At 41.6% G+C, this 72089-nt stretch overlaps 4 non-coding genes across 4 annotated transcripts; all 4 read right to left on the minus strand.

The window, feature by feature from the left end:
• Positions 1–53756: 53756 nt before the first annotated feature.
• Positions 53757–53829, minus strand: TRNAV-AAC. The gene has a single exon. It is a non-coding gene; the product is annotated as a tRNA-Val (tRNA).
• A 4597-nt stretch (positions 53830–58426) lies between these two features.
• Positions 58427–58499, minus strand: TRNAV-AAC. Its single transcript has one exon. It is a non-coding gene; the product is annotated as a tRNA-Val (tRNA).
• A 4214-nt stretch (positions 58500–62713) lies between these two features.
• Positions 62714–62786, minus strand: TRNAV-AAC. The gene has a single exon. It is a non-coding gene; the product is annotated as a tRNA-Val (tRNA).
• Positions 62787–66993: 4207 nt separating this feature from the next.
• TRNAV-AAC lies at positions 66994–67066 on the minus strand. Its single transcript has one exon. It is a non-coding gene; the product is annotated as a tRNA-Val (tRNA).
• Between the last annotated feature and the right edge of the window lie 5023 nt (positions 67067–72089).

The following is a 72089-nucleotide window of genomic DNA, read 5'->3' on the forward strand; positions in this document are numbered from 1 at the left end:
AGCCACATACAGGTGTTGGGAACTAAAGTGAGGGTGGCCATATGGGAAGAGAACACCTTCTGCTCCTCCGCCAACATGGACCCTGGGGCAGACTCATCCTGCTGAAGTCTGATCACATATACCATACAGTTGAGCGCATGTACCGCAAACATGGCTGAAGCGTAGACCCGATTTCCAAAACAGTCCACGGCCCTAGACTCTTGGTCCGGTGGATGGACTGTAGAGCTCTCCTGAGTGAGCTTTTTCTTGGTGGCTACCGCCACCACCATGGTATCAACTGAGGACCCCTTAGACCAGTGTTGCTTGTCTAACGGTGCACTTAAAATTCTATTGGGGAGCTTTGGAATGTGCTCCACCATGCTGGGCTCCTTCCATGCCCAAGCTGTAACTAAATCCACAAGTGGATCCACAGGAGGGGACACCCAGGAGGTAGAGGGTCCTGTACCAAATGCCTCCAGAAACACTGACTCATCCGGGTTGGGTTTTTGGACAGACCACCCTCCACACTGTCGAAGGAGTTCCATGATGTTTCCAAAGAAGACATCTTCTGGGGGTGACAGAGGGGAACCCTCCCCTTCCTCCAAATTGGTGTCTGCTGTGAGGGACTCCAGCGGGAAGTCCAAGTGCTTCCTTTTACACGTACATTTCCAAGAAGCCTCCTCGGGTCGGGGGGGGGTCTTTGGGGAGGATTTGGAAACTTCTGGCTGTTCCCGTGGGGGAACTCTCTTGGGCACAGAGGCAACAGGCTGTCCCTGAGGGGGCAGGATGGTGGAAGAATCCGGACCAGAAAAAGAAGGAGCCAGGACAGACTCTGAAGATGATAGTGTCATGGGTCTCAACGGAGCCGAGAAGGCTCTCTCCACCACATCAAAAGCAGAAGGAGAATGGGTCCCGGAAGCTGGGGCCGAGATCGGGACCGTAACTCTCTGCGCAGATGGGGGAGCCGAAGCCGAGCCTCTTGACGCTGAGAGTCTGAGTGGCAGGACCAACTCCGAAAGCCCCAGAGTCAACACTATCCCCTTAGATCTGGAGCGGAGTCTACAGCTCCAAGCTAGTTGGAGCTGAGCACTCAGGGTGTTGAGGTACCATCAGCACCGACCCCTTGATGCTGAGAGGCCTCAGACCCGAGAACTCTGCAACCAGGGGTCGCATCAGAGAAGGAGTAATGGGGGATGAAGGAGGACTGCATTGTCCCGGCCCAGAGGGGGAGGGGCAAAGCAAGACTCCCATGTGGATCTGGGTCTGGGCGAATTTCCGCATCATCCTGTCCACCTCAGCTTCGGAAAGGCTGCAGGTGGACTGGAAGGAGGAAGTCAAAGAAACTGGCCTGGAGTGATGCCAGGGAGGGACCAATAATAGGGATTAGCCCTGAGAAACCTCTGGCTCTGGAGAAAAGCATGGAGAATGAAGCCAAGGGGAGCCCAGGCTGGTAGCCAGGCGAGACCTGGAATGAAGCTCAGCCAAGGAACACCGGTTGGGGGACTGCTTCTTGGGCCTGTCCTGGTGCTTGTTCTTCTGTTTCTCCCCCCCCCCTCCCCAGACCTCACAAGCTGAAAGTTGAGTCCCAGAGTTTGGGGAGGAGGAAACAGGAGTAGCAGTACAATTTGAAGCAAGGTCTGCTGAGGAAGGTGGTGGGAGGAGACTCCTGAGGATCAGCTTGTTCCTCCTGTCAATCAATGTGCAGGGGTTGAATCCCATGCAAATCAAACAAGAGGTGTCCAAGTGGGAAATCCCTAGGCAAACCACACACAGAGTGTGGCCATCAGAAGGGGGAAGCTTCTGCCCAAACCCTGTGCATTTCCAGATTTCAGCCATGGTAATGGAAAAAAAACAATTACACACACACACACACACACACACACACACACACACACACACACACACACAAAGGGAAAGAGAGAGCCTTTTTTTTTTTTTTTTTTTTTATACAGCTTTGAAGACCCAACGCCTGAATGCAAAGGTAGGAGTGACACTAGAGGAACAAGAAACTAAGAAAGGACATAGAAAGAAGTAGAAAAGACAACAATTTTTGAAAAAAAATTACTCACCAGGAACCTGGAACAATGGACCATGATGCTAGCTAGATGCGCAGCAAATGAGATCAGGGGGAAGAGGGAGATAGGAGCATTATGGGTAGGGGAGAAACTTTGAGCTCGGATCCGATGCTGGAAAAATGCTGCTGAGTCAGATCAGTCCCGGATCCAGATTCCTACATACAGGTTGAATGGCAAATGAAAACAGCAACTTTAGATCAAGCACTTTGCCAAAACAGCTTTCAAGGTTTCTAAAAGATGCTGTTTAACTTAGTGAGCACGTCACAATGACCAATCAGAAACAGACATGTACAAGCACATTATATAATATTCTTAAAAATATGTAAATAAATAAAGACTCTTAACAATAAATATTTGAAATTCGATTAATTATTCAGCCCTTCATGTGTAAAACATTAAAAAATTTAGTGACTTTCAACATGTAAAAAGATTCAACAACTATACAGATATAATTGTATATTTGGAAGCCTAAAATAAGAAAAAAATGATCTACAATCAGAAAAGTGAAACTGCAAAAACCCTGGGCAACATGACTAGTTTCAGAACCATTAAGGGCATCTGTAAGGGGTCCAAACTTCCAAGTCTCACCTGTCAGGATGTTTGCCCCATATAAAACTTACAATATCTAAGACCATACACAATGCCAAGCTGATAGCAGTTCCTAATGGCCAGAATGAATACCCTCTGGCTATAAATATTGTGCCGAGAAGAGTGATTCTAATAGGTGCATACTAGACATTCCCTTACATACTGACTTCTCATGGTCAGTAGTTTTGTTAGGGAACAAACCCAAGTGGACCTACAGGTGCAAAAGGGAAGGAGAATTACAATAGGATACCTACGGAGATGAATTCAGATGATCTCTTAAGGTCACATTACTTAAAGCAATGGTCCAATGATATTTCATTTTCTCAGTATGCCTCCAATAAAGGCAGCAATGTTACTTACAAAATATATGTCTTCATTCTGTTCACTTCTTGATAGTCAACATTACAGCCTCTTGCTAACAAAAGGATAGCGATGTTAACAACTTCCTGATGAAATTCAGTAAATGACATATAAATTCTGTGATTGCTCAAGAATTCTCTGAAAGGAAGGAAAAATACAAGGTGAGGGGGTGGACCCTAGTAGCAAATGAAAAAAAAATGTTCCTAAAAGCGTTTGCATGGTATTATTTTCAACTTCTTGGTCATTATTTCTATCATTCTTTTCATAAACAGCCCTATTCATTTTTCCTTCACATACATTTCTCAGCATTATCATCTCCTGAATAGCCAACTCCCCCCCCCTTCTTGCTCAGGTTTTCAGTCCACTGTACCTCAAATTACTCATTTTTTGCAATAACTTTATATGCTTTACATAGACCCCCCTCACCTTTTTAAGTCATTCCCATTTCTTTTCATTACATCTACAATGACTTGTTTTATACAATCTTTTTTCTATCACTATCATTTTGTTCAACACTCTCTACATACACATAATTGTACTCTACTAGTTGTAAAAGTTTTTCTCATTTTTAAACATCTTTATCAAATTATCACTTGTGACATAACGCAAATTTACATTTATAGATAAGTAATCAAACCATATTAATAAGTTCACATTTACAAACATCACACATTCTTATATATCATAGAGTTAAAGCAACATTAAATAAATTGTTCAATTCCTGCCTTCTCTTAAACCTCATTCCACCTCCAAAACATTCTTCCGCATGTATTGTACCCACGATTTTCAATTTTCTATGTAGTTTAGTCCTACCCTTTTCTAAAGATCTCACTTCCTGTTCTTTTATCTCTGTTGCAATATTCACTACTTCAAGTATAGTTGGTTTAGATTTTGTTTTCTGTTTTCTAGTAATTGCTTAACTGGCCTTAATATATATAGGTAATTCAGATCTTGTATCCCAGCTCAAAAAAGGATTCAGTTCCTTAGTTACACGTATTTGCTCATCCAGTACTCCTGCCAGAATACTATGTAGGGAATTTTTAAAGTCTGCCAACTCATGACACACCAAGAACATGTGCTCATAGGTACCAATACACCTCCAGCATTTGTCATCTACCTGAGGAAAAATTCTTTGTCACTTGCTTGGGGATATAAAAGTATCTATGCAAACACTTCCATTCAAAAATCCTAAATCCTCTACATTTTGCTGCATATTTGGGAGCAATAAATATTTCCTCCTATTGTTTCTTTGTGAATTGCACATCTAATCTCTCTTTCAAATCTTTTTTAGCCTCTTCTGATTGCTTCCTACAGTTATCATGCAGTATTTTACATGGTCTGCCAATTATCCATTTTTTAACAGGAGCTTCCGTTCTAGATTCAATTAAAAACTAAACCAGTGCAAGTCTTTCATTCAAGATTCCCTATATCCCTTTCTCTTTGTCTATACTCTTGATATTAATCCCTGATAGAGAAGGCAATCACTAGCCTGCAATCCAAATGTCTTCTTGGCCTCTTCCTATTCTACTACCTTTCCCTCTCTGATTATTTGTTCCCGATATCTTAGTTACTTTGCCAGCTTCATCCAGTAAATTCCATTCCCTCTTGCTTATTCTCTGTACTCTTAATTGAAGTCGTCCCTATCAACAGAATCTCCTTTCTCCATTCCTATGTTGACTTGGTTCTTAGTATACTTTCTGCTACTTTATAAATATAATATGCTGTATAACTGTTGCCATTCTCCATGTGTCCAAAATCATATTCTTTCCTTATTTCTTGAATTATCCCCTTACTACATCATCATCACCATCATTCCTTTCTAATTTGAATTGTAGCTTTCTGATTGTGTTATGTATATGAGTCTTAACCATGTACCTCTAAAATATCCCTTCAAATCAGGTGATCCTAAACCTCCTAGTTCTGTTGGGAAGATCAGCTTATCCCACTTGACTCTTGCCATTTTCCCCTCCCAAACAAAATTCTTCAACTCTCTGGCTGATAAAAAATATGCCTGACTTGTGTATAAAATTAAAGGGACTAAAAACATTTTTACTGCTTGTATCTTGCTATTCATATCCACAGGCAAGAGTTTCTAGTTTCTCAGTTTTTGTACTATCTTTTTAGTCTCTTCCCACATATCCTTAGCTATCATAACAGAATCTTTTTAATCCATACTCCTAAGCATGTCATTTTATTATGTACCCATAAATATAATTATTGGTGAACCAATTCATGTATGGGTACATAGTTTATAGCTATACACTTTGTTTTATCTTCATTAATTTTATAGCCAAAAAATCCTAAACTGTCTCAGAATATTCCACAACACTGAGAGGTCCCTTTCTGATTCATTCAGGTATGAATAAAATTATCTGGAGACAAAGCCAATTTTTCTTGAAGACCATACTTATTATATCCTTGAATTTCTGATTCTTTTATTTTTTAGTCAAGTTCCCCTGTTCAGACACAACTTATCAGATAATAGCCCCCCACTTTGATTTTTGCCTCCATTCCCTCATATATCCTTCTAATTAACCTTACTGAAATGCAAATGCTTCCATTATCCTACTCATAAAATCTCTGCTTACTTTGTAGAATGCTTTCTCTGCATCAAGACCCACCAATAATAGCAGTATTTTCTTACATTCTGCTTCCTTCTGAATCATTATTGTTCTGTTAATGTCATCAAATGTTTGCCTCCCCTCCACAAAAACCAAACTGGTCCATATCTATTAAATTTGACATCACCTTTGCCATTCTTTTAGTCATCATAAACAAACACTTCATAATCATGGTTTAAAATGGAAATGGGCTTATATGAAGCTGGATCAGATGGGTCTTTACCATCTTTAGGTATTACAGCCACAACAGCTTTCTTCCAGGATGTTGGTGCATTCCCTCATTTTAAGATACTATTAAACAAAACCTTCCAGGTTTTTATTACTTTCTTTCCTTCTAGCTTCCAAAGTTCCATTGGAATGCCATCTATTCCTGGACACTTTCCTGCAGATTGGCTATACATCATCATTTTTATCTCACCCATCCTATCTTAACTGTTAGTTGTTGAGCCTCATCTGCCTCTAACATTAGCATATTTAATTCTTCCATAAATACTTCTATTTGTGCTTTTTCTTGAGTTCGTCAGTTCTCTGCTTTATATAAATTTTCATAAAATTTCCAAAGTATCTCTAATATCTCTACAGGATCTCTGGTTGTTTTTCTTGTTATAGGATCTCTAAGTTTGGCAACAACCCTTTCTACATTATGTTACCTAAGTTATTGCACCAAAGGTTTTTGTGCTCCACAGTTATCAAGAAATAGTTGCTTAACAGCAATCTTTCTAAACTCATGCATAATGTCCAGGTACTCCCTTATTTTCTAGTTAGCATTCTGCAACTGCACTTCTTGTTCTGTAAGATTCCCCTTATTTTGTAATACTTTAACTTTTCTCAGCTCCTCTAAATAATTCTTATTACTTCTTAACCAGTTCTCTTTTTCTTTTATTTCTACTCATTTTTTAAACTCCACTTTCATTTTATCCTACTCATTAGCTATAACTTCTGGAATACTTTCTATCTTTCTAAATAACTCCTGGATAATTTCCACTACCCATTCCTTAAATTCCTCATTTTTTAACAGGTAGGCGGCAAAGTGCAAGTGCCTCATCTTTACTTCATTACCCTGCATTTTTATCTCAGTAATTATTAGCGCATGATCTGAAATAGTTATTGGATGTGTATTAAAGTTCTTGATTAAATGCACATGTTCCTGTGAAATATAATTTCTGTTCAGTCTAGCCCTGTTATTGTACCTTGGTAAATAATATGAAAATTCGCTCAGAGTTCCTACTACAGAATTTACATCTTTCATACCAAATTATTTTCATAAATTTCTTCAGAAATGTATCCTCTTTTGTTATATTTTCCATTTCAGCCCCCCCCCCAGATTCATCCTTATTGTTGCAAATCAAATTCCCGTCCCCATATTTAAGTACTATTCTTTGCCGGAAGCTGATTATTTCTCCCAATTTTTCATAAGCTCTGTAATAGCAGTTTTAGGTGGAATATAAATATATGCCAGTGTAGTAAATGTTTCTCATCAACCAGAGCCATGCTTTATCAGTGGTCTCATGATATACCTGATTGCTATGAAACAGGTAACTGTGCATTATTAAGCAATTTATTTGATAAATTACTAAATTGCCTACAAGAGGTTATGGGAACATCTCTGACTGCACCTGCCTTTCCTGTTTTATCTGAGTTATAGCTGTCTTGCTTTACTTTAGTTCCTTTGCTGGTGGAACTGTTTGGATGTGTATTTCCTATAAAATGCTTTCTTATTTGTAGTTAAAAGTAACCTGACCTTAAGAAAAAGAAAAGTATATACATGTCCTTAAATTACTACCTTGTTTTATCTAGTATTTCCAGATCAGCAACACCCTCATCTTCTGTTGACAAAAAGCTAATTCTTGGCTCACTGGTGCATTCAGTACATTTACTCTAACATCCTCACTGTAAGACTCTGTTCTAAGCCAAGCTGATCTTCTCAAAGCAGTCACTAACACTGCAATTTGGACTGAAGCAACCACAGCATCATATTTGCTCAGCAATCAGCTTCCTTGTTCTACAAGTAACACTGCAGCTAGGAACAGAATACATTGTTTCTGGATCCTGTTCTAACTAGAGTTTGGATAAGAAGACACTCCAGTGGTCTAGTCAAAACAACAAGTGGGAGTGGATAAGACTGAACTGCTGTAGAGATGGAGAGATATGGCTCAATGTCCCCATTGTATGCCTGCCCCTCAGACACAACCACAGGCACTGCAATGGGGGGGGGGGAGTGGGACGGGTATAATTAACAAATCCCCTCAAGATGCCCTCAAATTCCACAACTGGTCCCAGTGGGGGACTGGAGTACCTGGTAGACCCAGTGTGGAAACAAAGCACTGTGTAGTAGCACCATAAGGATGGTATAGGGGATACAACAAAAATAATTTAAGTAAGAAGTAATGTGAATTAGTTTAGTGCCCTTAATGCTGCACTACTATATGAGAATACTTTTTTATCATATGTATCTATCAACCTATAATCTTTACTAAAGGGTAATGATGCAATAATTCAGTTTTTCCCTCAGGTAACTCACACTGAGAAACAGAACTGTAGTATCTTGTCTTGTGAGAGGTGCACAACTCCCATATATGCAAAGTTAACATGTACACTCTATTCCGTCAGTTGTTTTAGGTGCCAGAGACAAAATCTGGACAATAGCTGTCAGCTTTTAAAACATTCTTACACATTTAGTGAAGAGATAACTGAAGCCATGCTTTACCAATGGCCTATATTTGAGAACCTTTATTTTTTTCTACATCTTCTGTGGAAAAGAGAGATTCTTCCATAAGATTTAATACCTCTATAAATGAAATATATTTGTAGGGCCAGAAAACTGAGAAGAAGAATCTTCCTCATCTCAGTCCTGAAAAGGAATTTATCTGCAAGATATAAAACTTTTCTTCCTCATGAGGTGTATGGGCGGAATGAGCTTTTTCCTGTTACCATCTTGAAGCTTTGCAGGTACCAATAAATGTCTGCAGCTCTGTGTTCTATCCACAGACTGACATCAGTCTGACAAAGCTACCAGCCTAAGTTTCTGTTGTTTTAGTGCTGTTTTCCTGCACTATACTGAAATACTCACTTATAAAATGACCACATAGTCAACATTCAGGAATGTTTAATAAATAGCATGTAATATGACATCTCTGGTCCATTTGAATCACATTTCAACGGGTGCATTCAGTCAGGTTTAGTGCCCAAGGAATGTAAGATGGCTACAGTCATTCCCCTGCACAAAGGAGGTCCAACCACTGATCCAGGTAACTACAGACCCATAAGTAGTGTCAGCCTCATATGACCATGGAAAGAATCATCATGACAAGATAAATGAGGACATAGGTAACTTGCAAACTCTGGACTCATTACAGTTCAGCTTTCTTAAAGGAAAGTCATGCATATTAAATCTGGTGGACTTTTTTGAGAGGGTCACCAAACCACTTAGTGAAGGTAAGACCGTGCACACAGCTTACCTCAACCTGGCCAAGGCTTTTGATACAATACCCCACTCAGCCATTATAGATAAGCTCACTAATTTAGGTATAAACCCTTTATCATGCACTGGTTAGCCAACTGACTCACTGATAACACCCAGGAGGTCAAAATAGGTGAGGCAATCTCCACCAAGAGGCCAGTCACAAGCAGAGTCCCCCAGAACTCGGTACTGGGTCCACTCCTTTTTGCCATCTATTTCTTTGAAATGGAAGCAAATGCTGAAGGATTATGGCTGACTATGTTTGCAGATGATTGCAAGCTGGGGGTTATCATCGACTCCCCTGAAGACACTAGCATTCTTCAAGAAGTTCTACCTTTGATTAGCAAATGGTGCCAAAGCTATGTTCTTAAACTCAGTGCTAAGAAATGCATAATTGTACCCTTTGGGAAGTCAACCATCCTGGCTAATTGCCATGTTGATATTACACCCCTGTTAGTCGAGGCAGTGGTCAGGAATCTGGTTGAACATGTAGTCAACAGCCTTACATTCAACCACCATGTGGCCACAGTGGTGAAAAAAATGTTTATATTGTGCAACTTGTGATGGGTCCCTACTCTGGGCCAGCAATCAAGGAGACTCAATCCTCACTACTGACTCCATCCGGTGAGAGACAGTCACTAACAGCAAAGATGGATTCACACAGTATTTTCAGATGCAGCTCCCTGCACCAAGCACAGTTTCCCTTAAGAGCACACAGGGAGCACACTTCAGACTTGGGGCTGGACTCTCTTTCTCTCTCTCCATGCCCACACAAAGCTCCACACTGACCACTTTGGAGCTCTGTGTCACTGTTCCCAGTAGCTGACACACACACTTGGATATTTGAGTTTCACACACACACACACACACACACACACACACACACACACACACACACACACACCTGGGAAAAGCTGGCACAGATTTACTAGCTGTGCCCCTTTCTGTCCAGACTCTGAGGTAATGACACTGCCACCGGTCAGGTACCCTAAGGCTCTTCCGAAAGATACCCAATTATACTGTGTAAAATTAATACTAATACAAATGGTAAAGTATGACCAAAGTAGCAAGGCTTTCAGGAGTGGCCACAGTGTCACTAAAACAAGCATAAGTACTCTCAAGATGTTAAAAGTATTCTCTAAAGGACCAGCCACAATGAAAGGTATTAAAATATTTAATGATAAATTATAAAATAGAAAACAGGAGAATACTGAATACAGTAAACAGAGTTTCAACCACAGATATATAAAATAATACAGTTGGATAGTTTCTCACAGATGCAGAAAACAATACTAAACTATTCTCACTAAATGTCCTGACCGACTAAAAAATTATTGTTCCTTAACTACTTACTAAAGCAAGGCAAGCTGATGTGTGCTGAGTGTCTTACCCCAGCAAAAGCCAGATGATGTCTCTGTTTGTGTGGATGCATGAGATATATATCCTGTCAGAAATCTTTCCTGCCAGGTTCCAAAGTGCTTCTGTGAGAGTTCCAAAGAAACCAGATGCTAGTTACAGGATGACATCACCTCTGGTCACGTGACTATGGTACAATACACACACAGAACTTTACTAAGATCTGTGGCAGCATCTGACAGCTATAACATAATTTCAAACGTTCCACCCTCCCAGGGTTCTCTGATAAACATACACATTTGATCAGTTAAAACAATACAACCTAATATACATGCATGCATTCTTTCTGTCCAGCAGGACCTACTGTTGATGCATTTTTAACACAAGTAACTTTACAAATATATTTTTAACTCAAAGATCTGTACAAATCAGTGTGATAGTCAAATAATAAGTTATATACTCACGATAACATCCCATCTGTATTGATTTTTTTATCTCTCCTCACATAGGAAGTCTGGATCCAATCCATCGGATCTGACTGAGCCATTAGCAAACTCATGGCAACCAAAAAGCTCTTGGATACCTCCCCTTACCCACAAAGCATATCTCCCCATCACATCAGATCTTGTTTGCTATAATTGCATGCATAGAAAAAAGTAAAGAAATACCAGCAATGTTACCATGACCATAAGTTTATTAAGGTAGGATAAGTGCTTTCATATTAACTTAATGCTTCATCAGATCCATTTAAAAATCAAATGAAACAGTTATATTTAAATAAACATATTAACCAATCACATCAATTCAATAAGCAATAACCTATCACATTAAGAGTTCAGTTTTCTCCCTTTCAGGGAGGCTTTAAAGAAGCATTCATGTTTAAAGCCTGCCCTGAAAGGGAGAAAACTGAACTCTTAATGTGATAGGTTATTGTTTATTGAATTGATGTTGTGATTGGTTAATATATTTATTTAACTATAACTATTTCATTTGATTTTTAGAGGGATCTGATGAAGCATTAAGTTAATGTGAAAGCGCTTATCCTACCTTAATATACTTATGGTAGTGGTAACCTTGCTGGTATTTCTTTACTTTACATTTTGGCTCTTTTCCAGCATTGGTTTTCAAGTATTGTTGGAATATTTTTTCTGGTGCGTGGAAAAAAGGGAAATGTCAGTATTTAACACATTAGAAGATCTTAAAAGAGACCATTTCTGGAGTATAAGGAAAACCAAACAAATCTTTTAGAATCTCTTCCCGTTCAACCAAGAAACCCATGGAAGGGGGTTGGAGGGAGGGGATGTGAGGAGAGGAAAAATCAACAATACAGATGGAACGTTATGGTGAGTACATAACTTCTTAATCTGATATTATCAATGTTTCATCTCATCCTCACATATGGGACCAGGTCCCTAGCTACCTTTACCTCGGGTGGACGCACGGGAGAATTTTCCTCAGAACCATCACACCAAAGGAGGCCCTTGCCCTGGAAACCAAATCTAATTTGTAATGAGTGATAAAAGTATGATGGTTTGTCCAAGTGGTTGCTGCACATATATCATCCAAGGAGCATTCATTTGAAAGACTGCAGATGTTGTCATTGCTCTGATAGAATGAGCCTGAATAGACTTGTCAGGTTTCATGCCTTTTGAGGTGTAAATAAAGGAAATACAACTAGAAAATCATTTTGATAAAGTAACTTTGGAAACTGGAAGATCTTTCCTAGGGGCTGCAAATGCAATAAACAATTGGTTTGCTTTCCAAAACTCTTTAGTTCTATGTAAATAGAAATGTAACTGCCTATGAATGAACATCCAACAAATGTAGTACATATTTGTCCTTACTGCTAAAATTATGGAAGAAAACAGACACATGTATAGTCTGATTAATATTTGTTTGAGAAACAACTTTGGGCAAGAAAGAGGGGTTGGTATGCAAACAGACTCTGTCTTTATGAAAAACCAAGTACAGGGGCTGGGAAGATAATGCCTGAATTTCTGATATCTGTCTCACTGATGTGATAGCCACCAAAAAGATAGTTTCCCATGAAAGAAACTTTATATCACAAGATGCTACAGGTTCAAAGGGTGGTTGAACAATCAGACATAGAATCAGATTCAGATCCCAAGGAGAAGAAGTATCCTTGTGTGGAGGTTTTAACAACATTGTCCCTTTTAAAAAGGCATTGCAAAATTTGTGGGAAATTAAAGAAAAGTTGTCTATCCCAATATGGAAATTTGAAATGGCTACTAACTGTACCTTAATAGTAGATGCCACAGCTCCATTATTGAAAAGGTGGGCTAGAAATTCCAGAATGAAGTGAATGGGAGCCATGATGGGATCCATACTGTGTTGTTTTGCCCAGATTACAAACCTATTCCACTTACTCCTATACAGTTTTTGAGCGGATGACTTATGGGAGGATATCAAAATATGACAGACCAGGGGGGAGAGCACAGATTGTCTGGCAATCAACAGAACTGGAGGAATCAAGCTGTCAGCTTGAGATTGTGATGGTTGGGAAGAAGTATTCATGTTGGGTGTGACAACAGATCTGGAAAGGGTTCCAGAATCCAGGGCTCCTTCTGTAGATGAGGCCAGAGGAAAGGAAACTAGATTTGTCAAGGCCAGTATGGGGCAATGAAGATTACTGCTCTCTTCAACCTGTTGGCTTTCTGAAAGAATTTGGGAATCAACATAATAGGGGGAAAGGCATACAGTAGTCCAGGAGGGCAATCATGTATCAGAGCATCCCTCAGGGACTGCCCCAATGGGGGAATTAGGGTGAAGTAGCTGCTAATTTGCTGTTTAGGGGGACAGACAAAGAGATTGTAGCAAGGCTGGCCCCATGTGTGAAAAATGTTGCCCGCTACATTCTAGTTGAGGGACCACTCATGAGGCATAAGAATGGCTCTGCTCAACTTGTCCACTATAACAGTGGACCTTCCCAGAATATGCGTTGCTATCAGAAAGCGGTTGAATGAGATCACCCATTGCCACATCCTGAGCACTTCTCGACACAGTGGATATGATCTGATTCCTCCTTGCTTGTTTATGTACCATACTACCAACATGTTGTCTGACTGAACTGAATCGCTAACGTCCCTAGAGGAAGAGCAGTCTGAAATGCCACAGATGCTAGAAGCACTGCCCTCATCTCCAGGATGTTTATGTGGAGCTTGGCCTCATTTGTGGATCAGGTACCTTGGACAGTCTTTCCCAGATAATGCCACCACCCCATCTGGGAAGCATCTGTGGTCACAGTAGCCTGTGGTTGAGGGAGAACAAATGGTCAACCTTGTACCACCTGTTCTGAATGAATCCACCATGTGAGATCCTTTTTGCATATATTGATTATGAGAATCTGATGAGACATTGGTTGGTAAATTATTGACCATTGAGAAGCCAGAAGCCATTGCAGAATTTGCATGTGATACCTAGCTAGTAAAACTACCACAGTCACAGAGGTCATAGATCCTAAGTCCTGTAGAAAATGACGGGCAGCTACCTTCTTGTTTCTGATTAGCCTTGAAGTTTGCTTTCTGATTGCAAAACTTCCTCCCTCCAGGGTTTTAACAATCATCTGATTGATGTCTAGTAGTACTCATATTAACTTTATTGTTTGATTGGGCTCCAGATGAGATTTTTGATAATTTGTTATTATATGTAGTTCTGAACAAAGCTGAAGAACAGAGTCTCTTGTGTGAATAAGTAGATGTCTGGTCGGGGAAAAAATGAGCCAGTCATCTAAGTAAGCAAACACTCGGAATCCTTGTCGTCTCAGGTGAGCCGCAACCACTGCCATGCATTTGGTGAATATTCTGGGGGCTGTAGTGAGACTAAAGGGCAGTGCTCTGAACTGATAATGACTGGCTCCCAGCCAGAAGTGTAGAAATCCTCTGGAGTATTTGTCTATTTTTATATGGTAGTATGCATCCTGAAGATCTGTAGTGCACATCCAATCATCCTGTTCCAGAAAAGGAAATATGGACTGTACTGTTACCATTCAGAACTTGCAACGTCAAACCAACTTGTTTAATCGGCCGAGATCCGGGATTGGTCTCCAGTCCCCTGTTTTCTTTGGAACCAAAAAAAACCTTGAGTAAGTTCCGATCCTCTGATCTCAGGGGACTACTTGGATGACTCTTTTTTTCTAGCAGTTTTTGAATTTGAATGACTGTCTGATCTGTTTGACTGGGTGGAATGTCTGGGAATTTGGGAATTTCTTGTTAGGAGGGGGTTGTTGAGAAAAAGGAATTTGGTAACCCCTGGATATTATCTTCTACACCCACACATCAGAAGTTATCTTCTGCCAGGTTCTCCAGTACAGATTTAGCCAACCCCTGATTGTCTCCAGAGGTGGATAATTGGGCCTCCTTTCAGGAGCACTGAAAGGGCTTCCTGAAGAAAGATTTCTGGGAACCTTGGTTCTGCGGACCTCCTCTGCTGTGAGGGCGACGTCTTACATTATTGTTTCACACTCTGCCTCTAGGGGAAAGCTCTCCACATGTGTCTTGGTAGGACCCTTGAAATTTCTTGAACCACATTTTTCCAATGCTTCTCTGACCCTTGGGATAAGGTCTTTGAGGAGCCATAAAACATATGCCCATTGCAAAAAGAGTCTTACCTTCCTTCTCACACCTGGATAGCATATATTTGACTTTGGGACCAAAAAGAGATGTGCCAAACAGAGCATTGATGAACAAAGACTTAAAAGGTTCTGCAAAACTGCAAAGGCACATCCAGGCATGCCTCCTCATAGAGATGCCGGACCCCACTGCTCTACTTGTTTCTTCAGCTGCATGCGTGATGAGCCTCATGGAAGAGTTGGCTACTGAATGTAGGGTGGCTAATTGGGAAGCTACTTTCTCTTTAACTCTCTCAGCTACTGCTCCTTCAAGGGTACCTGAGAACTCCTTGATCAGATCCCTTTGCAACCTGCTGAAATGTGAAAGGTAATTCAGAAAATGCAAGGCAAAGGTCGCTGACAAGAAGACACGCTTCCCATATCTATCCATCATCCTAGAATCTTTATTAGGAGGGTGGAAAGTTGAAATCTCCTCTGAGAGTTCTTTTTTGCTCGCTGCCACCATGACCATGGCATCTACTGCAACCCCTTTTGTCCAGAAGGCCTTATCTGAGGGAGCGGTAATCATTTTATTTGGTCTCCAGGGAACAGGCTCAATGGAGTCTGGGGTCTCCCACGCCCCTGGGAGATCAAACCTATGAGCTCATCAGTGGGTAGAGTCACTGAGGAGGTAGATGGGTGGGGGACCAAAGGCAGCCAGGTACACCGACTTCTCAGGTGAAGGACTGCTGGACTGCCAGCCACCCCACTGTTTCAGAGTCTCCAGAATCTCCCCAAAGGAAACATTCTCAGGGGGTGAGCGTGGGGATCCCCCACCTTCATCGAGGTCAGTGTCTTCCGTGGCTAACTCCTCCATGGAGTCCAAATGCTTCCTCTTACATAATCTCTTCCTATGGACCTCCTCAGTGGGGTAGTCTGGGAAGATATTGGAAGAGTCAAGGGTACCCAGGAGAGCATCCTGGCACCTTAGGTCCCACTGTTCCTGTGGAACTTGGTGATGAGAAGAGGAATGCAGGGTATCCTGTTGGGATAGTGGATCTGAGAGCTCAGGTGAATTTTTAGTTGAAGTGGCAGCTATGGCCTTCTCCAAGGTCCCAAAGGCTGACTGCTCCTGAATGGACAAGGACTCCGGCTCTGATAAGCCATGCTTTTGAGATAGGGTCCCCTCCAGTCCAGAAGACAGCTTGCCTGGGGTTGAAGCTGGAGCCCAGCTCACTTTTGCCAAGCCTCAAGGTGCACTGACTGCTCCGAAGACCTGGAAGTCAAGCCCACTCGAGGTTCACTATGGCTCCAGGAACTCTCTATCTCTGAAAAGGCCGATGAGCTATGAGCAAAAGTCTGATCCAAAGAAGAGGACATCTACGGATAAGAGCTGAAAGGCACAGGGCATATCAGATCTGACAGCTCTGAAGCTTGTCCTGACGTCGGAGGAGGATGAAGAGGGGGAGTGGACAGTTCAGAGAGACCTGGTACTATAAAGGTTGAGGTAGATGGGGACTTAGTGATGCCCTGCATCTACAAAATCTTCTGCACCATCCATTCCACATCTTCTTAAATAAGGGTCCTAGTCGAACGGGAGGAGGAGGCAGATGGGGACCTAGGTCTTGATAAAAAGAAACTCAGTACCCTCGATGGATCTAGATCATATGTGGGAGAGTACTGTGTCCTTGGTATGGTCAAAACAGGCTTAAATGGGCTAGCTGTCGGATCTGACATCAACAGATCCGATCCATCCTTACTAGACAGGATCAGAGCCAAAGGAGTCAAATGCAATGGAATAGAGATCAGTGCAGAAGGCTCCAATCAGATCATAGACTCCCCTGACCAGAGAGATTTCAACATTTTCAATTTCGGCTCCCAAATATCTGTCAGTGCCGAGGAAGGTTTCTTTTGTTTTCCTTTGTCCGAAGATCTAGAGGACAAGGATGAAGCTGGGCTTGAATGAGCTGATTTTGTCTTAGAGGCTAAACCAGATTTATCTTTACCTCTAGAAATAGCCTCTCCAAAAGCAGAAGACAACATACCCCTTAAAATGAGCTTATTCTTTTGTTCTACTAAACCTTGATGATTAAAGAAATGGCATATCGCACAATCCTCCTGCAAGTGAAGGGGGCCTAGGCAATACACAGAGAGTGAGAGTCACTAACTGGAATTTTATGCCTGCACTTCGTACATTTCTTGAAATTAGATGTTTCCCGTGTTTCTCCGCCATGACAGAAAAAAGGGAGAAGGCAGAGAATCTACTCACACAACACCCTCACTCAGAGAAAAAGTGACAACAAAAGATAACTTTTTTTTTTTAAACAGGAAGAAACAAGGAAAGGGGAGGGCTACTAACAATAGTAAAAAGGTAAAGGGGAGGGAAGTAACCTATAAAAAACAGTTAATGGTGGGAAAGAGAAAGAAGAAATGAAAGTAAGTTAATAAAAAATGATTACTGTAAGAAGGGGTTCTAAACTACAAGGGAGAGATAGTAAGGATTAATTGCACTCAAAATACAAGAAAATGTAGATTATGAAAGGAAAAGATTTATAACTATACCACTTGACACCAAGAGCTAGCTGAACGGACCACGTCTTCACAAAGTGGCAAACGAGATCTAAAGTAATGGGGAGAGATGCACTGTGGGTAAGGGGAGGTATCCAAGAGCTTTTTGGTTGCCACAAGCTTGCTAATGGCCGAGTTGGATCTGATGGATCAGATCCGGACCCCATATGTCAGGATGATATGAAAAACTGACAATATCAGATCATAAAATTCTTTACAAAACTCCAGCTGGCTATGTTGGCATACGTACAGATGTACTGCCCTACTCTCCTTGGCATAAATGGCACTACCTTATAACATCTCACAACTTATAAGTAAGAGCATGGCATCTAGGTCCAAAGAGATCATTATCCCACTGTACTTCGCCATTATTAGACCAATCATAGAGTAAAATGCTCCTGACCAGGCATATGCAGCAACTAGACCAACTTCAGAGGTCCCTTACAAAAAGAATACAAGGCGTAACAAACCTGCTTTATACAGAGTGCCTTAAAACCCTTTCCCTTTACTCAGTCTCCTATAGATTGCTGAGGGGTTATCTGTGCCTGGCTTACAAGGCATCCACAAACCCCACTCTTATAAATTTTCTACATATTTGTAAGTCAAAGAGTACCAGAAATAGAAGATCTAGGGACCTGAGCTTTGTCTGTGACTTAAACAGAATATGCTGATGGGGAGATATGTGTCCCAGACACTGCTCCTCCTATGGAAAAGGCTTCCCATCCATGTGAAGCTGAGTTTGTCTATTACCCAGTTTATGCACAACCTTATAGGTTCATAGGTTCATAGATTAGTACTAAGCTAACTGCCCTTGCAAGCCATTTTAAGCCTAGCCAATTATCTCTTGTGAGACTCAAACCCTGCACGTTGTGTTTGTAAGGCAACGTAATGGTCTCTCTCTGAAACAAGCACAACCCTGCATGGTTGCGATCCTTTTTTCTAATTAAGTAAATCCTCTGTAATTGTCTCTGAACTGCCTTGTAAAGTAACAGTTGACAGTTTTCAATGCTGATAAAGGGAAAAAATATATACATCAGTATGGAGTGAGATTCTGCCTATGGGGCTGGCTACAACACACTTGCTAAGGGCTGGATGGCACTTTTATGTGAAAAGCAATACCGATTGAACTGCTACCGATCGCTAGTCTTCCGTACTGTACTGCATGCATGTTCGCTCTTCACCGTAGCATCTGTTTCCAAGTACAACTGCTATTTATTTATTTTCTCCACGTCTTTTGGTTTTCTAATACCATGACAGGACATGGAGCCCATTCCTAACTCAAAGTACAATTTCATTAAAGAAATTAGTACTGTTTCAATCTTTGCAATCGTTGTAATCTTTGCAGTCAGCCATTAGTGCTTTTCGCAGTCCCTGCAATCTGCCCAGTACGGACTCCTTCTGCAATTTTTACAGAGTTACATGCATTAGTAACATATCATTGCTCCTGCTACTATTTGAACTATCTGGGTATCTTTCTTCTGCATTGCTCATTTCTACCTGCACGTCTTGATACCGTATGACTTTGTGCTCTCTGTACGGTATTGTAAAGCAATACCTATTGAACTGCTACCGATCGCTAGTCTTCCGTACTGTACTGCATCTGTTCACTAAATGTTTGCTCTTCACCATAGCATCTGTTTCCTCAAGTAGTAAGTACAACTGCTATTTATTTATTTTCTCCACGTCTTTTGGTTTTCTAATACCATGACAGGACATGGAGCCCATTCCTAACTTAAAGTACAATTTCATTCAAGAAATTAGTACTGTTTCAATCTTTGCAATCGTTGTAATCTTTGCAGTCAGCCAGAAGTGCTTTTCGCAGTCCCTGCAATCTGCCCAGTATGGACTCCTTCTGCAATTTTTAATGAGTTACATGCATTAGTAACATATTGTTGCTCCTGCTACTATTTGAACTATCTGGGTATCTTTCTTCTGCATTGCTTGTTTCTACAAGTTTTGATATCATATGACTTTGTGCTCTCTGTACAGTACTGTAAAGCAATACCGATTGAACTGCTACCGATTGCTAGTCTTCCGTACTGTACTACATGCATGTTCACTTCATGTTTGCTCTTCACTGTAGCATCTGTTTCCTCAAGTACAACTGCTATTTATTTATTTTCTCCATGTCTTTTGGTTTTCTAATACCATGACAGGACATGGAGCCCATTCCTAACTCAAAGTACAATCTCATTCAAGAAATTAGTACTGTTTCAATCTTTGCAATCGTTGTAATCTTTGCAGTCAGCCAGAAGTGCTTTTCGCAGTCCCTGCAATCTGCCCAGTATGGACTCCTTCTGCAATTTTTATGGAGTTACATACATTAGTAACATATCGTTGCTCCTGCTACTATTTGAACTATCTGGGTATCTTTCTTCTGCATTGCTCGTTTCTACCTGCAAGTCTTGATATCTTATGACTTTGTGCTCTCTGTACGCATGACACTATAGTCAATGGATTGTAGCAATTTCAATGATCAATGCTACTTTTGTCTCCTTTTCATGGATCATTATACATGCTTTTCTCGCATTTATCTTTTGAACTGTTGGCAATGGTGGATCCCACGTGCTGTAGACTTGATCATTTTCTATGATGCTTTGTGGCTCCAGTGTTGTTCAGCTACTTCCATATTATAATGTTTGCATTATCCCCAGTGCAAGAGTCTTGCCACAGTATTATGCCTTTCAGTATAAAGTCTTTCTGTCATTAGCAACAAGGTGTGCAACTGTTACCAATTCTGTTTTACAAAACCTACATTTGTCCGTTTATCCCACATGTTCAATGGACTTTGTAATAATAAATAATTTCCTCATACCCAAAAAAATATACTCTGGTTGGTGGTAGAGTTAAAAAAATATATTTTACAGGAGACAGTAAGTATAAGGAAGGTAGAGTTTACAACAGAAGTTAGCATTAGAAGGACCAAAATTAGGGCATATAAAATATTGAGTGTTAACTATACCAATTAGAGAAGGTTAGAAAAATTGGGACGAGATAATGGAAAGGCGATATACAAAGGAGCAATGAGAGGATATCTTTACAGCTCCAAAGTATGCAACAAAGTCCAAAGGTTTTGGATTCTTGGAAGTGTCTGCATAGGCAAATTTGTACCACAAGCAGACGACAGAAAATTGTACCTCAAAAAAGAATATTCCACCTAATCGATAGCCACTTGTGTTAATAGATCATACAAAACCCAATCAATTTCTTCTTGGGAGAACCCCCCTTTCCCCTTGCAGTTTCTCCACACCCTGCCATTGCTGTCGCCTAAAGGGAAATAGGTCTGTGTTTGCTGAATTACCCCAGCTAGAGAAGCGAATGCACCACAAAAGCATGGGCTTGACAATCCGAGCTTTACTATTTAACACTCAGTGCTCCTGCTAGGTATCACCTTCATGATGAGCTGGAGCTGCCTGCCCCCCCCCCCCAAGGATGGGTGAGCCAACAGTGACCATCCACACTCATTCTCCCTAGCCAGATCCCACATGTATCCAAGTCACTATTATTTAAACCTGGGTCACCAGAGGAATAGTCAGGACTTCAGCTCTCTATGCCATAAGCTATTTTATAAAAAAAAAACAAACAAAACTCTTGAACTGTAAGCAACTGGTTCATGGATGGTGCAGTGGTACAGCGGTAGTGTTGTTGTCTCACAGCAAGAGGTTCTCCGGTTGGATTCTTGGCAGGACTACATTCTGTGCGGTGTCTGTAGTGGGGGTTTCCTCTGGGTGCTCTGGTTTCTCAATATTTTACTGAAGGGGGTTGCTTGGGTGAGTGTTTCATTCTGGTGAATGTGTATATCCGCATGTATTACTGAAGATGTTGCTTGGGGATATAATTCATTGGTGCATCAGGGAAGTACTTCTGCATACATGGTCAGACTGCTGAAGTGAGCGTTGGCCAAAATAGTTTATTGTGTCATTTTGGTGTTTGTGCATACACAACACAGACAACTGATGGGGTTACTGGGGAAAATAATTCATTACTGTGTCACGGAAAAGCTTTTGCATAATTGGAAAATCCATCTGGCCATCTGAACGTATATTCTGATTTAGTCTTTCTTTCTACTGAATAATGTCTGGGTGGTATGAGAGGCTTAGTTAAATATATTTTATTGCTGATTGTTGGCATTGCTCAACCAGATATTTTGGACAATATTTCTGTCTTTTTCAGTTGTGTCTTATTGTAACCAGAGGGATGGTTAGGTGAGAACATAAATTACTACTTTTTGGACCAATTCTTACACGGATCAGCCAGATAAGTTAGACATTTCTGCTTGTAATTCTCTTTCTGATTAGACTCAGTAGTTGCCTGAATGAGATAAAGGTTATTACTTGCAGATGTCCCACTCACCAGGCTGAACAAGGAGAAAATTACAGTCAGCTGCCTGTCGGGTGCCAGGATCTGCCACATAACGCATGCACTCAAGTCACTCCACAACAAGTACAAATATAACTCTGTCAATGTCCATGCTGGAGTGAACAACTTGAGATGTACCCCCCTGGACTACATGAAAAGAGACATGGAAGAGCTCCCGGATCATGTGGCTCAGGCAGGTATGACCCTAACCCTGAGTAGCATCCTGCCTTTGCCCAGAATTATACCACAGTATAAGGACAAAATGATTGACTTCAACAACTGGCTAAGCTTCTGGTGTCATTCAAAGGGGATTCAGTATCTGTCTGCCTGGGACGACATAATCGACAAACCACGATGCTTTCCAGAGATGGTCTGCACCTGTCACCCTTGGGATTCAGGTTACTGGCTAAAGCTCTTGCCACCCCTATAGTGCCTTTTTTACGCAAGGTTCAAAGGACAAAACCACCACCATAACAGATACAAGCATGCCAAATCTGAAGGCAATGCTACTCAATGCTAGAAGTCTAAACCTCAAAACATCGATATCTGTGCAGTAACTGAGACCTGGTTCAAGGCTCCAGAGAGCACCCCTGCAATACCAGGCTACAACTGTTACCACACTTTTCAGCCACCAAACCAAGACCGAAACACTAAAGGTGAAGGAGTGTCCATATTCACCAAGGATATTCACACCTCCAGGCTAGTTGCCCAACACAATGCATCTGAAATTCTCCAGGTGCAACTAACACTAGGTAAGACTACAATCCAAATTGTAGCTTGCTACAGATCCCCCACCATGCCCCAAGATTCTCACTACACCTTTCTAAACATACTGGAAAATATTAAGATATAACCAAACACCCTAATACTGGGTGATTTCAACTACACTGCCATTAACTGGGAAAACTACTCGGGTACCAACACCTTTTCCAAATGGTTCTTGGAATTCATAAATTCCAAAGCCCTGGATTAACTAATCCACTGTCCCTGCAGGGGCTCCAATATCCCAGACCTGGTCATTACCAACATGGGAAATAGATGCTCCACACCAGTGGTCACCCCCTCATTGGTCAGGTCTGACCATAAGCTAATCACCCTTGACATCCACATCCCACCCCCAGTAAGGAAACCTCTGTAAAAAACTTCTCCAAAGCCAGCTTCATGTTACTCAAGTCAGAAGTGACAAACTTCATGACACCCATGCAGACGGGAGCTGAAAGTTCGACTGCTGAATCCTACACTAAGGCTCCGTACGAGCACATCCACTCATGCATGAATTGTGCCATCCCAAATAGAACCAAGACGCTCTCCTCCAAAAATAGGAAGCCAATCTGGTGGTCCCCTGCCATAAACAAACTATACAACAGAAGGAAGAAACTGTTGCAGAAAAGAGGAAAATCCCAGGATGCAAAAAACTCCCTTACCAGCATCAGTAAGAAGCTGAGATCTCTCATAAAATCCTCCAAAGCAAGTTACGAAAATAAAATTGCTAAAGATTCCAAAGACAACCACAAGGCATTCTATAGTTATGTCAAGAATCTACATGGCAATGCTCAGATCTGCTCTGAGCTACAACAGAATGGCATTAAATATACCAATCCCAAGGATACTGCCAATATCCTGGCAGATCGATTTAGTGCCAACTTCACCCCCCTCTCACCCCCTAAAGGGCCCATCTCAATACCAAAAGATTGCCAAATTCTGGTAATCATGGCCACACAGGTAGAAACCGCACTCTCCAAAGCTAAGAATACAGCATCCATGGGACCAGATGACATCCCGGGCTGTGTACTACATGAACTACAAAATGAACTGGCACCTCACCTAAGTGTCATGTTTAATCATAGCCTCACCTCAGGCTTCGTGCCCACTGAGTGGTGCACAGCTGCAGTTATCCCACTCCACAAAGGGGGCTCCACCTTGGATCCCAAAGACTACCGTCCCATCAGTCTGACGAGCCTGATCTGCAAGGGCATGGAACGCATTATCATGGAACTTATAAACAAAGACATTGGCAACCTTCAAACGCTGGACCCCACCCAGTTTGGGTTCGTGAAGGGCCGATCTTTTCTCCTGAACCTGACTGACTTCTTCGAATCAGTCTGCAGAGCTGTGGACGAGGTTAAGGAGGTCGACACAGCCTATCTGGACGTTGCCAAGGCCTTTGACACCATCCCCCACTCTGGATAATACTTACTAAGCTGGGCATAAATCCCTACTTCACTCGATGAGTTGCCAACTGGCTTACTGACAGAACCCAGATTGTAAAAGTAGCTGACTCCAAATCCAGCTCCAGACAGGTGACAAGTGGAGTACCTCAGGGTTCAGTCCTGGGACCGCTCTTGTTTAGAATCTACTTCTCTGAAGTACAGGCCAATACTAAGGGACTCTGGCTAACAAAGTTTGCAGATTACTGCAAACTGGGAGCCATTATTAAATCCCCAAATTATGTGGATATTCTACAAAAGGGCCTTACAGAAACAGATGCTTGGTGCCAGAGCCATGGGCTCAAGCTTAATACTGGAAATAAGAAGTTATGTACCTACCATAACGTTCCATGTTAGTTGTCTTCTCTCGCCTTCTTTCTTGCTTGATGGGTTCGGAGCCGATCCCTCGGCTCCGACTCAGCACTTGCTAAGCTCGAGAGTCACTTTTACCAGCTCGAGGCAGCCCCATATCCCATGATGCAAGGGGGTAAGTACCCAGATCTCGTTTGATGACAAAGGGCAATAGCACCAAGCATAAAACACTTCCAAAAGGAAGAAAGAAAACTTACAGGATGGAAGAAGGACCAGGTCTGAATGGTCTTCAGCATAATAATTTCTTATAACAAGGTCTGTCCAGGCCTGGGGGAAGGAGGGAGGGTCGCAAGAAAGAAGGCGAGAAGACAACTAACATGGAGCGTTATGGTAGGTACATAACTTCTTAATGTTAAGTTGTCAATCTCACCTTCATTCTTGCTTGATGGGACCGCGTCCTAGCACCTCTATCCTGGGTGGCTCAATGGAACAGACTCTTGAGGACTGTAGAGCCAAAACTGGCTCTGTCCCTGGAGGCCAAGTCCAATTTGTAATGGGAAACAAAAGTGTGAGGAGTGGCCCAAGTGGCGCTGCACAAATAGTGTCTAAAGGAAGTCTAGCTTGAAGGCTGTAGAAGTAGCTAAGGTCCTAGTTGAATGCGCTTTAGCTTTTGAGCACAGCTGTTTTCCCCTGAGCAGATAAATTTCAGAGATGACCGAAGAAAGCCATCTGGACAAGGTCACTTTAGAAACAGGAAGGCCTTTCTTATTATCCGCATAGGAAACAAAAGTTGATCAGATTTTCTAAATTTTTTGTTCTGTCCAAATAATATCTGAGTTGACGGTGGACATCAAGATAATGTAGTTTTGTTCGGCTCTGTCTGAATAGTTTGGGAAAAATACAGGAGATCAATGGATTGATTCAAATTGGTCTTTGAAGCGACCTTAGGCAAAAAGGTCGGATTAGTTCTCAAAGATACTCTGTCTTTGTGAAAAACCAAATAGGGGTCGAACCGATAGAGCATGAAGTTCAGACACCCTCCTGGCCGATGTAATAGCCACTAGGAATAAAGTTTTCCAAGAAAGAAATTTCAGGGAACAAGAAACAGCTGGCTCGAAGGGGAAGAATCAAGGATGTCAGCACTAAATTTAGATCCCACTGAGGAGGAGGATTCCTGATTGGAGGCTTTAGTAGGAAAATTCCTTTCAAGAAGGCCCTGCAGAGCCTATGGGACATAATATTATGATCTGCGACCCGACATGAAAGTTGGAGATAGCAGCCAATTGAACTCTGACTGTGGAAGAAGAGGAGCCTGCATGAAAAATCTCTGCTAAGAAGTCCAGGACTGCCTGAACAGGGGCAGTGAAAGGATCAATATTCTTGGCCTTAGCCCAATAAGAGAAACGTTTCCATTTGCTTGTATAAATCCTCCTGGTAGAGGATTTTAAAAAGCTACTATGATGTCTCTAACTGGGTTAGAGATCAAAGGAAGCCTGGCTAAGGAAGGAAGTGGAGCAACCATGCTGTGAGGTTGAGAGAAGGGATAGACCGGTGCAGCTGACCGGATTGGTGAATCAGAAGATCTGGCACTGGGTCCAGATGCCACGGCTGCACCAAAAGGTGACGATGGAGGAACGGGAACCAAACTTGTAGAGGCCAGTAAGGGGCAATGAGAATCAATTTGGCTCTCAAAACGGTAGCTTTCTGGATAACTTGAGGGATCAGAGGAAATGGAGGGAAGGCATAAAGAAGTCCCTGGGGCCAATCCTGGGTCAGAGCGTCTCTGGGGGGATGGCCTGGTAGAGGGAAGAGACAGAAGAAGTCTGGGCATTTGCTGTTTTGGGGAGTAGCAAAAGTTCGCAACATGGACGACCCCATTCCAGAAATATCTCTTCCGCTATAGATTGCTTGAGAGACCACTCGTGAGGCATGAGTATAGCTCTGCTCAATCTGTCCGCTACAATGTTGGTTTTCCCAGGGATATGCGTTGCTACCAGAAACCGATGAGAGGAGATCGCCCATTGCCATAGTCTGAGCGCTTCTTGACACAAGGGGTAGGACTTGGTTCCGCCCTGTTTGTTGATATACCAAACTACAGACATGTTGTCTGTGTGGACTGCAATTGTCCCTACGGGAAGAAAGTCGTTGAGGGCTTGCAACGTTAAAAGCACTGCTCTCATCTCCAGGACATTTATGTGCAGATGGTACTCGAACGGCTGCCACGTCCCATGAACCATCCTGCCCTGATAATGACCCCCCCACCCGATCAGGGAGGCATCCGTGGTGACAGTGGCTATCGGGGATGGGGTACAAAGTGTCTGCCTTGGTGAACCTGAGGAGATGTGATCCACCAAGCAAGATGATCTTTGCAAGTCTGTGTCACCAGAATCTGGTGACGCATTGGAAGTTGTTAGTACGACCACTGTGTGAACAGCATCCACTGAAGAAGGCGCATGTAGAATCGAGCCACGGGAAGAAGAGTAATGGCCGCAGCCATGAGGCCTAATACCTTTAGATCCATTCTGGCCTGTACTTCTTGTTGGCCAGAATGATCCTGACATGACTCTGAATGTCTGAAACTCTTTGATCTGTAAGGGTAGCTGACATCCGAACAGTGTTTAAGTTTGCGCCTATGAAAGTAATAGACTGGCAGGGCGATAAGGATGACTTTGAAGTTGATCGAGATGCCCAAATGAGAACAAAGATTTATTGTGTAATCCCTGGCTTGAATAAGCTGATGCCTGGTGGTGGCTGACAGGAGCCAGTCGTCGAGATCTGGAAACACCTGGAATCCTTGGCGTCTCAGGTGAGCCGTGACCACTGCCATGCATTTGGTGAACACTCTGGGGGCTGTAGTGAGACCAAAGGGCAGGGCTCTGAACTGGAAATGACTGGACCCCAGCCGAAAGCGGAGAAATCTCCTGGGCGTCTGTGAATTTTGATGTGATAGTACGCATCCTGAAGATCTATTGAGCACATCCAGTTGTCCTTCTGTAAGAAGGGCAGAATTGACTGAAGAGTGACCATTCGAATCTTGTCTTCCTCACAGACTTGTTGAGTCTGCTGAGATCAATATTGGTCTCCAGTCTCCCGTCTTTTGGGGACCAAAAAGAACCTTGAGTAGATTCCGGCTCTGAATGGTCTGTTGTAACTGGCTGAATGGCTCTTTTGCAGTAGTTTTGAGACTTCTAACTCTGCAATTTCCCTTAGACCGGTGGTACATCTGGAAGGGAATTTGAGGGAAAGGACTTTCCTCGAAAGGAATTATGTAACCCTTGGATATGATCGACTGTACCCATCTGTCTTGAGTGAGGGAATGCCAGGCTTCTGGGTACAGTGATAATCTTCCCCCGACTGCCTCCAAGGAGGGACAGCCGGGCAACATCTCAGGGATGCTGAAAGGGCTTGTCAGAGAGAGGCTCTCTGTTTCCCTGGTTTTTTGGACCCCCTCTGCCTCTAGAGCGGCGTCTGTTGTTGTTACCCCCTCTGCCTCTAGGGGTAAATTGACCACGTGAATCCGGCGTGACTCCTTGGGATTTGCGGAACCACATTTTGCCACCTTTCTGTCCCTTGGGGTAAGGTCTAGAAGGGGTGGAAAAATGGACTCCTACGGCAGAAAGAGTCTTGCCGTCCTGCTCACACCTGGTCAAAGTTTCCTTCACTTGAGGGCCAAACAAAGCTGACCCATCAAAGGGAGAATTTGTGAAGGACGCCTTAAAGGGATCTGCAAAGTCACATAGCCGCATCCAGGCTTGGCGTCTAAGAGCCACACCTGTACCTGCGGCCCTACTCGCTCCATCAGCAGCATATGATATTAGCCGCATGGAGGAGTTTGCAATGGAATTAAGGGTTCCTAGCTGCGAAGCAATTTTTTCCTGAGCTCCTGCAGCTGTAGGTGCCTGAACAACATCACCTAGCTCCTTAAGGATATCCCTTTGGAGTCTGGTGAAGTGACATAGGTAATTCAGCGAACGCATAGCAAAGGTCGCTGAGAAAAACATCCGCTTACCGTACCTATCCATGGTCCTAGAGTCCTTATTAGGAGGATGGACGTGCGGAAGGATCTGCAAGTTCCTTCTTGGTGGCAGCAGCCACCACCATGGCATCAGCGGGGACACCCTTAGTGAGGAATTGCTTGTCACACGGGGCAGTGATAAATTTTGAAGGCCTCCTAGGGACTGGCTCTACAGAGTCAGGAGCAGCCCACGCCTTTCGGGCAATAACCTGCATAAGGGGGTCGAAAGGCGGAGACACCCAGGAGGTGGAGGGCCGAGATCCAAACGCCTCTAGGTATACTGACTCATCCTCAGAGGGATTATTGGTGGGCCAGTTTCCCCTCTGTCTAAGGAGTTCTAGGATGTCTGAGAAGGAGACATCCTCAGAGGGGGATCTTGGGGATCCCTCTGACTCATCAAAGTCAGTATCTGAAGTGGGGAGTCTACATGTTTCCTCTTACAAGTCCTCTTCCTAGGAGGATCTCCCGCAACATCAGGAGAATCCTCGGAAGAGGGGGAAATTCCCAATGGGGAAACCTGAGGTGGAGGATCTCTGGGTCCTGTAGCAAGAGAAGTGGCAGAGATGTCAACAGGCACTATAGAGGGAGGAGCTAAGGGAACAGACTGCTGGCTGATACCAGTGGCCAGCACACTCTTCATCACCTCGAATGCTCCCCTCCCAGGCAGGTCTGAGAGAACCCGTTCCAAAGAGCTAGGAACTCCAGGGACCACCGAAAGGGAAGTCTCCGAGGCAGATGTCGGAGCCGAGCTCACCAAGGCCGAGGCTCCAAGGGGAAGAGCGGGCTCGGACAAGGGTCGATGCCACTCACCCCTCGGAGGAGACCATGGAAGCCCGGCCACGAATCCCTCTAAGGAAGGTCTCAAGAGGAGATAAGAGTAGAGGCTGAAGGAGCAGAAGGTAATATCCGTCCCTCAGCCTCAGCAGTAACCATTCCCGAAGACTCCAACTCCAAGCTCTGGGGTAGAGTTGAAGGAGGAACTGCAACGGGGTGTGGACCAATAGTCGTCTGTTGAGACGGACTATGTAACATTTGGGCCAGTGCCTGTGACTTAAGTAATCTACTGACCACTCTCTCTAAGTCATGGTCAGAAAGCCTGGATGACCTTGAAGATCGGCTCCGATGGCTCTGTTCCGAGAGGAGAGGTGAAGCCGGAGCCGAAAGTATCGGCTCCAAGGAAGGAGACCTCGACCTCTTCCTCGAAGGAGCCATCGGAACCGATGAAACTATTGAACCTGTTGGAGCCAACAACTTATCGGAGCCGACAGGTAACCTCGATGCATCGGCTCCAGCCGGAGCCGATACAGCCACAAAAGTAACGGTGTCGGAGCCGATCGGAGCCGACACCAATGCCTGAGCCACATGGTGGTCGGAACCGATCGGAGCCGACACCGAAGTGGTCGATGCAGATTCGGCACCGATAACCATCGGTGCCGAAGGCTTAGTTAAGCCAGAATCGGCTCCAGCGGCGATCTCGACTCAGAACGAGTCGGAGCCGAGGCCGCAGGCTTTGACACAGAAGCCTGGGCCTTGGAAGACTTGGTAGTCTTGGATGGAGCCGACTTAGCCGGAGAGCCCTCCGGCTTAAGAAGGCCCCTCAGTATCAACTTATTTCTTCTTTCCTGCAGGACTCTCTGGCTGAAAGAATGACAAATAGCACAGGAGTCCTGCAGGTGAAGAGGCCCCAGGCAGTACAGGCAAGAAGTGTGACCGTCTGTCAGAGACATTTTCTGACAGCACGAGTCACACTTCTTAAAGCCTGAGACCCTTTCTTTTGACATGGTGCAAACAGACACACACACCAGTCAAACAATTAAATTAAATATACCCACAGGTATAACTAAAAAAACACACACACACACACCCTAACAGGGGGGGGATGGGATGGGAGAAAGTCTGACTAAAAAAATAAGAAGAGACAGACAAATTTCTGTCAGAAAAAGTTTAAAACTAAATAAAAACTAACAATAAAGGGTTTTTAAGTTAAAAGGGGCTAAAATAGCGAATTAGCAAATCACTTACCAGGAGCTGGTAAAAGGAGGACCTCATAAGCGAAGCGGCAAACGAGATCTGGGTACTTACCGCCTTGCATCATGGGATATGGGGCTGCCTCGAGCTGGTAAAAGTGACTCTCGAGCTTAGCAAGTGCCGAGTCGGAGCCGAGGGATCGGCTCTGAACCCATCAAGCAAGAATGAAGGCGAGATTGACAACTTAACATTGTATAGTTATGCCCTTTGGGAAAATCCATGTACCCATGAATTACCACATAGGTGGCAGTACACTAAACACCGAAAGTGTGATGAGAGACTTAGGGACACAGGTGGACAGTGGTCTCACTTTCGATAACCACATTGCCACAACAGTCAGGAAATCCTTTTATGTGGCACACCTCATCACTAAGGGCTTTTCATCCAGAAAAAAGGAGGTCATTGTCCCACTGTACTCATCCCTTATTAGACCCATTATAGAGTACAACGCCCTGTTTGGTATGTACCTCACAAGATATTTGAAACAGCTGGAAAGGCCACAGAAATACCTCACAAAAAGAATCACAGGCCTAAAGCAGATGCCCTATGCTGACCGTCTAAAAAAAACTCCAGCTATACTCTGTGGCATATCATCTACTCAGAGGTGATCTCTGCTTAACATACAAGGCCATGTCAAACCCTGAGCTGTTGGACATGCTCCACTTAAAAGAAATCCCAATCCCTCAGAGCCACACACTCCAGGGATCTAAACCTTGTCATCACAATGAACAAAACATGCTGGAGGGATAGGTTCCTGACCCAGAGACTCCCCATACTCTGGAATAGACTAGCCATACACGTCAAGCATAGCGCCTCCTTGGCCCTCTTCAAAAGGAACCTTGACAATTGGATGGGAGATAGGAAATTCACCTCAGGGATCACGTCAGTCATCCTGCTAGACAGATGTCCAGGGAAGTAAACATTGTGGGAAGAAATATCCAGGGAATTGTTATGGATAGGCTTGTATAGGCCCTGGGACCGATAGCCTAGTACCAGCCTATGAACCTATGACCTACTACCAGCATGGAGCTACCATATATTTTGGGCAATATTCCTGGCTTTGTCAGTCATGTGTGGAATTTAGGTGGGAGGAAGGGCTCAGTAATATATGTGTTATACTATTTTTACTGAATTACTCGGGTCTTTTCCTAACAGATGATAATGAGTCTGTTACATAACAGCTGCACAAGGTAATATAATGAATGCCTACTCAACAGGTTATGGGCAGCAATTATCGCCTGTGTCTGAGCATGCATAACTTTGCAGTAATGAAATGCAGGTCATTATCACATTAACAATAAGTGCATTTACAATATAACACTGAGTCATTATCACATTTCGGGTAAAACTCTCAGCAGCTGTCACTGTTATTCACATAAGCAGAAGTACATTTCATGAAAACCTTTTTCACTATTTAGAACACAGTAAAATAATTTTAATTGTACAACTGCTACACAACATGTCAACATAGGTTCATAGGTAGGTACTAGGCTATCGGCCCAAGGGCCTATGTAAGCCTAGCCAGCAAGGTTCCATAGCTTATGCCACCCAAGAAAGTTATTTTCCTGTGCCACTGTCGAGAAGAGACACATAAGTGATTCCCGGGGTGTATTTCCTATTTCCCATCGACTCATCAAGATTTTTCTTGTAGAGTGCCAATGAAGAACTTTGCTTGACATAGATGGGTAGCTTGTTCCAGAGTATAGGAAGTCTCTGGGACAGGAATCTATCCCTACAGCATGTCCTGTTTATTGTGGTGACAAGGTTTAGGTCCCTAGAGCGTGTAGCTCGGAGGGATTGGGATTTCTTTAGGTGTAGCATGTCCACCAGCTCTGGGTTTGACATAGCTTTATATGTTAGGCAGAGATCACCTCGGAGTAGGTGATATGCTAAGGAGTAAAGCTGGAGTTTTTTGTAATACCTAAGTAATACCTCATTTGAAGACAGTGTTAGTCCTCACAACGTGGTAAAAGAGCTGTGCCCGTGGGCTGTCAGTCACCAGAGCTGTGGATGAAGGCAAGGTGGTTCATATGGCCTACCTTGATCTGGCCAAGGCCTTTGATACCATTCCCCACTCAGGAATCATAGAAAAACTCACTAAGCTAGGACTCAACCCCTCTATCACTAGGTGGGTTGCAAACTGGCTCACAGATAGAACCCACAGTGTGAAAGTAACTGACTCCAAGTCAGACTGATGACCAGTCACGAGTGGAGTCCCACAGGGTTTGGTCCTGGGTCTTCTCCTGTTTGGTATCTACTTCTCTGAAGTCCAGGCCAACATGAAGGGACTTTGGCTGACAAAGTTCGCAGATGATTGTAAGTTGGGAGCTATTATTAACTCCCCAAGTGATGTTGACATCCTACAGAAAGGCCTCACTGAGACCAACGACTGGTGTCAGAACCACAGCCTTAAGCTCAATGCCAAAAAATGTGTTGTCACCCCTCTTGGGAAAAAGTCGGTTCCCTTGAATTACCATATCGATGGTAGTCCACTGAACACAGAAGGCGTTATAAGAGATCTGGGAACACAGGTTGACAGCAACCTCTCTTTTGACCACCACATTGCCACTGTGGTCAGAAAGTTCTTCTATGTGGCACATCTCATTACTAAGGGTTTTGCATCCAGGAAGAAAGAGTTCATTGTCTCCCTCTACTCTTCCCTCATTAGGCCAATCATCGAGTACAATGCCCCATTTGGCATGTACCTCACTAGACACCTGCAACAACTGGAGAGGCCGCAAAAGTACCTCACAAAGAGGATCCTAGGCCTTAAACACTTGTCCTACATGGACAGACTCAAAAAACTCCAACTATTCTCTGTCTCATATCACCTACTTAGAGGCGATCTCTTCTTGACTTACAAAGCCATGTCTGACCCAGCTCTGTTAGAAATGCTACATCTAAAGAAATCCCAATCCCTCCGCACCACACACCCAGAGACCTCAGCCTCATTACCACAATCAACAGAACATGCTGGAGGGACAGGTTCATAACCCAGAGACTACCCATGCTATGCAATAAACTTCCCATACATGTCAAGCAAACAACCTCACTGGCCCTCTTCAAGAGAAATCATGATGAGCAGATGGGAAATAGAAAATTCACCCCAGGGATCACTCCAGTGGCTCTGTTCGACAGAGGCACTAGGAACTAAGGTCAGGTGGCATGATGCCAGGGTAATCCTATGGGCTAGGCTTGCAAAGGCTCCAGGGCCATTAGCCTAGTACACACCTATGAGCCTATGAACCTATGGATCATGGTCAAATAGGTTACTAGACATGGTAATGGACTGGGCCATCCAACACACACAGTAGTCTGCCAGCCACCCACAGCCATTCCAGTGACCCATTACTCGGCTATTTCTCTTCGGTTACCATCAATGCTGTTCAAAATGAACAGTGTGCACACTATTGTCTTCTTTAAATGCAATTATATGTAATCACTGCAGAAGTAATTTAAAACTTTTATTTCAATTTTTTTCACACAAACACTGATAGACATTTGCTAAAAATACAATGCAGTCTCACAATGAAAACTGTTTTGGCATTAACAGTATACTTCTCTGCCCTTGAAACTCACATTCATTGAAACAGCATTGAAACCAGCATTCAAAGGAAATGCATCTGGCCAATGGTGGACTAAGTTTCCTTTTGGTCTATTTCAAATAGGCTCCTTGCACATATTTGTAGGATAATGCATACGTGCATGTGTTCTTTGATCACCTTCCTGATTGTTCTAAATTATATTCTTGTATAATAAAGTACCACTTTATTTATTTATGTATTTGCAGTTGGTTAACCAGGAAAGTCTACCTGGCCGAGATGAGCTCTTTTTTAATGGAGGCCCGAGGAAAAAAAGCTCTGTGTACAGACATACAAAGCAAAAATCAACAGAAGTTAATACAACATTAAAAATGCAAAACTCAAACAGAAGTTAAATAAAAAATTAACAATGCAAAACAATCAAAAAAGTTAATACAAGGTGTTATACAGTATAAAAGTAATATTTATTTATTTATTTTATTTTACATTTGTTGACCGGGCTAGTCCAACTGGATGCATGTCCATTTTCAGTGGAGGCCCGGGGAGAAAAGCTCCAAGGTCATAGTTAGATTAACAAAAACATTGTTATTGTTACACAAGATAATATACTGATTAATACATTTACAATAATAAGCCTATGACAAGTGAGTACAAATAAATACACTGATGCTTACAGACCAAATAAGAGAAAGCAAGAAATATTAAATGATTTAACAAGGTACAGATTAGAACAGCCAGACAAAGAGGACAAGAATAGGGTGTTCTTTGGTTTTTGGGTTAGGCAGAGGCTAAGAGAGGCCTAGGTACGACTGGGGCAATAGCTTGTTAGTCTGGAGAGGAACAAGGGCATAACCATTTGGAGTTCAAGTATGCTCTAAGATGTAATTTAAATTGGTGCTGAGAGGGCATAAGTCTTAGGTTGTTTGGTAGTGCATTCCAGGATTTGCCAATGGAATTGGCATATAGTGCATCACCACCGGCATTGTTCGATTTAATGGTCCTTACTTGAAGACTTTTGGAAGACCTGAGGAGTTAAGGTTGGAGTACTGGGTAAGCATTCTGTTCAGTGAGGGAGTATTACCTGGATGGTTAATAATTTTAAAAGCCTCAGAAAGCTGGTTGAATTTGAGTAAATTGGACAGTTCCAGCCATTCAAGAGACCTTAAATTTAGGCAGTGATGAGTGCGATAAGGCGTTCCTGTTATGAATCTGGCTATGTGATTATAGGTAGTTGTTAGCTTATTAAGTTCTTTCTTGTTTAGGAAGGAGAATATTGGGGAGGCATAGAGGAGGGTGGAGAGTAGGTGAGTTCGGGCAATAGTCAGTTTGGTGTGCGGAGTTAAGAAGGCCTTTATTCTATACATCGACCCAAGTTTTCTGTTAACCGATTTAATAGTTAAGTTTACATGTATATCAAATTTAAGTTTATGGTCTATGGTCACCCCTAGCAGTTTGGTATTGGATACAGGGTAGATAATGGTCCCATTGTTGGAGGACACATGGAAGGTGGAATTGTTGGTGTTGAGGGGTTCTATAGTTTGAGCAGTCACTGAGGTGGGGAAAAAGAGAAGTAATTTGGTTTTGGCCGGGTTAAGTAAGAGTTTAAGTTCCAAGAACCATTTTTCGACAGCAGAGAAGCAGTTTTGGGTTGAGGTTTGGAGTTTGGCGAGGGATTCATCAGAGCAGATTAGTGTAGAGTCATCTGCATATTGAATACAGGTGGCTTTGGGAATAGTTGAGTGTAGGCCATTTATGAATATGGAGAAAAGAAGGGGACCAAGGATAGATCCTTGGGGACACCAATATTAGTTGGGAGTAGGTCTGATAGGTTGTTTTGCCACTGGACTGCCTGTTTTCTACTAGAGAGATAGGCATTAAACCAGCTTATGGTTAGTTTACTAAGATGTAATGTTTCCAGTGCCTGAAGCAGTAGTTGGTGGTTGACCATATCGAAGGCTTTCGACAGATCTAGAAAGAGCAGAGGATATTAGTTTATTGTTGCGATTGTGGTTGATTGAGTCTACAAAGGAAAGAAGAGCAGTGGTTGTGCTGTGATGGGGGGAAGCTATGTTGGGTATTTGATAGGAGGTTGTTATGTGTGAGGTAGGTAATGAGTTGTTTATGGACACAGCGTTCCATAATTTTGGCTAAGGGAGACAGTATGGCTATGGGCCTATAGTTAGAGGTTTCAGTGGAGGGCCCTCCTTTGTGGAGGGGATGATATAAGAGATTTTCCAGATAGAGGGAATAGATGCTTCAGATATGGTCCGGTTGATCAAGATTGATACCGGTAGGCTATGGCATCAGATGCTATTTGTAGGTATTTGGCAGGAGCTGATCAGCCTTGAGGGTGGTTGGTTTCAATTTTTCAAGAGGGTGCGAATGAAGGAGGTGGAGATGGGTTGTAGGTTAAAGGTCATTTGGGTAGTATTTGTAATTGGAGTTGACACTGAGGGGAGGAAGCTTGCTGGCAAGGGACTGGATGGTCTCAATGAAAAAGAATTAAAGGAATTGGCTATTTTTGTTGGGTCATTGTCAATGAGTTTGTCGGGGTGGGGGTAGTAGACTTACCAGGATGAAGTAAGCGGTTAAAACCTGCCCAGAATTTTTAGGATTATACTGATGTTTGTCTTGGAGGTGACAAAAATATTGTTTTTTATCAGATTTAACAGCTTTTTTGGTAGAATTTCTTAGCTGAAGGAACTTGATGCGGTCTAAAGGGGTTTTTGTGGTTCTCCACTTTTCCAGGCCTGGTCTCTAATTCTAATTTTGGATTTAGTTTCTTGTGTTAGCCAGGGTGCTATACATTCTTTAGTTCTCGTAAGTCGATTAGGAGCATGGGAATTAAGTATCTTGAGGAAAGTGTTGTTGAAGTATGAGACACTTTCGTCTAAGGATAAGGTTTTTAGGATGTGCCAGTTACAAGCCTTGAGATCAGCTAGGAATTGGTCAGGGACAAAATTTTTGCTAAACCTTACTAATCTAGTTATGGGGGGAGTCTTATTTGAACATTTGTGTTTTATAATGAAGGTAGCAAGGTGGTCACTAAGGTCATTGGGCAGGGTCCCTGTGGTATAGCTATTTGAATTCCTATTAGTGAGAATCCAGTCAATTATACTCTCCTTTTGCTGTGCATGTCCAATTCTAGTGGGAGAAAGAATATTTTGCGAAAAACCATGTAAGTTAATGGGGAGTGGATTTGATTGGGCCGAGTAGAGACCAGTCTATATTGACATCACCTAATATTATTGTTTCTTGTGGATAGTTATTAGCAAGCCAACTAAGGGTTTGTTCAAGATTTTCTACATTTTGCCTGGTGGTAGGTAGGTTACTATGAGATTAATACTTTTATGTCTGTTTAGGGATATCTTAAGAGCAATCAGTTCCAGGTTTGGAACTTTTGGGGGTTGCAGTGAATTCGTTGTGATGCTCAAGGAGTTCTTGAACATCACAGCTATTCCGCCACCCTTTTTGGTTATGATCCGCCCTGATGATGTTATATCCAGGAGGGATAATTTCCTCATCCTTGGTGCTTGGTTTGAGCCAAGTTTCTGATAAACACATTATGTCCGGGGAGTGGATATCAAGCATAGCATGTAAGCTGTGTACTTTATTGTTAATACTTCTAATGTTGAGATGGAGCAAAAAGGGAGTCCAGGTCTGCTGGTTGCATGGTGGAGGTTAGGGTCTGGGCCACTAAGAGGGCCTGGGTTAGGTGGATGTCTCCGTCATTAGTGATGGATTTTTCAAATAATCTAGTATTTTTTGTAGTCTAATTAGTAGTTTAAGCTGTTCTCTAAATGTGGATACTTTAGGGTACCTAAGCATGTAGTGTGTACTTTTAGGAATGAGGTGAGTAATAGGGTAGGGAGAAGGGGGGATAAGAGTAGTGGTAGATTGGGAATACAAGGAGGTCTGACCCTTAGGAAGGTAGATACTAGTTAGGGCTTGTGCTTCATAGGCTGTTAAGAGATACGGTAAAATGAGGAGTAAAAGAACTAGGGGAGGGTGGTAAATGAGGTTTTGTCCATGGTGAGGCTGAGATCTCAGCGTCAATAGGGCTAGGGGCGATACCTAGTCAGCAGGAGGCTAGAGGTAGTAGTAGGGTGAGATAAATGGAGAAAGTTCGGTAGGTGGGCGGGTTAGGTTTGGTGGTGGGGAGTGGCAGAGAGATGGGGGGGGAGTGGACAGTTCTGATTGGGTGGTGGAAATGGGGATGGGCTTGATGACCAAATAAATGTAGAGGTAGTGGGGGCGGTGGGAATAGGGGGCAGGGAGGGGAGCGGAGCAAGCCCGAGCGTAGCGAGGGCGAAGCGGAGCGGGGACTACACCACAGGATTTCCCTGGGTCTTAGAGGAAGCCAGTTTTAATGGTAGCTTCCTAAGTTCTGTTATTGTTCCTTTACTTTTGTTTCTTTTCTGTTGATTTTAATGTAGAAGGAACCTGAGCTCAGTATATTTAATTCAATTCAGCCTGGTATCTTAATTGCTGTACAAGGTGCTTGGCAAAGTACAGTGAAGGGGTAGATATTTATTTACCCTGAGTCTCTTTATGGGGATAAACGTTGCTTATGCGTTCGCACTGGTGGGGTCCTGAGGGTCCTGTGTGCCACTCGGTAGGCAACTAGAATTGGGGCTACCTAAGATGGAGGCAATAGAAAGAGAAAGATTTGCACAGTGTTTAGTGTAGGAACAGAATAATAGAGATGTAATAGTGTAATAATAACAGTGGATAAATGGATTTGTGAAAATAGCGATATTAGTAGCTTCTGCACCAATTTGGGATGATAAGCATTCTGACTGTATGTGGGATATAAAATGGCTACAATATCTAACGTAAAAAGAGGGTACATGTATGTAAAAGGTAGAGAAATAGGAAGGCTAGTGTTAAGTGGAATTTATGGAAAAAGGATGAAGGGAGAGGGAATAAGTAAGTAGAAGCTAGGATGGGTGAGAGCAGAAGCACTCCCAGGTAGAAGACAGGTAGGAATGGAACAGGGTCTTGAATGTGGAGAGGTTCTGGGTAGCTCGTATATGGGGGGGGGGGGGTTGAGTTCCATTTTCGTACAAGGGAAAATGACAACAGAAGTTGCCCAGGAGTATATAGGGGTTTGTACACTTCCACGACATTTTGCCACTTGTTAGAAGGGATTTCAAATTTTTAGTTTTGAGCATTTTCCCAATAAGCTATAAAACAAAATGTATGAACCAATAACAAAACTGCCTATTTCAGAACATTTCTATCATAAAAGGCCAATCAAACTTCTGTAACTACAATCCACCAATATCACTCAATATGCATAATCTCTGTAGAAGTGACAATCATCTGAATAATTCCACATTAAAAAGATTTGTAAATAATGAAGAGGTTGCTACTAGCAAACAATTTTATATTCCAGTGTTATCCACAAATTCAGTGCCTGCTGCGCTTAAAGAATAAACTGCCTATGGTACATTAAAAAAAATATTAAGCTGGTAATTCTGCAACAAAGAATAGATGGAAAACCAACAACAAGTTCATAGTTAAAAGGCATCTCATCCCGAGGACGCACTCAGGATGGCAGCAACCCACCCCCTTAAAGTACAACACAGTATCACCAATCCATCAGTATGCCGTGGGAGTAGAACCCACAGCCTTCTGCAACAAAATCAAGAATTATACCTATTGTGCTACTAACAATGCTATCAGATTCACTTGATCAAAGAGTAAGGACCATTTTCTAAACAAAACAGCTGCACGTTGAAAACGGAATTAGCTTGAACAGTAGAATACTTCTCTTCCCTTGAAGCACACAATTCCATGAAAATGTACTGAAATTCACAGTCTGGTAGCTGGTTTGAGCAACTTATCTATAAGGTCCATAAAAGTGAGTAGCGAGAATCTCATGTGTTTAAATTCCCCACGTCGACAGGGAATATAAGAAGCATTCAACAGTAGGTGTGTGTGTGTGTGTGTGTGTGTGTGTGTGTGTGTGTGTGTGTGTGTGTGTGTGTGTGTGTGTGTGTGTGTGTGTGTGTGTGTGTGTGTCTCAGCGCCTGTATGCAACAGCAGGTATGGGGTCAATATTATGTTACCAAAAACTGCATTCACTGAACTGCATCTACATCAGAAATGCAGTTCAGCGAATTCGCACTTGTGGGGGGCTGCGCCCCCTGACCCACCACCCGCTAATTATATACATAAACTCCGAGATAACACTACAGTAAGGAAAGGGCAAATTTTCCAATCTTCACTGTATTGTGATATCACCATTAACAGTTCGCTGAACTGCATTTCCGATGTAGATGCAGTTCGCTGAACTGAATTTTTGGTAGCATAATATAGACCCATAAATCTGTGTTACATGCAGAGGGCATTCCTAGAATGGCCTTGAAGACATGCATTTCCTTTTTAATTACAAAGTAAATGCTGTGGCAGCACCCCCTGACCAGTAGACCCCTCCCATTCAGCAGGGACCTCCTAAAACTAGTGACTTTTGGGGACAGTGACGAATTACACTTATTAAATAATGACAATAATTAAAGTTTATAAACTTTTTACTTCAAATAATAGGTTCATAGGTAGGTACTAGGCTGTTGGCCCTAGGACCTATATAAGCCTAGCCAAAAAGGTACCCTGGCTGTATATTAATTCAGATTCTCTTATTTTGTCACTTATGCAAGTTGATAGTACTATCATTTTAGAAGTGTCATTGATTATCCCTAATTGTTCTGGGATTTTTCGTTGATTCTTTTAAAATTTGTCCCTGATTTGTTTTGTGCCATGTTTACTGGTGAATAGCTAAGGTTTGCAGTCAGTGTCATATATTAACATTTTATGCTTCTTGTTTAGAGCATGCATGGTGATGGAAAACCTGTTCTACTGACTTTTCAAGAGAAATAAAGTTAATACTTACATGTTCCAGAGTTTGTCTTTCTAATATCATGTTGCCCTGTTTCTTCAGCAAACTTGTTGAGAGCTATGAGGTAAGTATGTGGTGCAAAACGATACTGCTACTAAGGTATTACCCTGCCCCTTGTTCAATATAATTAGTGAGGTTTATAGTTGTCTACAGTTGCACACAATATTCAGAAAGTGCATGTTTATACTAAACTCATTGATTCCCAGACTTTGTGTCTTCTTTCTACAGATGTGTATCTAGGTCATCAGGTGTTATGAAATACACCGCTTTTCTACCAGTGTAAAAAAAAGTACATAAATAAGGGTTTTGCCAAAAATAATAGTAAGATTCTTGCGGCTAATCTAAAAAGCGTTTGCTGCAGTTAAAACACTAGGCGCGTTAGTGCATTACCGTGACAGCAATATCGGCATTCATTTATGAAGCCGGTAATAAGCTGCATGACCGCTGCCACCTATAATGTATATTTTACTTGGCAATAGGTAATTCTATTTAAAAACAAAAACATTGTTGGTAAATTACAATGAAATTATTATTAATTTAAAAGGAATTATTGACTTCCTTTACATCCGGAAATTAATTAATTCATATTCTCATTCTGTCAGCTTGTCAATATACGTACTTAAACTGTTATATTAACTAAAAATTATGTCTTTATCCATATTTGTTGTATAGAGAAGAGCTGGAAAGTTATGTAATTTAGATTGGAAACAAGCTAGCATTTTTGAAGATCTATAGAGGCATTTCTTGCACCGTTATGAATCTTGAGCAGCAGGAATACAAACCTTTAACATAACAGTTATTTCCCACCCACCCCAAACAAAGAAAAAAAAACATTTCTGCCTTATACATTGGATGCAAGCACTTGTTACACATTTGTAGCAAGTGGTTTGTTACTGTTAAAACAAGCAGTTACAGAATGAAGCTTGTAAGGCGATCAGTACATATAATGCATACAACTAGTATAACTCCAATCTATTGCAGCACATTCTGTGTTTGTTTTTTTTTTTTTTTTGTTTGTTTTTTTACTCAATGAGCCCAACAAACCCAGACAAAGATTACTGCAGGCCAATGCTCTCTGAGGCAAACTGTGAAAGTATTAGTGCTAGGAAATACGTCGAGCATAGACAGTGTCCACAAAAACCTCGCAAACCACCTCTGGCAAAGCATGCAAACGAGATGCTAGCAATCTTGAGACAGCAAGTGTGAACAACACTGGAAACACAGCACAATCGATGTCGACAAATGCAAAAAGCAGAACAGTGTATTGTGAATTTATGCTTTAAATGTCAGTAGACTGTGTGGAATAATTTCCTAGTAAAATACAGAGCTTTCACAGTTATGAGCGAAGTACTCAATGCATGACTTGAGTTACAGTAGGGTAGTCTGTCACTTTAGTGCAGAAAACCAGGCAAGCAGCAACCGGTGGTGGAGTTGACAATCACTGGCACTAAGGAAAAACACGACATACAGCAGAACTGACACCGTTTGAATAAATGCGAAAACAGAAATGTCTGGCAGCATCCATTAAACACTGTTTTAAGCCCGAACATCATTTAAACTTGGACACAGGTAAACTGGGTGTGGGCAGAGAGGTGTTCAACATCTATGTCATTCAAACCTGACCACAAGTAAATAATGGTGGAAAAATGTTTCTGCCCGTTTTCGAACCGGGGACCTTTCGTGTGTTAGGCAAACGTGACAATCACTACACTACAGAAACTCAATGAGTAAAAGATCATTCCCCTCCCCCAAAATCAAGCTCCATACTCTGTAGTAACAACTGTGTTTCTCATAACTGCACCACTTTAAAGTAGTTCAATGGCTCATTCAGAGCTGTCTGCCATTCAACTAAATCATCCATCTTAATTGAAGTGAAGCAGAGAGTACTGTTCTTGAATGTATTTGAAAGTAAGGAATACTCACACCAATATGTTACTGTCTTCATCTGCCTACTCACTGAAAAATGATTAAGGGAACATACAATTAAATGTATATGACAGCATTCAAACTGAACCTCAGTATTTCAGGCAAAGATGTTAACTGATACACTACAGAAAGTACGAGCCTTGTACTCTCCAGTAATCGTATCCTAATTTATTTCTCTCCTTTAAGTATTATGTGCATGTTCATTATCGTTAAGACATCTTTAAATAACTTATTTTACTTTTTTCTATTCCCAATTCACACCTGCTACCCTGATGTACATCATCAAGACCCTACCATGTTTTTCCCTACTCAAATCTCACATTCCTCCTGGAAGTCATTTGTCTCACCTTGCTCATTCTACACCAGGCAGATGAAAGTGTTCACCATTAGTCACCATGCGCAACTTTGCATTATTAAACCGTGCCTTGCTGCAAATAGGAAAGTGAAACTCCTTTCCTAAGTGATAGCTACAGAAAAGAAAGTAAAGCTTATATCATGGTCCTTCTTTTATGTGGGATGCCGTGCGCAACAAACCTAAATAAAGAGGCTGGTAAAAAAATACACTCACTTATCTGACCAGTCAGATCCTTCCTCTCTGCCTTTAACAACCGAGCATCGAAACAGAAACAGGTGTCACTGGTCTTACCAGTTCTTTGGAGTGACAATTTTCAGTCAAGCATCAACAAAAGAGCAAATCTGACAACTCTTGTATTTCATATCAAATCTGACAGCTCTCACTCCTTACAAGAGTGTGGAGGTTGTGCGATCTGGAAATTCTGTAAGGACTAGAGTTTCAGAAATGTAAAATCCTGCTTTCTCTAGTTATAGTATTATACAAAATGTAAATGGAAGAATAAATTGTTTTAACAGCTTTCAAGAAGCCCATATTGCACTAATTTACTTAAAAAGAGGCTCTGATACCACGATTCCATCTAAAAAGAGTGCTAGCTGAAAGTCCACGTGGAAACTACATACTGGGTCAAAGAATATCATTTATGATATTTAGGATGTGCGATACTATAGGGGCTCAAATTCCATTAGGTTCATAGGTACGTACTAGGCTATCTGCCCTAGGGCATTTATAAGCCTAGCCAGAGTGTATGTGGCTTACACCACCCCTTAGGATGAGAATACTACGCCCTTTTAGGGTTTAGTTTACTATGCCTCTGTCTAGTAGTGACAAAGAGATGACCCCCGGGGTAAACCTACGATCTCCCATCCACTCGACGAGATTTCTCTTGAATAGAGTCAGTGAGGGGCTCTGCCTAACATGGACTGGGATTCTGTTCCAGAGTGTAGGGAGCCTCTGGGTTATGAATCTTAGTCCCTCCAGCACGTTCTATTTATTTCTGTGTTGAGGTTTAAGTCACTTGTTCTCGTGGCTCTGATGGATTTGGATTTTTTGAGGTGGAGCATGTCCATTAATTCAGGATTGGACATGGCCTTGTACGTCAGGCACAGATCACCTCTGAGTAGGCAGTATGCGACTGAATAGAGCTGGAGTTTTTTCAGTCGGGCAGCATATGACATATGTTTAAGACCTTTTATCCTCTTGGTGAGGAACTTTTGGGGTCTTTCCAACTGCTGCAGGTGTCGGGTGAGATACATCCCAAATGGGGCATTGTACTCAATCATTGGCCTGATAAGAGAAGAGTACAGGGGCACAATGACCTCTCTTGATCTAGATGTGAAACCCTTCATGATAAGGTGGGCAATATAGAAGGTCTTCCTAACCACTTTGGCAATGTGAGTGTCAAATGAGAGGTTACTGTCAACCTGGGTCCCTAGGTCCCTTCTTACCTCTTCCAGATTAATGGATTACCACCTATGTGGTAATTTGTCGGTACCTTGTTTTTCCCAAAGGGTATGACTATACATTTTTGGCGTTTAGCTTAAGGCCATGGCTCTGGCACCAATTATCCGTTTCTATGAGGCCTCTCTGAAGGATGTTTGTGTCCGCTGGAGTATCAATTATGGCCCAGTTTGCAGTCATCTGCGAACTTTGTCAGCCACAATCCTCCTATGTTTGCCTGTACCTCGAAAAATAAATGCCGAACAAGAGGGGTCCCAGGACTGAGCCCTGTGGGACACCGCTTGTGACTGGCTTAGAGTCTGACATAGCTCCAGCAACTCTGACCCTGTGGGTTCTGTCCTTGAGCCAGTTTGCAACCCATCTTGTGACATATGGGTTTACATTTAAGCTGGTGAGTTTGTCTATGATGCCCGAGTGGGGTATTGTGTCAAAGGCTTTTGCAAGGTCAAGGTAGGCTGTGTGAACTGCCTTACCCTCATCAATGGCCTTAGTGACTGTTTCAAAAAGTTGACCAAGTTCAGAAGGCAGGATCTGCCCTTGACAAAGCCAAATTGGGTAGGATCCAATGTCTGTAGGTCCCCAATGTCTTTGTTTATGAGTTCCATAATGATCCTCTCCATAGCTTTGCAGACCAGGCTCGTCAGGCTTATGGGGCGGTAATTTCCAGGGTCCGTAGAAGCACCGCCTTTGTGAAGTGATACCACTGTTGCCGTACGCCACTCTTTGGGTACGTATCCTGTGGTAAGGCTAAGATTAAACAGCAGCCTTATGTGTGGGTTTAGTTCCTCTTGGAGTTCATGTAGCACACAGCCCGGGACACCATCCGGTCCCATTGATGCTGTGTTTTTAGCTTTAGAGAGGGCGGCTCTCATCTGGGCATCTGAGATGTTAGGGAGGCTACACTCTGCTGGGATAGTTATTTCTCCTTTTGGGGGGGAGGAGAAATTTGCACTGAACCTGTCTACCAGAATGTTGGCAATGTCAGTGGGTTCAGTGTATTTTGTGTCATTTTGGACTAACTCTGAGCATATCTGGGAGTTTCCACCCAGGTTTCTAACATAGCTAAAGAAGGCCTTGTGATTGCCTTTTGTGTCATTTACGATTTTTCTCTCAAAGTTGGCCTTGGATGATTTTATGAGTGATCGTAGTTTTTTGCTAGTACTGATCAGAGATGCCTTTCCTTTTAGGGATTTTGCTCTGTCATGTAGTAGCTTCCTCCTTCTGTTGTAAAGTTTGTTTATGGCTGGGGTCCACCAGACCGGTCGCCTGCCTTTGGGGGAATGGGTCTTGGTTTTATTTAGGATTGCATGATCCATGCATTCTTGAAGGTGCCCATAGAAGGCATTTGCAAGGGATTCAGCAGTGTGGGTTGTGGTTTCCACTGGCCCAGGGGCCTTGAAAGATACCACTTCAGTCTTAAGAAGTGTGAAGTTTGCTTTTGAGAAGTTCTTCACTGTGGTCTTTTGTGCAGGGGGGGGGGGCGGGATGTGGATTTCCAGTGAGATTAATTTATGGTCTGATCTTACCAAAGAGGGATGTACTTCCGGTGTGGAGCATTTTGTCCCCATGTTTGTGATGATCAGGTCTAGTATATTGTCTCCTCTTGTGGGAATGGTGACTAGTTGTTCCATTGCATTTGAGTTTATGAATTCTAAGAACCTTTGGGCTAGAGTGTTGGGGCTTGAGTAATGTTCCCAGTCTATGTTTGGGTAGTTGAAGTCTCCCAAAATGATGGTATTTGGAGAGACATTCATACTCTCCAGTGTCTTCAGGAAGGCTGTGTGGGGTTCCTGAGTTTGAGAGGGTGGTCTGTAGCATGCTACAAACTGTAAGGCAGTTTTGCCTATGGTTAGTTGCACCTGGATAGTCTCCGATGCTTCGTGCGTTGCCACTAACCTGGAGGTGTGGGTATCTTTGATGAAAATGGATACTCCCCCTCCTTTTGTGGTTCTGTCCAAGTTTTGGGGCCAGAAAGCATGATATGAGGTAAAACCTGATAGTGCTGGGGTGCTCTCAGGAATCTTGAACCAGGTTTCAGTCACTGCACAGACATCGATGTTCTCCATACTGAGAAGGGCTTTGAGGGCGTGCATCTTGAGGTTTAGACTTCTGGCATTGAGCAGCATTACCCTTAGTTTTTTTCCACTTGTGTTTTCTAGGGAGGTAGGTTTGTCATTTGAGCCTTACCTAAAAAAGGCACTATGGGGGTGGCAAGAGCCTTGGCCAATATCCGGAAGCCCAGGGGTGACAGGTGCAAACCATCCCTTGCGAAGCAGCGTGGCTTGTCAAGCATGTCATCCCAAGCAGACAGACACTGGATCCCCTTAGAATGACACCAGTAATTAAGCCAATTGTTAAAACTGATCATTTTGTCTTTGTACTGTGACATCATTCTTGGTGAGGGTAAGATGCTGCTCAGGGTCAGGGTCATACCGGCCTGGGCTACATAATCAGAGAGCTCCTCTATGTCTCTTTTCATGTAGTCCAGGGAGGTACGTCTCAGGTCGTTTACACCTGCATGTACAATGACTGAGTCATATTTGTACTTGCTGTGGAGTGACCTGAGTGCTTGTGTTATGTGGCGGATTCTAGCTCCCGACAGGCAGCTTACTGTGACCCTCTCCTTGTTCAGTCTGGTGAGCAGGACGTCAGTGTGCCTGACTATGGAGTCACCTATTACAAGTGTGTCTGGCATGTTGTTTGGCCTTAAGGGCTGTGACTGTTTAGCACACTGACTTTGTGAACTATGTGTTGCATTTGCTATGTCTTGAGGTGGTGGTTGCTTGGGTGTCTGCTTTGGAGGCCTCTGTTGTTTTGGTAGATTTTTAATCAGCGCCTCCGAGTATGTTTTTGTATGTTTATGTGTTTGGTTTGCAGTTGTGATAGTTCTATGTGAGACTGGGTTTGTGGTGTGCGTGGTTACCTTCTCCTCCTGACTGGTCTTGCCAGTACTGAATTGAGAGAGCTCAGCCTCCAGTTTGGCTATATAGTTGCATCTCTCGCATATATTTGTATTTGTTGGGAGGAGGAGAGGGTTGTCTGTGTACATGAGGCAATTGTAACATTGCCTCAAGATTCCCAGATTCACCAGCTGAACAGGAGAGGATGCTAGCAACTGACCCTTCGACATGCTAGAAATAGTGAAAAAGATTGCTGTGTAACTGAGTCAGAAAGGACCTATAGGGAAATGGATACTCAACAGAATTTAGGTGAATGAAGTACTTTTCATTTGTTTAAGAGTGCTTTACCTGTATACAAAATGCTTTAGGAGCAAGTGCTGTGCTTTTCAGATAGAGTATAGGCTGTTTAGATTGCAAGTAGAACAGTTCTAAGGGAAAAATTGAAGAGCAGACTTGGCGGAGGAAGGCAGAGACCGAATAACAAAATCATATCAGTAAGGAAAAACTTAAAAAAAATAAATACTTTCGAACTACTCTTTTGCATTACTAGTACACACAATGTAAGCACATAATAACACGTTCCAGTTTTAGGATGACATTGTTCATAGTTGTTTACTAGGCTAACGACCACAAGGGCCTTTTTAAGTCCAGCCATACATTCCAAATCTCTGTCATGTTTGCTTAGCCTTGATAAGTGTAAGTAGGTGCTTGGGAGATGAAACATTTACAAGCAGGGACCTGGAAGATGAACCATTTACAGGTTGCCTGTGTCCATTAGAGACATAGGTGCCAATACAGGGATGAATTTCCTATTCCCCATCTAATTGTCCAAGTTATGCTTGAACTGGATTAGGGAGGAACTCTGCTTCACATTTATAAGGAGCCTATTCCAGAGATGGGGTAGTCTCTGGGACACATACCTGTCTCTCCAGCAGGTCCTATTAATATCACAGGCAAGGTTTAAATCTTTAGAACAGGTAATTCTGTTGCTGTTTGTTTTGTAGATATGCAGGATGTCCATCAGAGTAGGGCCTTACAATGCCTTGTATGCCCGACATAGATCTCCCCTTAACAGCCTGTAGGAGATAGAGTACAGGAATAGGCTTTGAAGCGGTCTGCATAGGACATTTTCTTATGCCCTGTATTCTTTTAGTGAGGAACCTCTTTGGACATTCCATTTGTTGGATATGGCTGGTGAGCTACATAAAAAAGGGGGCACTGCACTCAATGAGAGGTCTGATGACTGACTGTTTATATTCAAACAAAAATGTTTCAAAGTTTTTTTTTCTTTTTTTAAATAACTACTGATAATGTTATTATCCCAAGTAAATTGGCTTACTTTTATTGAAAGGCCTAGCTCATTGCATGCAATCTTGATATATAAGATCCTAATAACCGGATACTGACCTCGCTGAGCATACTTCTCAACAAAAATGCTACCTGCAAACTAAGAAGAACACAAGGGGAGGCTCTGATACTTTCTCAACCAAGGTTAAGAACGTGATCGGTGAAATAGCCTTCACTGATACTGGACCACACATATGAAATAACTTTCTAAGAGTCATTTCAATATGCTCTAAGTGAAAACGTATACATCAAAGTTATTTTTACTTGTTTCCGAGAAGCAGGTGAAACTCAGTATAACCTACTCTATTGTTTAACACAGACACTCTTCATATACTTTTTATTCTAATAACTATCTCTTTCCCTATTTACAGACATTCTAATACAATCCTTACTAATGCTTTTGTTCAACTTAAGCTACTTGCTATGAAATCTTTCTCTTAATTACTTTTAACTCCTATATTACATCATAAAAATGTATTCCCTACATATATTGCTGCTTGTACTTCTATTAGTAATCTTAAGTACTATTCCATCATCTTATTATGTTCACTGCAGGTTACTATTTTAAGCACTACTGCCTATAAATTATTGTTCCTCTAATGAATGACAATTTGAACTACTGTACCTGGATCATGACCGGAAAGGTTCTGTGGACCTGCTCATGTACCCGGTTAAGAGACTGCAAAGAAATAAATAAAATAAGAACTGGGAGTACTGGGTGTATTAAGGGGGTCAGCAGGAATTATGTACAATGAATTAATTCTGCCCGATATGTTACAATTTGCTTTGTGTGTGACAGGGCAGGGTTGTGATTCTTTTACTGGCCGCATAATTTTATTGATTCTTGAACAAAACTGTTGTCGAGCTTTAATATGCTTTTCCTGTAGGGTAGTGTAGTAGTTTTGTATTTTTCTTTAGGTTTTTGCAAGTGTTGAGACTGCTGCTGACTGTTTGTTTTTTCTGAATGCCATATTGCTATGATTCATGTCTGGTCAGCATCATCTTTTTCATATCTGGAATTAGCTATGGTGCAGGTTTAAATCTGACTCCATGTTGTGTTGCAAGCGAGTTTGATACAGAGAGGATGGTTTTACTGAAGTGAGACAGTGCAACATCTAATGGCAGTGTTTTTAATGGGTCCCATTTGCTCTGCATAAAGACAGACAAAAACGTTTTGTTATCAGGATTTAAGATTGCTTTACATTGGATGTTTCTATGAATGTCGGTGAGCTTCAATATGGCGAAGGCTGGGTTCTGATCACTGTGTCGGCCATACTTCCTCCACGGGTAATTTTGGTGGGATTAGATGTCAGTATCCAGTCCAAGACACTTTCTTTTCCAGTACCTTTATCTGATCTTTTGGTCATATATATTAGCTGCCATAATTCATATAGACTGTTACTAGGGTGAACAGTTTCATGACCACACTTGGACCAATCATTATTAATGTCATCCAGCACTATTGTTTCAAGAGACGTATCTGGGACCCATAAATAACACTAAGAAAGCTATACTGTCTGATAAAAGAAACTACTACCTTCAGTTTCAGAAGGCTAACCATAATAACCCACAAAAATTCTGGACATGCATTAACCAATTACTACATCCAGGTCAATCCATTACACCAAGCCCACAAAACACAGACCAGGAAACTCCCATGCATACTCCCAATGCCTTCAATACCTTTTTCACTGATGCTATCCAAGCACTACCCAGTCAGCTATCACCTAATAACTTCACTTTACCTACCTATAACAAAACCCCACCCCTTCCATTTCTTTTCCAACCAGTCCCAACAACCCATATTCTTGCCTTAATCCAAACACTGAAACCATGCTCTCCTTCAGCAGACCAGCTACCTGTTGAATATCTACAGAAATCTGCCAAGTCGATTGCTTACCCCATCTCCATTCTGATCAATAGAACTATTAGCGAAGGTCACATCCCTAGCATCTGGAAAGTCTCCCATATTATCCCCCTTCATAAAGGTGGTAACTCCACCGAATTTTCCAACTACTGTCCCATAGCCCTTCTTTCTCCTTTGGCAAAGATCATGGAGAAATGCATCCATAGGTAATTGCTAGACCACCTAATCCAAAATAACATACTTCCTAGCTGTCAACATGGTTTCAGACCTTCCCATAGCACTACCACTGCCCTCCTTTCCTTTAGTGATTGTATTACCAAAAACCGTAACTGTAATATGCTTTCCTCTGCACTATTTATCGATCTGTCCAAAGCATTCGACATGGTAAATCATCAAATTCTTATAGATATCCTCAAATCCCTGTTCTTAGATGCAATCTCTATTAAATGGTTCCAATCCTACTTACATAAAAGACAACAGGCTGTGCTTTGGCACAACACTCTATCTACCCACCTACCAGTTAACCTCGGTGTCCCTCAGGGGTCCATATTAGGATGTCTCCTTTTCTCCATATTTATCAATGACCTTCATCTAGCAATCCTCCATTCTACTTGCATATAATACGCAGATGACTCCACACTTGTAATATACTCAGCCACAACCACCTCTGAACTCCACTCCCTTACCCAAAAATATTTAACACAGTTGAGCAATGGTTCACACTCCGTTGTCTCCTCTTGAACCCCAAAAAAACTAAACTCCTCCTTTTCAATCCTACTCATAAGTCCACTCCCATAGATTTTCTGGTTACATCCACTAATGGTACCATTATATCACCTGACCCAACTACCAAGCTACTTAGTATTACCATTAACAACAACCTCAACTTTGACATTCACATCAACAACACTATAAAATCTGTCAACAAAAAACTTGGCTCTCTCTACAGAGTTAAACCCTTCCTGTCACTTTCAGCTACAACTACTATTGCACACACTCATCTCATCTCTACACTCCTCTATGCCTCATCCATTTTCACTAATCTATCTAAGAACAACTTCAATAAATTGGAAATCTCTAACAATAACATAGCCAGATTTGCTACTGGCAACCCATTTAGGACTTACCATTGCTTTAATTTAAAGCAGTTAGAATGGTTGGAACTACAGAATCTGCTTAATACCCCCAACTAATCAGTGCCCATAAGACTCTTTATCAACCTTCTGATACTCTTATTCTATCTAACGTCATCAACCCCTATAAAAATCTGAAGTCCTTACGTTCATCTCAGAAACTTCTAATTAACACATCTAAATCTAACAACAGGGCTGGAGATTCTCTCATCTCTAATACCGTGGGAAAATTCTGGAATCTCCTAACCAGCGACCTTTCCTCACTTTCCTCTATATCACTCTTCAAAAACAGACTGAAACGTTTCCTCAGAACACACTAGTTATGCCCCTGTACTAAACCTGTTATCTATTCTATCCAAAATATGCTCTGCCTACCCTATTCTTTTCATTAACACTTCTATCTTCTTTATTAACAATTTTTTTTTACCTTTTTCGCTCTGTATTTCATTATTTCCATCCCATTGGATACGTATTTGTTAAAAAACTCATTATTACTATAACTAAACATAAAACTGCTTTTTTATTATGTACTGTACTTGTATGTTGTATAACCTGTATGCCTTCTTTTTTTTTCATTATGTACTGTACCTGTATGTTGATTTGTACCTGCATTTTACACTGTAATGACTTCTGTCCTCTCTGAATATTTCTCTGTTAACCAGAAATGTCCTTGTATATACAACTGATGTTATTTTTGATATTTGCTGTTATTTTATTTGTGTGTCATGGAGCTTATCTTCCAGGGCCTCTACTGAAAATGGACATACATCCAGTTAAACTAGCCTGGTCAACAAATGTAAAATAAAAATAAAAATAAATAATAAATTTGTACTTAGCCAGGATAAAATGTCCTCAAAGGCTGATTGGTCTGCACTAGTCAGTACACGGAAAGATTTTTTTCTCAGTTAATTTTAAGTGCATTTACAACGAGTTCAACCTTATCAATGTTTGGTGTTCCTGTGGGGTGCGCAGCCAAGTGAAAATTTATATCAGAAATATAAATCCGGGCCTATACTGAAAATGGACATGTATCCAGCTAGACTAGCCCAGTCAACAAATGTAAAATAAATAAATACCGAGTCAAAAATATCGAGTCCAGAATGAAAACAAAAAGCAGCTGCCTTTTTCCCTTTAAACACCTGAATGACACCTTTGGGCAAATGAAAAGAGCAGAAGGTGAAGCGTTAAACTTTCTGTCACCTAAAAGTACTCACTGAGCCCAACAAACCCAGACAAAGATTACTGCAGGCCAATGCTCTCTGATGCAAACTGTGAAAGCATTAGTGCTAGGAAATACGTCGGGCATAGACAGTGTCCACAATAACCTCGCAAACCACCTCTGGCAAAGCATGCAAACGCGATGCTAGCAATCTTGAGACAGCAAGTGTGAACAACACTGGAAACACAGCACAATCGACGTCGACATATGTAAAAAGCAGGACAGTGTATTATGAATTTATGCTTTAAATGTCAGTAGACTGTGTGGAATACTTTCCTAATACAATACAGAGCTTTCACAGTGAAGAGCGAAGTACTCAATGCATGACTTGAGTTATAGTAGGGTAGGCTGTCACTTTAGTGCAAAAAACAAGGCAAGCTGCAACCGGCGGTGGAGTTGACAATCACTGGCACTGAGAAAAACGTGACATACAGCAGAAATGACACCGTTTGAATAAATGCGAAAACAGAAATGTCTGGCAGCATCCATTAAACACTGATTTAAGCCCGAACATCATTTAAACTTGGACACAGGTAAACTGGGTGTGGGGGAGAGAGGTGTTCGGCATCTATGTCCTTCAAACCTGACCAGAAGTAAATAATGGGGGAAAAAATGTTTCTGCCCGGTTTCGAACCGGGGACCTTTCGCGTGTTAGGCGAACGTGATAACCACTACACTACAGAAACTGAATGACTAAAACAATCATTCCCCTCCCTCAAAATCAAGCTCCATACTCTGTAGTAACAACTGTGTTTCTTATAACCACCACTCCAAAGTAGTTCAATGGCTCACTCAGACCTGTCTGCCATTCAACTAAATCATCCATCTTAATTGAAGTGAAGCAGTGAGTACTGTTCTTGAATGAATTTGAAAGTAAAGAACACTCACACCAATATGTCACTGTCTTCATCTGCCTACTCACTGAAAACTGATTATGGGAACATACAACTAAATGTATGTGACAGCATTCAAACTGAACCTCAGAATTTCAGGCAAAGATGTTAACTGATACACTACAGAAAGTATGAGCCTTGTACTCTCCAGTAATCGTATCCTAATTTATTTCTCTCCTTTAAGTATTATGTGCATGTTCATTATCGTTAAGACATCTTTAAATAACTTATTTTACGTTTTTCTATTCCCAATTCACACCTGCTACCCTGATGTACATCATCAAGACCCTACCATGTTTTTCCGTATTCAAATCTCACATTCCTCCTGGAAGTCATTTGTCTCACCTTGCTCATTCTACACCAGGCAGATGAAAGTGTTCACCATTAGTCACCATGCGCAACTTTGCATTATTAAACCGTGCCTTGCTGCAAATAGGAAAGTGAAACTCCTTTCCTAAGTGATAGCTACAGAAAAGAAAGTAAAGCTTATATCATGGTCCTTCTTTTATGTGGATGCCGTGCGCAACAAACCTAAATACAGAGGCTGGTAAAAAAATACACTCACTTATCTGACCAGTCACATACTTCCTCTCTGCCTTTAACAACCGAGCATCGAAACAGATGCAGGTGTCACTGGTCTTACCAGTTCCTCAGAGTGACAATTTTCAATCAAGCATCAACAAAAGAGCAGATCTGACAACTCTTGTATTTCGTATCAAATCTGACAGCTCTCACACCTTACAAGAGTTTGGAGGTTGTGCGATCAGGAAATTCTGTAAGGACTACAGTTTCAGACATTTAAAATCTTGCTTTCTCCGCTTATAGTATTGTACAAAATGTAAATGGAAGAATAAATGGTTTTAGCAGCTTTCAGGAAGCCCATATTGCACTAATTTACTTTAAAAAAGGCTCTGCTATCATGATTCCATCTAAAAAGAGTGCTAGCTGAAAGTCCACGTAGAAACTACATACTGGGTCAAAGAATATAATTTATGATATCTAGGATGTGCAATACTATAGGAACCCAAATTCCATTGCGAGACGAGGGCAGAGACTGAATAATAAAATCATATCAGTAAGGAAAACATAAAAAAAAATAAATACTTTCGAACGACTCTTTTGCATTACTAGTACACACAATGTCAGCACATAATAACACGTTCCAGTTTTAGGATGGAATTGTTCATAGTTGTTTACTAGGCTAACCACCACAAGGGCCTTTTAAGCCTAGCCATACATCCCAAATCTCTGTCATGTTCGGGTAAGTGTAAGCAGGTGTTTGGGAGATGAAACATTTACAAGCAGGGACCTGGAAGATGAACCATTTACAGGTTGCCTGTGTCCATTAGAGACATAGGTGTCAATAAAGGGATGAAGTTTCTATTCCCCATCCAATTGTCCAAGTTACGCTTGAATTGGATTAGGGAGGAACTCTCTTCACATTTATAAGGAGCTTATTCCAGAGATGGGGTAGTCTCTGGGACACATACCTGTCTCTCCAGCAGGTCCGATTAATATCACAGGCAAGGTTTAAATCTTTAGAACAGGTAATTCTGTTGCTGTTTGTTTTGTGGATATGCAGGATGTCCATCAGAGTAGGGTCTGACAGTGCCTTGTATGCCAGGCATCGATCTCCCGTTAACAGCCTGTAGGAGCTAGAGTACAGGAAAAGGCTTTGAGGTGGTCTGCATAGGACATTTTCTTATGCCCTTTATTCTTTTAGTGAGGAACCTCTTTGGACGTTCCATTTGTTGGATATGGCTGGTGAGTTACATACAAAAGGGGGCACTGCACTCAATGATAGGTCTGATGACTGACTGTTTATATTCAAAGAAAAATGTTTCAAATTTTTTTTTCTTTTTTTAAATAACCACTGATAATGTTATCATCCCAAGTTAACTGGCTTACTTTTACCGAAAGGCCTAGCTCACTGCATGCAATCTTCACTTATAAGATCCTAATAACTGAATACTGACACAGCTGAGCATACTTCTCACCAATAATGCTACCTGCAAACTAAGAAGAACACAAGAGGAGGCTCTGACACTTTCTCAACCAAGGTTAAGAACATGATCCCACCAGCCATACAAAAATAAGGAAATCAAAAAAAGCAATCAATCAAAAGTCATTCAGTCATTCAATTCATTTTTATTGAATACAGAGTTATTTCTACTTGTTTCTCTTTTTTTTGAGAAGGTGAAACTCAGTATAATTGTACCTATTTAACACACACAGACATAGACTTTTTTATTTTAATAACTATCTCTTTTTCTAATTACTGACATTCTACCACACAATCCTACTGCTTTTTTTTTTCAACTTTTTACTTGCTTTATGAAATCTCTCTCTTAACTTTTAACTTTTATATTATATTACAAAAAAAAAAACCTATACATATATTGCTGCTTGTATTACTATTACAAATCTTAAGCACTATTCCATCATCTCATGTTCACTGCAAGTTACTATGTTAAGCACTACTGCCTATAAATTATTCTTCCTCTAATGACTGATAATTTGAGCTACTGTGTCCGGATCGTGACCGAAAAGGTTCTGTGGACCTGCTCATGTACCCGGTTAAGAGACTGCAAAGAAATAAATAAAATAAGAAATGGGAGTACTGAGGGTATTAAGGGGGTCAGCAGAAATTATGTACAATTAATTAATTCTGCCCAATATGTTACAATTTGCTTTGTGTGTGACAGGGCAGGGTTGTGATTCTTTTACTGGCCGCATAATTTTATTGATTCTTGAACAAAACTGTTGTCGAGCTTTAATATGCTTTTCCTGTAGGGTAGTGTAGTAGTTTTGTATTTTTCTTTAGATTTTTGCAAGTGTTGAGACTGCTGCTGGCTGTTTGTTTTTACTACAGGCCATATTCCTATGATTTATCTCTGGTCAGCGTCATCTTTTTCATATCTGGAATTAGCTATGGTGCAGGTTTAAATCTGACTCCATGTTGTGCTGCAAGGGAGCTTGATACGGAGAGGACGGTTTTGCTGAAGTGAGATACTGCAACATCTACTGGCAGTGTTTTTAATGGGTCCCAGTTGCTCTGCATAAAGACAGACAAAAACGTTTTCTTATCAGGATTTGAGATTGCTTTACATTGGATGCCTCTATGAAGCTGCTGAGCTTCAATATGGCGAAGGCTGGGTTCTAATCACTGTGTCGGCCATACTTCCTCCACGGGTAATTTTGGTGGTATTAGATGTCAGTATCCAGTCCAAGACACTTTCTTTTCCAGTACCTTTATCTGATTTTCTGGTCGTATATATTAGATGTCGTAATTCATATAGACTGATACTGGGGTGAACAGTTTCATGACCACACTTGGACCAATCATTATTAAAGTCATCTAGCACTACTGTTTCAAGAGACGTATTTGTACTTAGCCAGGATAAAATGTCCTCAGAGGCTGATTGGTCTGCACTAGTCAGTATACGGAAAGATTTTTTCTCAGTTAATTTTAAGTGCATTTACAACGAGTTCAACCTTATCAATGTTTGGTGTTCCTGTGGGGTGCGCAGCCAAGTGAAAATTTATATCAGAAATATAAATCCGGGCCTCTACTGAAAATGGACATGTATCCAGCTAGACTAGCCCGGTCAACAAATGTAAAATAAATAAATACCGAGTCAAAAATATTGAGTCCAGAATGAAAACAAAAAGCAGCTGCCTTTTTCCCTTTAAACACCTGAAAGACACCTTTGGGCAAATGAAAAGAGCAGAAGGTGAAGCGTTAAACTTTCTGTCACCTAAAAGTACTCAATGAGGCCAACAAACCCAGACAAAGATTACTGCAGGCCAATGCTCTCTGATGCAAACTGTGAAAGCATTAGTGCTAGGAAATACGTCGGGCATAGACAGTGTCTACAATAACCTCGCAAACCACCTCTGGCAAAGCATGCAAACGCGATGCTAGCAATCTTGAGACAGCAAGTGCGAACAACACTGGAAACACAGCACAATCCACGTCGACATATGTAAAAAGCAGGATAGTGTATTATGAATTTATGCTTTAAATGTCAGTAGTCTTTGTGGAATACTTTCCTAATACAATACAGAGCTTTCACAGTTAAGAGCGAAGTACTCAATGCATGACTTGAGTTATAGTAGGGTAGGCTGTCACTTTAGTGCAAAAAACAAGGCAAGCTGCAACCGGCGGTGGAGTTGACAATCACTGGCACTGAGAAAAACGTGACATACAGCAGAAATGACACCGTTTGAATAAATGCGAAAACAGAAATGTCTGGCAGCATCCATTAAACACTGATTTAAACCCGAACATCATTTAAACTTGGACACAGGTAAACTGGGTGTGGGGGAGAGAGGTGTTCGGCATCTATGTCCTTCAAACCTGACCAGAAGTAAATAATGGGGGAAAAAATGTTTCTGCCCGGTTTCGAACCGGGGACCTTTCGCGTGTTAGGCGAACGTGATAACCACTACACTACAGAAACTCAATGACTAAAAAGATCATTCCCCTCCCTCAAAATCAAGCTCCATACTCTGTAGTAACAACTGTGTTTCTTATAACTCCACCACTCCAAAGTAGTTCAATGGCTCACTCAGACCTGTCTGCCATTCAACTAAATCATCCATCTTAATTGAAGTGAAGCAGTGAGTACTGTTCTTGAATGTATTTGAAAGTAAAGAACACTCACACCAATATGTCACTGTCTTCATCTGCCTACTCACTGAAAACTGATTATGGGAACATACAACTAAATGTATGTGACAGCATTCAAACTGAACCTCAGAATTTCAGGCAAAGATGTTAACTGATACACTACAGAAAGTATGAGCCTTGTACTCTCCAGTAATCGTATCCTAATTTATTTCTCTCCTTTAAGTATTATGTGCATGTTCATTATTGTTAAGACATCTTTAAATAACGTATTTTACGTTTTTCTATTCCCAATTCACACCTGCTACCCTGATGTACATCATCAAGACCCTACCATGTTTTTCCCTATTCAAATCTCACATTCCTCCTGGAAGTCATTTGTCTCACCTTGCTCATTCTACACCAGGCAGATGAAAGTGTTCACTATTAGTCACCATGCGCAACTTTGCATTATTAAACCGTGCCTTGCTGCAAATAGGAAAGTGAAACTCCTTTCCTAAGTGATAGCTACAGAAAAGAAAGTAAAGCTTATATCATGGTCCTTCTTTTATGTGGGATGCCGTGCGCAACAAACCTAAATACAGAGGCTGGTAAAAAAATACACTCACTTATCTGACCAGTCAGATACTTCCTCTCTGCCTTTAACAACCGAGCATCGAAACAGATGCAGGTGTCACTGGTCTTACCAGTTCCTTGGAGTGACACTTTTCAGTCAAGCATCAACAAAAGAGCAGATCTGACAACTCTTGTATTTCGTATCAAATCTGACAGCTCTCACACCTTACAAGAGTTTGGAGGTTGTGCGATCAGGAAATTCTGTAAGGACTACAGTTTCAGACATTTAAAATCTTGCTTTCTCCGCTTATAGTATTGTACAAAATGTAAATGGAAGAATAAATGGTTTTAACAGCTTTCAGGAAGCCCATATTGCACTAATTTACTTAAAAAGAGGCTCTGCTATCATGATTCCATCTAAAAAGAGTGCTAGCTGAAAGTCCACGTGGAAACTACATACTGGGTCAAAGAATATAATTTATGATATCTAGGATGTGCAATACTATAGGAACCCAAATTCCATTGCGAGACGAGGGCAGAGACTGAATAATAAAATCATATCAGTAAGGAAAACATAAAAAAAAATAAATACTTTTGAACGACTCTTTTGCATTACTAGTACACACAATGTCAGCACATAATAACACGTTCCAGTTTTAGGATGGAATTGTTCATAGTTGTTTACTAGGCTAACCACCACAAGGGCCTTTTTAAGCCTAGCCATACATCCCAAATCTCTGTCATGTTCGGGTAAGTGTAAGCAGGTGTTTGGGAGATGAAACATTTACAAGCAGGGACCTGGAAGATGAACCATTTACAGGTTGCCTGTGTCCATTAGAGACATAGGTGTCAATAAAGGGATGAAGTTTCTATTCCCCATCCAATTGTCCAAGTTACGCTTGAATTGGATTAGGGAGGAACTCTCTTCACATTTATAAGGAGCTTATTCCAGAGATGGGGTAGTCTCTGGGACACATACCTGTCTCTCCAGCAGGTCCGATTAATATCACAGGCAAGGTTTAAATCTTTAGAACAGGTAATTCTGTTGCTGTTTGTTTTGTGGATATGCAGGATGTCCATCAGAGTAGGGTCTGACAGTGCCTTGTATGCCAGGCATCGATCTCCCGTTAACAGCCTGTAGGAGCTAGAGTACAGGAAAAGGCTTTGAGGCGGTCTGCATAGGACATTTTCTTATGCCCTTTATTCTTTTAGTGAGGAACCTCTTTGGACGTTCCATTTGTTGGATATGGCTGGTGAGTTACATACAAAAGGGGGCACTGCACTCAATGATAGGTCTGATGACTGACTGTTTATATTCAAAGAAAAATGTTTCAAATTTTTTTTTTCTTTTTTTAAATAACCACTGATAATGTTATCATCCCAAGTTAACTGGCTTACTTTTACCGAAAGGCCTAGCTCACTGCATGCAATCTTCACTTATAAGATCCTAATAACTGAATACTGACACAGCTGAGCATACTTCTCGCCAATAATGCTACCTGCAAACTAAGAAGAACACAAGAGGAGGCTCTGACACTTTCTCAACCAAGGTTAAGAACATGATACTATGTTAAGCACTACTGCCTATAAATTATTCTTCCTCTAATGACTGATAATTTGAGATACTGTGTCCGGATCGTGACCGAAAAAGTTCTGTAGACCTGCTCATGTACCCGGTTAAGAGACTGCAAAGAAATAAATAAAATAAGAAATGGGAGTACTGAGGGTATTAAGGGGGTCAGCAGAAATTATGTACAATTAATTAATTCTGCCCAATATGTTACAATTTGCTTTGTGTGTGACAGGGCAGGGTTGTGATTCTTTTACTGGCCGCATAATTTTATTGATTCTTGAACAAAACTGTTGTCGAGCTTTAATATGCTTTTCCTGTAGGGTAGTGTAGTAGTTTTGTATTTTTATTTAGATTTTTGCAAGTGTTGAGACTGCTGCTGACTGTTTGTTTTTTCTACAGGCCATATTCCTATGATTTATCTCTGGTCAGCGTCATCTTTTTCATATCTGGAATTAGCTATGGTGCAGGTTTAAATCTGACTCCATGTTGTGCTGCAAGGGTGCTTGATACGGAGAGGACGGTTTTGCTGAAGTGAGATACTGCAACATCTACTGGCAGTGTTTTTAATGGGTCCCAGTTGCTCTGCATAAAGACAGACAAAAACGTTTTCTTATCAGGATTTGAGATTGCTTTACATTGGATGCCTCTATGAAGCTGCTGAGCTTCAATATGGCGAAGGCTGGGTTCTAATCACTGTGTCGGCCATACTTCCTCCACGGGTAATTTTGGTGGTATTAGATGTCAGTATCCAGTCCAAGACACTTTCTTTTCCAGTACCTTTATCTGATTTTCTGGTCGTATATATTAGATGTCGTAATTCATATAGACTGATACTGGGGTGAACAGTTTCATGACCACACTTGGACCAATCATTATTAAAGTCATCTAGCACTACTGTTTCAAGAGACGTATTTGTACTTAGCCAGGATAAAATGTCCTCAGAGGCTGATTGGTCTGCACTAGTCAGTATACGGAAAGATTTTTTCTCAGTTAATTTTAAGTGCATTTACAACGAGTTCAACCTTATCAATATTTGGTGTTCCTGTGGGGTGCGCAGCCAAGTGAAAATTTATATCAGAAATATAAATCCGGGCCTCTACTGAAAATGGACATGTATGCAGCTAGACTAGCCCGGTCAACAAATGTAAAATAAATAAATACCGAGTCAAAAATATTGAGTCCAGAATGAAAACAAAAAGCAGCTGCCTTTTTCCCTTTAAACACCTGAAAGACACCTTTGGGTAAAGGAAAAGAGCAGAAGGTGAAGCGTTAAACTTCCTGTCACCTAAAAGTACTCAATGAGGCCAACAAACCCAGACAAAGATTACTGCAGGCCAATGCTCTCTGATGCAAACTGTGAAAGCATTAGTGCTAGGAAATACGTCGGGCATAGACAGTGTCTACAATAACCTCGCAAACCACCTCTGGCAAAGCATGCAAACGCGATGCTAGCAATCTTGAGACAGCAAGTGCGAACAACACTGGAAACACAGCACAATCCACGTCGACATATGTAAAAAGCAGGACAGTGTATTATGAATTTATGCTTTAAATGTCAGTAGTCTTTGTGGAATACTTTCCTAATACAATACAGAGCTTTCACAGTGAAGAGCGAAGTACTCAATGCATGACTTGAGTTATAGTAGGGTAGGCTGTCACTTTAGTGCAAAAAACAAGGCAAGCTGCAACCGGCAGTGGAGTTGACAATCACTGGCACTGAGGAAAAACGTGACATACAGCAGAAATGACACCGTTTGAATAAATGCGAAAACAGAAATGTCTGGCAGCATCCATTAAACACTGATTTAAGCCCGAACATCATTTAAACTTGGACACAGGTAAACTGGGTGTGGGGGAGAGAGGTGTTCGGCATCTATGTCCTTCAAACCTGACCAGAAGTAAATAATGGGGGAAAAAAATGTTTCTGCCCGGTTTCGAACCGGGGACCTTTCGCGTGTTAGGCGAACGTGATAACCACTACACCACAGAAACTCAATGACTAAAAAGATCATTCCCCTCCCTCAAAATCAAGCTCCATACTCTGTAGTAACAACTGTGTTTCTTATAACTCCACCACTCCAAAGTAGTTCAATGGCTCACTCAGACCTGTCTGCCATTCAACTAAATCATCCATCTTAATTGAAGTGAAGCAGTGAGTACTGTTCTTGAATGTATTTGAAAGTAAAGAACACTCACACCAATATGTCACTGTCTTCATCTGCCTACTCACTGAAAACTGATTACGGGAACATACAACTATATGTATGTGACAGCATTCAAACTGAACCTCAGAATTTCAGGCAAAGATGTTAACTGATACACTACAGAAAGTACGAGCCTTGCACTCTCCAGTAATCGTATCCTAATTTATTTCTCTCCTTTAAGTATTATGTGCATGTTCATTATCGTTAAGACATCTTTAAATAACTTATTTTACGTTTTTCTATTCCCATTTCACACCTCCTACCCTGATGTACATCATCAAGACCCTACCATGTTTTTCCCTATTCAAATCTCACATTCCTCCTGGAATTCATTTGTCTCACCTTGCTCATTCTACACCAGGCAGATGAAAGTGTTCACTATTAGTCACCATGCGCAACTTTGCATTATTAAACCGTGCCTTGCTGCAAATAGGAAAGTGAAACTCCTTTCCTACGTGATAGCTACAGAAAAGAAAGTAAAGCTTATATCATGGTCCTTCTTTTATGTGGGATGCCGTGCGCAACAAACCTAAATACAGAGGCTGGTAAAAAAATACACTCACTTATCTGACCAGTCAGATACTTCCTCTCTGCCTTTAACAACCGAGCATCGAAACAGATGCAGGTGTCACTGGTCTTACCAGTTCCTTGGAGTGACACTTTTCAGTCAAGCATCAACAAAAGAGCAGATCTGACAACTCTTGTATTTCGTATCAAATCTGACAGCTCTCACACCTTACAAGAGGTTGGAGGTTGTGCGATCAGGAAATTCTGTAAGGACTACAGTTTCAGACATTTATAATCTTCCTTTCTCCGCTTATAGTATTGTACAAAATGTAAATGGAAGAATAAATGGTTTTAACAGCTTTCAGGAAGCCCATATTGCACTAATTTACTTAAAAAAGGCTCTGCTATCATGATTCCATCTAAAAAGAGTGCTAGCTGAAAGTCCACGTAGAAACTACATACTGGGTCAAAGAATATAATTTATGATATCTAGGATGTGCAATACTATAGGAACCCAAATTCCATTGCGAGACGAGGGCAGAGACTGAATAATAAAATCATATCAGTAAGGAAAACATAAAAAAAAATAAATACTTTTGAACGACTCTTTTGCATTACTAGTACACACAATGTCAGCACATAATAACACGTTCCAGTTTTAGGATGGCATTGTTCATAGTTGTTTACTAGGCTAACCACCACAAGGGCCTTTTTAAGCCTAGCCATACATCCCAAATCTCTGTCATGTTCGGGTAAGTGTAAGCAGGTGTTTGGGAGATGAAACATTTACAAGCAGGGACCTGGAAGATGAACCATTTACAGGTTGCCTGTGTCCATTAGAGACATAGGTGTCAATAAAGGGATGAAGTTTCTATTCCCCATCCAATTGTCCAAGTTACGCTTGAATTGGATTAGGGAGGAACTCTCTTCACATTTATAAGGAGCTTATTCCAGAGATGGGGTAGTCTCTGGGACACATACCTGTCTCTCCAGCAGGTCCGATTAATATCACAGGCAAGGTTTAAATCTTTAGAACAGGTAATTCTGTTGCTGTTTGTTTTGTGGATATGCAGGATGTCCATCAGAGTAGGGTCTGACAGTGCCTTGTATGCCAGGCATCGATCTCCCGTTAACAGCCTGTAGGAGCTAGAGTACAGGAAAAGGCTTTGAGGCGGTCTGCATAGGACATTTTCTTATGCCCTTTATTCTTTTAGTGAGGAACCTCTTTGGACGTTCCATTTGTTGGATATGGCTGGTGAGTTACATACAAAAGGGGGCACTGCACTCAATGATAGGTCTGATGACTGACTGTTTATATTCAAAGAAAAATGTTTCAAATTTTTTTTTTCTTTTTTTAAATAACCACTGATAATGTTATCATCCCAAGTTAACTGGCTTACTTTTACCGAAAGGCCTAGCTCACTGCATGCAATCTTCACTTATAAGATCCTAATAACTGAATACTGACACAGCTGAGCATACTTCTCACCAATAATGCTACCTGCAAACTAAGAAGAACACAAGAGGAGGCTCTGACACTTTCTCAACCAAGGTTAAGAACATGATACTATGTTAAGCACTACTGCCTATAAATTATTCTTCCTCTAATGACTGATAATTTGAGATACTGTGTCCGGATCGTGACCGAAAAGGTTCTGTGGACCTGCTCATGTACCCGGTTAAGAGACTGCAAAGAAATAAATAAAATAAGAAATGGGAGTACTGAGGGTATTAAGGGGGTCAGCAGAAATTATGTACAATTAATTAATTCTGCCCAATATGTTACAATTTGCTTTGTGTGTGACAGGGCAGGGTTGTGATTCTTTACTGGCCGCATAATTTTATTGATTCTTGAACAAAACTGTTGTCGAGCTTTAATATGCTTTTCCTGTAGGGTAGTGTAGTAGTTTTGTATTTTTATTTAGATTTTTGCAAGTGTTGAGACTGCTGCTGGCTGTTTGTTTTTACTACAGGCCATATTCCTATGATTTATCTCTGGTCAGCGTCATCTTTTACATATCTGGAATTAGCTATGGTGCAGGTTTAAATCTGACTCCATGTTGTGCTGCAAGGGTGCTTGATACGGAGAGGACGGTTTTGCTGAAGTGAGATACTGCAACATCTACTGGCAGTGTTTTTAATGGGTCCCAGTTGCTCTGCATAAAGACAGACAAAAACGTTTTCTTATCAGGATTTGAGATTGCTTTACATTGGATGCCTCTATGAAGCTGCTGAGCTTCAATATGGCGAAGGCTGGGTTCTAATCACTGTGTCGGCCATACTTCCTCCACGGGTAATTTTGGTGGTATTAGATGTCAGTATCCAGTCCAAGACACTTTCTTTTCCAGTACCTTTATCTGATTTTCTGGTCGTATATATTAGATGTCGTAATTCATATAGACTGATACTGGGGTGAACAGTTTCATGACCACACTTGGACCAATCATTATTAAAGTCATCTAGCACTACTGTTTCAAGAGACGTATTTGTACTTAGCCAGGATAAAATGTCCTCAGAGGCTGATTGGTCTGCACTAGTCAGTATACGGAAAGATTTTTTCTCAGTTAATTTTAAGTGCATTTACAACGAGTTCAACCTTATCAATGTTTGGTGTTCCTGTGGGGTGCAGCCAAGTGAAAATTTATATCAGAAATATAAATCCGGGCCTCTACTGAAAATGGACATGTATACAGCTAGACTAGCCCGGTCAACAAATGTAAAATAAATAAATACCGAGTCAAAAATATTGAGTCCAGAATGAAAACAAAAAGCAGCTGCCTTTTTCCCTTTAAACACCTGAAAGACACCTTTGGGCAAATGAAAAGAGCAGAAGGTGAAGCGTTAAACTTTCTGTCACCTAAAAGTACTCAATGAGGCCAACAAACCCAGACAAAGATTACTGCAGGCCAATGCTCTCTGATGCAAACTGTGAAAGCATTAGTGCTAGGAAATACGTCGGGCATAGACAGTGTCTACAATAACCTCGCAAACCACCTCTGGCAAAGCATGCAAACGCGATGCTAGCAATCTTGAGACAGCAAGTGCGAACAACACTGGAAACACAGCACAATCCACGTCGACATATGTAAAAGCAGGACAGTGTATTATGAATTTATGCTTTAAATGTCAGTAGTCTTTGTGGAATACTTTCCTAATACAATACAGAGCTTTCACAGTTAAGAGCGAAGTACTCAATGCATGACTTGAGTTATAGTAGGGTAGGCTGTCACTTTAGTGCAAAAAACAAGGCAAGCTGCAACCGGCAGTGGAGTTGACAATCACTGGCACTGAGAAAAACGTGACATACAGCAGAAATGACACCGTTTGAATAAATGCGAAAACAGAAATGTCTGGCAGCATCCATTAAACACTGATTTAAGCCCGAACATCATTTAAACTTGGACACAGGTAAACTGGGTGTGGGGGAGAGAGGTGTTCGGCATCTATGTCCTTCAAACCTGACCAGAAGTAAATAATGGGGGAAAAAATGTTTCTGCCCGGTTTCGAACCGGGGACCTTTCGCGTGTTAGGCGAACGTGATAACCACTACACTACAGAAACTCAATGACTAAAAAGATCATTCCCCTCCCTCAAAATCAAGCTCCATACTCTGTAGTAACAACTGTGTTTCTTATAACTCCACCACTCCAAAGTAGTTCAATGGCTCACTCAGACCTGTCTGCCATTCAACTAAATCATCCATCTTAATTGAAGTGAAGCAGTGAGTACTGTTCTTGAATGTATTTGAAAGTAAAGAACACTCACACCAATATGTCACTGTCTTCATCTGCCTACTCACTGAAAACTGATTATGGGAACATACAACTAAATGTATGTGACAGCATTCAAACTGAACCTCAGAATTTCAGGCAAAGATGTTAACTGATACACTACAGAAAGTATGAGCCTTGTACTCTCCAGTAATCGTATCCTAATTTATTTCTCTCCTTTAAGTATTATGTGCATGTTCATTATTGTTAAGACATCTTTAAATAACTTATTTTACGTTTTTCTATTCCCATTTCACACCTCCTACCCTGATGTACATCATCAAGACCCTACCATGTTTTTCCCTATTCAAATCTCACATTCCTCCTGGAATTCATTTGTCTCACCTTGCTCATTCTACACCAGGCAGATGAAAGTGTTCACTATTAGTCACCATGCGCAACTTTGCATTATTAAACCGTGCCTTGCTGCAAATAGGAAAGTGAAACTCCTTTCCTAAGTGATAGCTACAGAAAAGAAAGTAAAGCTTATATCATGGTCCTTCTTTTATGTGGGATGCCGTGCGCAACAAACCTAAATACAGAGGCTGGTAAAAAAATACACTCACTTATCTGACCAGTCAGATACTTCCTCTCTGCCTTTAACAACCGAGCATCGAAACAGATGCAGGTGTCACTGGTCTTACCAGTTCCTTGGAGTGACACTTTTCAGTCAAGCATCAACAAAAGAGCAGATCTGACAACTCTTGTATTTCGTATCAAATCTGACAGCTCTCACACCTTACAAGAGTTTGGAGGTTGTGCGATCAGGAAATTCTGTAAGGACTACAGTTTCAGACATTTAAAATCTTGCTTTCTCCGCTTATAGTATTGTACAAAATGTAAATGGAAGAATAAATGGTTTTAACAGCTTTCAGGAAGCCCATATTGCACTAATTTACTTAAAAAGAGGCTCTGCTATCATGATTCCATCTAAAAAGAGTGCTAGCTGAAAGTCCACGTGGAAACTACATACTGGGTCAAAGAATATAATTTATGATATCTAGGATGTGCAATACTATAGGAACCCAAATTCCATTGCGAGACGAGGGCAGAGACTGAATAATAAAATCATATCAGTAAGGAAAACATAAAAAAAAATAAATACTTTCGAACGACTCTTTTGCATTACTAGTACACACAATGTCAGCACATAATAACACGTTCCAGTTTTAGGATGGAATTGTTCATAGTTGTTTACTAGGCTAACCACCACAAGGGCCTTTTTAAGCCTAGCCATACATCCCAAATCTCTGTCATGTTCGGGTAAGTGTAAGCAGGTGTTTGGGAGATGAAACATTTACAAGCAGGGACCTGGAAGATGAACCATTTACAGGTTGCCTGTGTCCATTAGAGACATAGGTGTCAATAAAGGGATGAAGTTTCTATTCCCCATCCAATTGTCCAAGTTACGCTTGAATTGGATTAGGGAGGAACTCTCTTCACATTTATAAGGAGCTTATTCCAGAGATGGGGTAGTCTCTGGGACACATACCTGTCTCTCCAGCAGGTCCGATTAATATCACAGGCAAGGTTTAAATCTTTAGAACAGGTAATTCTGTTGCTGTTTGTTTTGTGGATATGCAGGATGTCCATCAGAGTAGGGTCTGACAGTGCCTTGTATGCCAGGCATCGATCTCCCGTTAACAGCCTGTAGGAGCTAGAGTACAGGAAAAGGCTTTGAGGCGGTCTGCATAGGACATTTTCTTATGCCCTTTATTCTTTTAGTGAGGAACCTCTTTGGACGTTCCATTTGTTGGATATGGCTGGTGAGTTACATACAAAAGGGGGCACTGCACTCAATGATAGGTCTGATGACTGACTGTTTATATTCAAAGAAAAATGTTTCAAATTTTCCTTTTTTAAATAACCACTGATAATGTTATCATCCCAAGTTAACTGGCTTACTTTTACCGAAAGGCCTAGCTCACTGCATGCAATCTTCACTTATAAGATCCTAATAACTGAATACTGACACAGCTGAGCATACTTCTCGCCAATAATGCTACCTGCAAACTAAGAAGAACACAAGAGGAGGCTCTGACACTTTCTCAACCAAGTTTAAGAACATGATACTATGTTAAGCACTACTGCCTATAAATTATTCTTCCTCTAATGACTGATAATTTGAGATACTGTGTCCGGATCGTGACCGAAAAGGTTCTGTGGACCTGCTCATGTACCCGGTTAAGAGACTGCAAAGAAATAAATAAAATAAGAAATGGGAGTACTGAGGGTATTAAGGGGGTCAGCAGAAATTATGTACAATTAATTAATTCTGCCCAATATGTTACAATTTGCTTTGTGTGTGACAGGGCAGGGTTGTGATTCTTTTACTGGCCGCATAATTTTATTGATTCTTGAACAAAACTGTTGTCGAGCTTTAATATGCTTTTCCTGTAGGGTAGTGTAGTAGTTTTGTATTTTTCTTTAGATTTTTGCAAGTGTTGAGACTGCTGCTGACTGTTTGTTTTTTCTACAGGCCATATTCCTATGATTTATCTCTGGTCAGCGTCATCTTTTTCATATCTGGAATTAGCTATGGTGCAGGTTTAAATCTGACTCCATGTTGTGCTGCAAGGGAGCTTGATACGGAGAGGACGGTTTTGCTGAAGTGAGATACTGCAACATCTACTGGCAGTGTTTTTAATGGGTCCCAGTTGCTCTGCATAAAGACAGACAAAAACGTTTTCTTATCAGGATTTGAGATTGCTTTACATTGGATGCCTCTATGAAGCTGCTGAGCTTCAATATGGCGAAGGCTGGGTTCTAATCACTGTGTCGGCCATACTTCCTCCACGGGTAATTTTGGTGGTATTAGATGTCAGTATCCAGTCCAAGACACTTTCTTTTCCAGTACCTTTATCTGATTTTCTGGTCGTATATATTAGATGTCGTAATTCATATAGACTGATACTGGGGTGAACAGTTTCATGACCACACTTGGACCAATCATTATTAAAGTCATCTAGCACTACTGTTTCAAGAGACGTATTTGTACTTAGCCAGGATAAAATGTCCTCAGAGGCTGATTGGTCTGCACTAGTCAGTATACGGAAAGAATTTTTCTCAGTTAATTTTAAGTGCATTTACAACGAGTTCAACCTTATCAATGTTTGGTGTTCCTGTGGGGTGCGCAGCCAAGTGAAAATTTATATCAGAAATATAAATCCGGGCCTCTACTGAAAATGGACATGTATACAGCTAGACTAGCCCGGTCAACAAATGTAAAATAAATAAATACCGAGTCAAAAATATTGAGTCCAGAATGAAAACAAAAAGCAGCTGCCTTTTTCCCTTTAAACACCTGAAAGACACCTTTGGGCAAATGAAAAGAGCAGAAGGTGAAGCGTTAAACTTTCTGTCACCTAAAAGTACTCAATGAGGCCAACAAACCCAGACAAAGATTACTGCAGGCCAATGCTCTCTGATGCAAACTGTGAAAGCATTAGTGCTAGGAAATATGTCGGGCATAGACAGTGTCTACAATAACCTCGCAAACCACCTCTGGCAAAGCATGCAAACGCGATGCTAGCAATCTTGAGACAGCAAGTGCGAACAACACTGGAAACACAGCACAATCCACATCGACATATGTAAAAAGCAGGATAGTGTATTATGAATTTATGCTTTAAATGTCAGTAGTCTTTGTGGAATACTTTCCTAATACAATACAGAGCTTTCACAGTTAAGAGCGAAGTACTCAATGCATGACTTGAGTTATAGTAGGGTAGGCTGTCACTTTAGTGCAAAAAACAAGGCAAGCTGCAACCGGCGGTGGAGTTGACAATCACTGGCACTGAGGAAAAACGTGACATACAGCAGAAATGACACCGTTTGAATAAATGCGAAAACAGAAATGTCTGGCAGCATCCATTAAACACTGATTTAAACCTGAACATCATTTAAACTTGGACTAGCGTTGCCACCCCTCCGTTTTTTTTCCGGAGTGCCCGGAAATCAGTAGGGCACTCCGGTTCTCCGGTTCTTGTACTCGGAGTCCAGAAATAGCGACATCAGGCTCGTCAGCGCGTATTAAAAAAAAAAAAAAAAAAACATTCCCGTCTTGGACTCTCGTTGATTGGCTGCTTGCTGCAGACGAGGCTCGTGCAGCAAGCAGCCAATCAACACGTAGAGTTAGTAGTCAAAGCCCGCGAAAATTTAAGAATATAAAGCGGCGCTTCAGTTTAACTTTACCTTTTACTTTTGTACAAAGGGTGCTGCTTAAGATCTGAAATTCTTGCTTGGAGCCTTGGACATCGTCTTCAGTGGATTGCCTGCCGCCTGGAAGCCCTGCCTGGATGCCATGCCTGCCTGGAAGCCCTGCCTGGAAGCCCTGCCTGCCTGGAAGCCCTGCCTGCCTGGAAGCCCTGCCTGCTTGGAAGCCCTGCCTGGAAGCCCTGCCTGCCTGGAAGCCCTGCCTGCTGCCTGGAAGCCCTGCCTGGAAGCCCTGCTGCCTGGAAGGATTGCCTTAGCCCTGCTGCTTGCCTTGCTTGCTGGAGGAGAAGTGCTGTGGACTGGGTGGTGGTGTGTTCCCCTGCTTGCTGGCCCTTTAGCTGCCTGTTCTCTTCTGCTGCTGAGAGCTTGTTTTAGTAGCCCTGCTGCTGATTTTTCTGGAGGTAAGTGGATTTTTTTTTAATGGATTAATTCTTTGGAATTAAGGTAGATTTTCAAAGATTAGTGTGACAAGGGGAATGAAATATTGCCAGCACAGCTACTAGTGAATTTTTTAAATATTAAATTTATATTAATTCACTAGCTGTGCTGGCACCATCTCATTCATTGATGGTGACAAGATGTGTGTAACTATCTAGATG

The sequence above is a fragment of the Protopterus annectens genome, chromosome 5.part1 (assembly GCF_019279795.1).
Source record: "Protopterus annectens isolate FY-2018-M chromosome 5.part1, PAN1.0, whole genome shotgun sequence".
NCBI classification, from domain to species: Eukaryota; Metazoa; Chordata; order Ceratodontiformes; family Protopteridae; genus Protopterus; species Protopterus annectens.